This window comes from Scomber scombrus, chromosome 6, assembly GCF_963691925.1.
Source record: "Scomber scombrus chromosome 6, fScoSco1.1, whole genome shotgun sequence".
Taxonomy (NCBI): Eukaryota; Metazoa; Chordata; class Actinopteri; order Scombriformes; family Scombridae; genus Scomber; species Scomber scombrus.
Window position 1 is genome coordinate 4297876 of NC_084975.1, and position 70116 is coordinate 4367991.

At 38.4% G+C, this 70116-nt stretch overlaps 8 protein-coding genes across 9 annotated transcripts in view; 6 read left to right on the top strand and 2 right to left on the bottom strand.

Moving 5' to 3' along the window:
* Positions 1 to 1244: 1244 nt before the first annotated feature.
* Positions 1245 to 15335, bottom strand: LOC133981764 (L-fucose kinase). Its single transcript, XM_062420611.1, has 23 exons — positions 14785 to 15335; positions 13656 to 13807; positions 13093 to 13143; positions 12878 to 13003; positions 12388 to 12460; positions 11557 to 11654; positions 11223 to 11303; positions 10055 to 10174; positions 9659 to 9830; positions 9323 to 9429; positions 9124 to 9225; positions 8451 to 8624; positions 7988 to 8064; positions 7048 to 7403; positions 6320 to 6545; positions 6064 to 6230; positions 4893 to 5120; positions 4640 to 4783; positions 3737 to 3856; positions 3300 to 3487; positions 2710 to 2809; positions 2059 to 2282; positions 1245 to 1499 (listed from the first exon to the last, which is right to left on the bottom strand). The coding sequence occupies exons 1-23, from the start codon at positions 14864 to 14866 to the stop codon at positions 1428 to 1430; spliced, it is 3240 nt and encodes a 1079-aa protein (XP_062276595.1). The 5' UTR covers positions 14867 to 15335; the 3' UTR covers positions 1245 to 1427.
* A 2163-nt stretch (positions 15336 to 17498) lies between these two features.
* Positions 17499 to 23609, top strand: LOC133981917 (mucin-2-like). Its single transcript, XM_062420791.1, has 9 exons — positions 17499 to 17554; positions 18405 to 19473; positions 19670 to 19849; positions 20637 to 21021; positions 21411 to 21465; positions 21705 to 21923; positions 22073 to 22310; positions 23025 to 23141; positions 23547 to 23609. Exons 1-9 carry the CDS (start codon positions 17499 to 17501, stop codon positions 23607 to 23609), a joined length of 2382 nt encoding a protein of 793 aa, XP_062276775.1.
* Positions 23610 to 24152: 543 nt separating this feature from the next.
* LOC133981854 (gamma-crystallin M2-like) lies at positions 24153 to 30370 on the bottom strand. Its single transcript, XM_062420714.1, has 3 exons — positions 30338 to 30370; positions 24557 to 24799; positions 24153 to 24431 (listed from the first exon to the last, which is right to left on the bottom strand). Exons 1-3 carry the CDS (start codon positions 30368 to 30370, stop codon positions 24153 to 24155), a joined length of 555 nt encoding a protein of 184 aa, XP_062276698.1.
* Positions 27998 to 32110, top strand: LOC133981853 (uncharacterized). Its single transcript, XM_062420713.1, has 4 exons — positions 27998 to 28226; positions 28401 to 28644; positions 29643 to 29780; positions 31229 to 32110. Exons 1-4 carry the CDS (start codon positions 28069 to 28071, stop codon positions 31496 to 31498), a joined length of 810 nt encoding a protein of 269 aa, XP_062276697.1. The 5' UTR covers positions 27998 to 28068; the 3' UTR covers positions 31499 to 32110.
* Positions 32111 to 46931: 14821 nt separating this feature from the next.
* LOC133981918 (hatching enzyme 1.2-like) lies at positions 46932 to 54362 on the top strand. Of its 2 annotated transcripts, none has more exons than XM_062420792.1 (7): positions 46932 to 47006; positions 48071 to 48116; positions 49825 to 49977; positions 50779 to 50896; positions 52003 to 52181; positions 53072 to 53153; positions 54230 to 54362. In XM_062420792.1, the coding sequence occupies exons 1-7, from the start codon at positions 46932 to 46934 to the stop codon at positions 54360 to 54362; spliced, it is 786 nt and encodes a 261-aa protein (XP_062276776.1). The 2 variants fall into 2 exon arrangements, with proteins under 2 accessions (XP_062276776.1, XP_062276777.1); XM_062420793.1 differs by having other exon boundaries at positions 48074 to 48116.
* A 1994-nt stretch (positions 54363 to 56356) lies between these two features.
* On the top strand, positions 56357 to 60285 carry LOC133981990 (hatching enzyme 1.2-like). Its single transcript, XM_062420874.1, has 7 exons — positions 56357 to 56425; positions 56697 to 56742; positions 57068 to 57229; positions 57885 to 58002; positions 58141 to 58319; positions 58700 to 58781; positions 60162 to 60285. The coding sequence occupies exons 1-7, from the start codon at positions 56357 to 56359 to the stop codon at positions 60283 to 60285; spliced, it is 780 nt and encodes a 259-aa protein (XP_062276858.1).
* Positions 60286 to 62545: 2260 nt separating this feature from the next.
* On the top strand, positions 62546 to 65114 carry LOC133981392 (hatching enzyme 1.2-like). Its single transcript, XM_062420046.1, has 7 exons — positions 62546 to 62614; positions 62887 to 62932; positions 63080 to 63232; positions 63877 to 63994; positions 64133 to 64311; positions 64692 to 64773; positions 64991 to 65114. The coding sequence occupies exons 1-7, from the start codon at positions 62546 to 62548 to the stop codon at positions 65112 to 65114; spliced, it is 771 nt and encodes a 256-aa protein (XP_062276030.1).
* A 2284-nt stretch (positions 65115 to 67398) lies between these two features.
* LOC133981391 (high choriolytic enzyme 1-like) overlaps positions 67399 to 70116 on the top strand; it is a 5199-nt gene continuing 2481 nt past the window's right edge. Inside the window, exons 1-6 of the mRNA XM_062420045.1 lie at positions 67399 to 67467; positions 67749 to 67794; positions 68217 to 68369; positions 69032 to 69149; positions 69298 to 69476; positions 70055 to 70116. The exon at positions 70055 to 70116 is cut by the window's right edge and continues 20 nt beyond it. Coding sequence (XP_062276029.1) covers positions 67399 to 67467; positions 67749 to 67794; positions 68217 to 68369; positions 69032 to 69149; positions 69298 to 69476; positions 70055 to 70116 — 627 coding nt within the window. The remainder of the gene's footprint in view (positions 67468 to 67748; positions 67795 to 68216; positions 68370 to 69031; positions 69150 to 69297; positions 69477 to 70054) is intronic.

Genomic DNA, 70116 nt, shown 5'->3' on the forward strand with positions numbered 1-70116 from the left:
AATCGGGAGGAGACCCAGGGCCAGAGGTGGAGCAGCAATTTTAAAAGTATGGGGGTTCTAGTGGTGGAACATGAGTACTGCAGCCCCTCGCCTTCTGCCTCCGTTCCAGTCTCCATAACATTCCAAATCAAAATGAATGTAATACATTTCTAGTTCTTTAGTTGTAACCATTACTTCAATTTACAGTAAAATAATTGCCATATAACTGCAACAACTCAGGAATTTTTTTTTGAGGGTCCGGTAGCAGTTTCCTACCTATATCCAATCACAATAAAGGGCAGAACGATCAAATGACAGATCAAGTGAATCATAGGACAGATCAGACCAATCAAACGGCAGATTAAACCAATCACAGGACAGATTTGTCATACGTGTCTGTGGTGTCAGTGATGTTAGAGATATCAGCGGTATCAGGGATGTCAATGATGTAATTGATCTCAGTGATGTCAGATAACAGATCTTGACAGATCTCCCCAATCAAAGGTCAGACCAATCACAGAACAGATCACACAAATCAAATACCAGATCAGACCAATGAAAGGAAAGTTCCGACCAATCACAGTACAGATATGACCAGTCACACTACAGATAACAGATCTGTCCTTTGATTGGACTGATCTGTCCTGTGATTGGTCAGATCTGTCATGTGATTGGTCAGATCGGTTGTGTGATTGGTCTGATTATCCTTCAGTTAAATCACACGATCAGAGAAATCAAAGGACAAGACGGATTGCAGGAAAGATCAGACCAATCACAGGACAGATCAGTGATGTCATATGTGTCTGTGATTGGTCCTGTGATTGGTCTGATTTCTGTCAGTGATTTCAATGACCTGGTGTCAATGGTATTTAAACTGAGATTAAACTTAAAAGTCTCTGAATTTCCTTTAAATCACGATTGAAATATATTTATATTGATGAACTTTGGATGGCACTTTCTTATATTTTTCATGTTTTCCTCATTACTTTTTGAAAGGTAACTTTAAAGACACAAAATACTTGAAAAGTATCTTTAAAAGCAAAGCAACATGTCTTCCATTTTCTTTTGTAGGGGTGAATCTTTGTGCGTTTGTATTCCTGCTTTAAACGAAGCCGTCTGCCGAATGATTGTCACGTCCAGTATTTAGTGAAAATGAAGGTGTTGTGCTATCTCCATCAATACTGCAATACATCCTTTTTTAACACACTGACACACACACTGAAAACAACGAGATTCTTGTCCCAAGTATTTATTCTGTCGATTCACATGTGAATAATAATATATGAGAATACAGTTCAATCTTCATGATCAAATACTGGACACAATCTCACAGCTTGATTATCAAAATTAGTTCATAAAATACAAAACTGTCTCGTTCACATTCATATTAGTGCATCAGCTCTCACTGTAAACTGAGAGCATTTAAATATATGTGTGTGTGTCTGTCCTCAGGATGGTAGTAGGACTGTGATCCCATTCATGTCCAGCTTCACAGAGTGAACACTGAAGTCTCCCAGACCCTGAAAATAAAACAAACCAAATATCACCATTGTAACTAATCAGTTAACTATCACCACGGTAACCAAACAGACAAAACACACAATAAAATAAAATGTGACGTAAATTTCGTCTTCTGTATTTATTGTCTAGCTGTTGTTGTTTTTTTGTATTGACATGATTTACCATATAAAGAGAAAAGTCTGCACACTGCAGCTCCCAACTGACTTTTCTCTTGTTTTTCATCTGTTGTTTGATCCAGCACCTGCTTTATTCGTCTCGTCTTTATTCATGCGCGTCCATGAGAGAACACACAGCTAATCTTTACAGTGGCTACATATCACAAATTCACAAATTTCAGATAATCACAAATTTGTGCTTTATAATCCAGCTGTATTGGTTTTACAAATCATATCACAATTCTGTGAAATAACAGACTAAATCATGAAGCTGGCTGTAGTTTGGTAACATAAATGATGGAAATTACTGGTTTCCATAGTAAGTAATAATCTCTCTGTGGCTCAATAACAAGCATGACATAAGTTAAGTTAGATGTGATATATTTTCCCCCATGGCTCTTACCGATGTGTTGTTGAGGACTTGAAGCACCGCCTGCTGCTGTCGTGGCTCCCGGGTCAGCACATAGAGGAAACCGCCCCCGCCAGCCCCGGCCAGACTCTGACCCAGGACCAGCGGCCTCAGAGCGTCCATCATGGCTCTCACTGAAGCCGGCTCACAACCGGGAGCCATGAGCTTCTTCTGTTGCCACGAGCGGTCCAGACACTGGCCGAGTCCGGACAGAGAGCCTGCAGAGGGAGGAAGAGGAGAGCTTTGATTCTTCACTGTCTGGGCCTCAGACGAACTGATGCAAGGAATAATAACCTGGGTCTATTTAAAGGGATAATTCCAACATTTTGGGGAAATAAACTTGAAACACATTATATCTTGTTTTTTTTAAACTACACAAACTTAAACTACAAACTGGTAAAATATTAAAAGTTAAGGTTAAAAAAATGGATTTTCATCTTTTGGAAATTTTCAAAAAGAATGCTTTGTTATAAAACATTACTGAAAATCAAAAATAGTCCACCTCACTTGTGTTAAAGAGTTAATAACTAACTATTTGTGTCTTTACTTTGTGTTTAAAATTCATACTATTCGCATGATTCTAGCGTGTCTAGCTGTTTTTCTTCTTCTACAGTATTAATCTTACTGTGTGTTGAACAGTCTCACCGTCTGTACACGCTCTGGCACAGTCCTCTGAGTTAGCCACCAGCTGCTGGGCGTTCTGAACCATCGAGGGAAGACGACTGTACCAGCTACGCACCACATCCTGCAGACAAACCATCATCATCATCATCATCATCATTGATGCAAAAGAACTGTTGAACTCAATGAGACTACCTGATTAAATAAATGTTATAATAATAATAACAGCTTTGTGTAAAAAAGTTTACACAGTAAGCTTTACGGTAAGCTGCTGCTAACGTGAATCTCCAATCAAACTGTTGGTGCATTGTGGGTAATGTAGTTTTAGTATTTCTTTTTACATATTTTGTCACATTTGTAATATATATATAAAGTTTGATGCTTTGTTGTCTGTTTTAAAAATCTTGGGTACAATAAAAGTAAATTATGTCAGATTTTGTGTCTTCTCTTCCATCAAATCAATTAACACAGCTTCAAAGGTGTAAACCACCTATCATTAACAAAATGTGTTTCATTCAGGATGAGCTATCGGATTGATTTGCTTACATGAGTAGTTGTATTCAGATGAAAGACAGACACAGAGAATGAGACTATGAACAGAAAGGAAGCGCCACCTGCAGAAGGTTGCGAGCCAGACGAGTCTTGCCCGTGTACACCAGCAGGAGGTGCTGCTCCAGAGACACCAGGAAGTCATCTGGAGGACTCAGATGTTCCACTTCCACCTGCAGGGGAAGAGACGCCTTGGAACGACCCACCTTGACCCCGCCCACCAGACCTCCGACCTGATCCTGCCAGCCTCCACCTGGAATAGGAGAAGTTCAGCCCAAACAGAGAGGCAGAAGAGTCCCATGTTTGCAAGTGTTCACCTGACAACTCATGATTTACAGAGTTGGGAAATATATGACAGGATGACACAAAGCTGGATGAACACTGTTGTTTAAATTATTACTATATGTTGCAAAGAGACCGAAACCATTAAAAACAAACCCAGACTAATTATATAATTATGTGGACTGAAGTGAACGCTTCCTGGAAGAATAACTCTACAAACCTGTGGTCAGTATTTGTTCCAGGTACAGGACGGCGTGGATGAGCGAGTCTGTGTTGTAGGTTCGACCTGTGCATCTGTAGACTGCAGCCAGCAGCGCCCCCGCCAGGATACTGCTGGTACCTGCCGGACGACAGGTGATCAAAATGATATTATAACCAGGCGGGGAGTTCCAGTCCACTGAAATGAGGCCAACGCGGAAGTAACTTAAAACTGCATTCTATCAAAAGGCCACCAGGGGGCGACCGTTTTGGTGTCAAAAGGACTTCCGTCTCTATACAAGTCAATGGAGAATTCACCAACTTCTCACTTGATTTGTGGGTTATAAATGTTTAAAGTGTAGTTTTGTATTTCTGATGATGAAGTGCTTTGGATTATTTATTGCTGCTGTACATTTTGTTTTTTATGGTAGATGTAGTTTCATGTTGGTTTGTACCTGTAGTTATAATTATCTTTTTTTTCTTGTTGGAAAATATAGTTTTTATGTTTTGTAGAAAAATGTGGTTTTATATTTGTGGTAGATGTAGTTTTGTATGTTTTTGTAGTTTTATGTTTTGTAGATTTGTAGTAGATGTAGTTGTGTATCTTTCTTTTATGTTTTGTGGTAAGTTTTATATTTTTGGTAGATATAGTTTTGGTTTAAAAAAGAATGTTTTTGTTGTTTCATGTTTTGTAGATTAGTGGTAGATGTAGTTTTATGTTTTTGGTCACTGTATTGATGTACTGATAGATGCAGTTTTGTACCTTTATTCATAATTATCTTTTTTTCTTATTGGTAGATGTAGTTTTCTGTTCTGTCGATTTGTAGTAGATGTAGTTTTGTGATGGATGTAGTTTTTGTGACGGACATTTAGCTTTGTTTCTGCAGTATTTCATGTTGGTACATGTGTAGGTTGCTTTTCTCACCGAGTCCTGATCCTGTGGGCAGCACTGACCAGCTGTGGAGCTCCACCCCTCCCCCCCATCGCTGCATCAGCTGTTCCCCCAGAGAGTGCTGGGAGGAGAGAGACACCAGACCGCTGCACACACACACCACCTTCAGCAGCGCTCCTGCAAAAAACACACACACACACACAAACACAAAAACACACACTAAAGTCAGCACTGAGGTTAATCCTGGTTATCTCATTTAACCAGTCCAAACATAGTCTGTCCCTACCAGGTGCATGTGGCTGACAGTAGTCCCTCAGGTCATTCAGACTATCACACACCGTCTCCGTGGAAACTCCACTGTCCCGCCCTCCAGTGTAGCTGACCAGCAGGAGGCGGGGCTCTCTGATGCGACGGGCCCTGGCACCAATAGGACGCTTCCCATCAACCTTCACCGCAACGTTGGTGACAGAGCCACCGTGCTCAAAGGCGATGGGAGGCGTGTCGCTCCAGCCGCCTTAAACAGAGAGATAGTACTAGTTACAATTACTGTGTTTACCAGACATACAGACAAAAGGGATATCTGTAAAAAGTGTTTCCTGTTGTCCGAAGTCCAGCTGCTCTTTTAATGACATCATCTTGTTGTGTCCTCTTCTTCTGCAAAGTTTAACAGCGTCAAAAACTAAATTAAACCAACTGTTTATCTTGATTAACCAACTCCTAATATTCACATGATTGTAAAATGATGGCAACATGCATTTGCTCAGTTTTCTTTTGATAATTTTCTGGAGATGTTGATCAAATTTGTGCAACATTTGGGTCAAAACTTGGCTAGTGTTGGAAATTGGTGGAATATATTGTTGATGATGGTCAACAACCCACCAGTCAGTAGTTGTCAGTAGTTTTTAAGGCATTTTTTCCCTTTATTAGATACTTAATGGCAAAGACACTGACAGGAAACAAGGGGAGAGAGAGAGATGGGTATGATATGCAACAAAGCTCCCTTGCCAGACACGAACCAGGGTAATTGTGGACATGTGGCATGCACAGTAACCACTTAGCTACCAGGGTGCTCCAACAGTCTATTGAGGTTTAACTGTAAAACATTGACTTTTCTGCCAATCTACAACTTCAACCATTTTTAATTTTGTGTAGAACTTTGGTTGTATTTGGTTTATGTACCTTGAAGGAGCTACACTCAAATTAATAATCGTCCAACTGCAGAAATCCATGCAACAAGAGAAGATAGCTTTACTTCCATCGATACCATGTTCGTGTGAATATCGTCCAGGCTGGCCAAGTCAGATCAAATCTTCTGCAGTGTTTTTAAAATATTTGCAATGTCCTGGGTGAATTGCTGCGGCTATCCCCACCATAGCTGCCACCTTTGCAGGACCAATGGCTAAAGAAAAAAGTAGCAGGATACATTCAACAGAGGTAGTTGGAGCTTGTCCACTCACCTGCTAAGTCCAGTCTGGCCGGACACTCCACTTCCTGCCACTGCTCAAGGGGCGGGACTTCACCCTGGCCAATGGCGATGAACCTCTGCGATGACATCACAGCCTGTCGTAGCAGCACCTGACCGGCGCCCTCGTAATGTCGTGCCGCCCGCACCAGCAGATCTGGCCTGTAGGGGGCAGTCACAGGAAGAACAATATGTCATTACCACCAATAAAAAAACAAAAACAGAATGAAAACCAAAAGAGCGAAGCTCACCTGCTGAGCCAATGAGCTCTCTGCGTAGCCAAGGCGTTGACTCCGCCCCTCAGGTTACCCTCCTCTAACAGGAAGTAGGCGGAGCTCCAGGCCTCATTAGCAGCTGGCCCACTCCTCAGCCCCCCTCTACCTTTGGCCATGCACACCAACACATCGGCGATACAGGAAAGACAGCGAGCAGCCACGCCCAACTCTGCACCTGGTCCTGTCCCGCTACCTGCTGCGACTTAAGGACAGAGGAGAAATGTTACCCTAACATACACACATTTAACACAATAATTAAACTATTAACTAAACTATTTCCCCCTGTTTCCAGCCTGTAGCTTCATATTTAGCATACAGACATGAGAGGAATCAATCTGAACATTTAGAGAAGAAGATCATTTCTCAAAATGGTGAACTATTTTTACTTTATGTTAGCCATGCTGTTATCCTCCTTTTTCTTGATTATACTTTCCTTTTCTTCATCTTTTTGCACTTCTTAATCACATCTTATGTTGATTATATGTGTAAAATGTGTATCATTTGTATACATGTAAACTAATAAAAATCTAAAAATGTAAAACTTAAACATTGATCCTTGATACCCAACACAGCTACATACTGTATATTGATGAATCATCCTCATACATGGCCATTTAAGCCTTTTCTAAAACAAAAAAAATAAAATAAAGTAAAAGAGTGAAGAAAGAACAAAACATTTTTTATAGCTATAATTTGTGACTTACTGCTGTCCAGTGTTTCCAGCAGCGCCCCCTGCTGGCCTCCCAGCGCTGCCGCCCTGAAGCAAGGCAGCAGGCAGACGTCCGTCCGACTCGTCAGGGCGTCAGTCACCCTCCTCCTCCCCGCCAGGAACAGTAACTCCTCCCTCCACTGGAGCTCCCCCTCCTGGTGGGTGAGGGCCAGCACCTCCTTTAAGGACAGTCTCCACGCCTCCCTCCACCTCCGCAGACAGCCAGCTCCGCCCAGCAGCCAGCCGACACCTCCTTCCAGACCTACAGCACCTCCTCTGGGGTGGAGGACCGGGAAGAGACGAGCCTCCAGCAGGGAGCGCTGTTCTCCTCTGACCCACAGCTCCTCGGGCCTGAGAGGAGGAGGAGAATAAACTTAATTCTGATTTAAACTGATTTTTCCACAGATGATGTTTCCCATCACTTCATTCTCCCAGTTATTACTTGCAACTATGACAACATAAAGACGTTTTTTGTTATTAATGTAATTAATGTTTAATTTTTATGTTTTTTTTATTTTAAATGTGCTATACCGTATATATCATTATCCCAATATGAAATTTTGATCATATCACACAGCCCTAGATTTTTGTTGCTATTTCTTTTGACATGTTTGCTTTTATTGTAAGTTATTACAAGTTCTTTAACTTATTTTATGATTTTTATATTTGGCCTGTTTTGCTTTTTCTTGTTTTATTGATCAATGTTATTCTAAGATGTTGTTCTTTTCATGTTGTAGTTTTTGTTTAGAGGAAGACAAGCGACCACTTTAACTACAGTTTGATTAATATGTATAATTTTTTACTTGTTTTTAAACATTTTTTTACTTTCCTTATTATATTTTATTTCAAAATAGATAATATATAAATTACAAAGTAAATTTCAGGGAAGCAGACTTGTTAAAGTAATGTTTAAAAGTCAAAGGTCAGAGTCATACTGTATTCCAGTTTTGCTGTAGAAGAGGCTCCATCTGTGGTTGAGGAAGGAGGCTTTATCATCATCATCAGAGGACACCTGAGGAGGAGTTCAGAGAGGAAGGTTACTGACTTTGAAATGTGATGCTGCTTGTTGATTTGACGGATGCTGTTCATATTTTATCTTAAAGGATGTGCTCATTTTGGATGGCTGAAGCTTCATATTAGCTTCAGATAAACCTCTAAATACTTTCTTTTTTACACAGAAGGAGGACTGTGGATTTTGTCCTCCATCACTTTCATTGTAAACATTATGAAGGGATCTTCTAATGGTCAGTATGAACATGAGGAATGATTACAGCAAGAAAGACTGCTTTAATGTTCATTTGAAACATTTAAACCATCCACTGAATCTCAGTTTAAAAAAAAAGAAAGATGAACTCAGATTCAGTCGCCGTCATTGGTTCAATGGTCCCTGTTTTCTACCTCCAGGTGGTCCTGAGCTCCCATCACTGTGTAGACGTTCAGCTTCAGTTCTCCCAGCTGTATTCGATGTCCCTGTATGATGATGTCACTGGCCAGCGACAGCTGCCTGATACCCAGTAACGTGGACAACTCGAGACCCGACAATACACAACCTGACAGGACTTCCAGAGGACCCTGTGGAGAGATCAGAGGTCAAAACACTGTAGCACTGAAAGCAAAGCTGGAGAATAACATCATGCACTATAACAGGGTAAAGAATGTATTCAGATATCAAAGTTATGAATCACACTGATGCTTTTCCTGTTCTGATGAGTCAAAATCTCTGGAGGCTCTCTGGAGAAGATGAAGAGTCTCAACGTTTACAGTGCCTGAAACTTACTGCACAGTACTGTTTATGTGATGCTTTAAATTGCTCCATTGAGGGACTAATAAAGGATTATTGTCTTATCTTACATCTTCATATAGATCATTGTAAAGTGAATATTTTGCAGTGTGTTGGTCGGACAACACACTGATGCCTTTGAATGATACTCTGGGAAAATGTGACGGACATGTGTCTCCATCTTCTGAAGCGATTATTAACAAAATAATCTGCTGATTTATCAATAATGGAAATAATCATTAGCTGAAGCTTTAACTGCTTAAAACAGTACTTTAAAAAAAATCTGCTGACCTGTAGGTGGCAATGTTGCACCACTGCTCCAGTCGCCACGGTAACATCTCCCTCCAGAATGCTGTTGATAACCTGACCTCCTTCGCTCACGCTGCTCTTACTCTGGAAACAGGAAGGCAGGTGACGTTAGAGAGCATGGACCTGATTATGATTGGCGACACTTTTAACAATGACGATGATGAGGAACAGGAAGTGACACCTGGATGTGTGAGAGAGTGTTTCCATCCGTCCAATCACGGGTCAGTCGGTCGATGTGTTGTTTTCCGGACAGAGTCAGGTAGTCATAACGACCGCCAGGAACGTAAACTATCAGGGAGAGAGCAGAGGACAGGTGAGGACCCAACAAGTTTCCACATCACACGTGTGTAAGTTGCATACTGGACCATGATTGGCTCCAAACTAGTTGTGATGTCATAAAAACCGCAGGTAAGTCCAGGTGCTGAGGGGCTCATGAATACACACCTCCTCATAAAGATGTGACGTTCATCAGGCTGAAAAATGTTTTATGACAAAGTTAAACATAAGAGACACCCACCCAGGCTGAGTGGAGCGCCTCTCAAGATCCTCCACAGCTCTGTCCTGCCACCTCTCACCGGCGCCCCCTGTGGACCACCAGCAGAACTACAGCCGACTCTGTCTTCACTCACAAACTGATCCTGAGTCAAATCTGAGCAGAGACACTTCAACACGTCCAGGAAGAGAGAGATCTGAGGAGCGATGAAACAAGACACTTAAAAAAAAAAATCTATTTAATCTTTGATACGAATCTTCTGATTTTGTGATCCACATTTTTATACATTTAACTGTTCTATTAGTCAAGACATCAGGTAACATGCATGCATTACATTACAAAGCATGTTTTAAGGTGTTAAATTTTCATTCGTATCACTCTTCAAAATAAATTCAAGAAAGAAGGAAAAAAAACTGGTACTTTAAGGGGCGGAGCTCCAGAGTCCAGGCCCAGGTAAGTGCAGCCGTCCAGAGGTGGAGTGACGTGAGTCTGCAACAACTTCTCTGATACAGACCTGCTGAAGAAGACTGGACCTGACACCTACAGACAGACAAAAAACAAATAAACAAACATGCAAATGAATTAAAGCTGAGACTTAACACTTTAATGTAGTATCTATTGTTTTATTTCAAATTTAGTGTGCTGAAACACAGCCTGAAGAACAAAACGTGTAACCCTCCAAATGCTTAATGTTTTAAGCAAAAGCACTTGTGGTTGAAACATGTTAAACAAAAAAATTTACCTCACCTTAAACATCAAATTTCACTTTCAGAATCATTTCCACCACAACAAGAGGAACATATGAACTATTTGTATGTCTTTGGAGCACTTTTTCTAAGAGAGTTTTAAATGGTTTATTGCCCAAAACTATAAAAATCCTATTTTCCTCTTACACACATTTTTGCCACCAGCCCATCCTGACTAATTTTGAGTGAAATAACCCTTTAAGAAAGTTCATGCTAGCATTTAACATTATCAAGCAGCAGCTTAAACAACAACACTTGGATAAAGTAGCTCCTTTAATTGGTTAAAACCAGACGGGGAGTTCCGGTCCTCTGAAATTATACCAACGCGAAGTAACTTAAAACTGCATTCTATCAAAAGGCCACCAGGGGGCGACCGTTATGGTGTCAAAAGGACTTCCGTCTCTATACAATGGAGAATTCACCATCTTCTCACTTGATTTCTAACCTCAGTAAACATTTTCAAAATGTGTTTATGGTCTCAATCGCTAGTTTAAAGCCTTCTTCAATGCAGTATGATGTTCATTTGGGACATTCTGGCCTCCCTGATTTTTTATTTTGACGATAAAGCAGGGTATGCATTAGGGCGTGGCTACGTCGTGATCGCCTCATGCCCCTCCTGATGCCCATATGAGTAGAATCCGTGTTTTTATTTTACCCTGCATGCCGGAAATGTTCAAGATGGCGCTGCCCAGATCCGAAACTATTCGCTTCCAAGCAGCAGTCCACAAACCAATGGGTGACGTCACGGATGATACATCGATTTTATATACAGTCTATGGTTAAAACCCACTTTCTTAAAGAAGGCGTGTTTGATTTTAGTACTTATTTGAAGGAGAACCCACCAGTGGCACTTTCCCATCAGGCATCACTGACTGTTGGATCTGCTCCTTTGACCCCTTGTAGATGATGTCTCTGACCTGACCCTGTGAGACAAAACAAACAACTTCACTCTCATTGTGGATTCATTAAAACTACAAAAGGAATTAAACAGCAATTATAATATGATAAATTATACATGTGTAGCACAAATAAAACATTTGAATAATCACACGAGTTCATCAAATGATTTAAAACAACACAATGGAGTAAAAAGAGAAGAAACATACATAAATATATACTATAAATAATAAAGATAAGGACAAAAATACATGACATTAGTGTAAATATAGTGTTCACCTGTTGGTCGGACAAATAGACTCCATGATTGGCTGCATAGGAGACTTCACCTGGTAACGCCAAAACACGAACACCAGAGAAACCCTCCCAGGACAAAGCTAACACAACACACACACACACACACACACACACACACACACACACACACACACACACACACACACACACACACACACACACACACACACACACACACACACACACACACACACACACACACAGGAAGTTCAGCAAATAATTACTAATACTCATCCATGGTTTATATTATCCAACAGCATCTTCATCAGTAATTCTGGGCGATTGAAGGACTATTTTAGACTACAAGCCCCCGACCCTCTGTATCAGTCAGTTAGCTGTAGGCTACAATTTGAGCCTTGTTGTAGGCAAATTGGGTCCATTTAAAGTTATGTCAAATGAACTATTATCAGTTCCTGTTTGCGATATACCCATGGATGTACAGTTAACTATCACTGGATTACTTTGATATGGAAGAAATGATTCTCAGGCTAGTTTTGATGTTATAAGGGGAGATGTTGAGTCACATTAAATCTAAAATATGTTTATTGTGTTTGTATATTTATATTTTACTGAGTTTTGACTCAAAGAAGTACAGATTTAATGCAGCTGGTTTATCACTAAGTTTCTTAAAGTACATTTATGACCTTTACAAGTTGTGATTCACGGCAAATGCTGCAGTTCCACCGACTGACCATATCGATGAGATGCCATATTACAGAAACTGTCTTCATGCTGTTTTTAGAATATCTGCAAGCACCTGTCTCTTTTATTGTATGCAGTGATACAGTTAGAGTTAGTTTACCGCACACTAACCAAAGTCAGGAGGTATGGTCAGGATCATGTCGGTGCTGCAGACCCAAACACCAGGAGGAGAACCAGGACAAATCTGCATGGAGTTAAAAAGAGAGAACCAACAGTTTACTGAGTGGTAGTGGCTCGAACACACAACCCTGCTCTTTAAAGCTTAATCTCCAGAATCAAACCAGAAGCAGCAGCAGCAGGATGCAAGCAGTCATCTGTGCGACTGATAGCGTAGATTGTTTCTATGTTTTTATTATATAGGTAGTTTGATTTCATAGCTGTGATGTAAAGTGTTAAGTACTTTGTGTTTTAAGAATTCTTCAAGTTGATCTTTAGTCTGAAGAAGAGCATTGAAGTCGAAATGTCACTTGTGGTATCTTATTAAATCTGTTTGCATTGGGAGCTGCAATGTGCAGGCTTTTTCTTGATTTTACACAGTTGTTATTTGGTCCAGTACTTGCTTTCTTACTTTGGATGTGCAACAAATTAAAAGCATCTTAACCTGGTTACTGAGGCAGTCCAGCAGCAGGTCAAGACAGCAGACTGGAGCCTGGACTCTCTGCTCGTGTTTCTCTTGAGGCAGCCAGCAGAAAGCTCGGCTGCAGGAGCTCCAGGGGAAATCACGACCCTGCAAGAAGACAAAAAAATGCTGTTTGATGTGGAAAAATATAATACAACATCTGCAGAACAAAATGTGACAAAAGCAGCTGTACGCACTGTGTGGAGGATGAGGATGTGAGCATCGTCCAGGACGTCTGCTGTCACCACCTGAGGGAAACAGTACAGGAAATAATACTTCTTCAGTCAAAAAGCAGAGACCCTGCTATAAATTAACAACATATCATAGAACAGGATTTCTGACTAATCTCTCTTTCTGACCGAAAATAAACTCAATAAAACATTTTGCACCTCATTTGTGTGAACTGTCCAACATATGTTGGAGCCTGCTATAAGTGTTGAGTCTTGCTTGTTGATTTTGATAAAAACATGGTTTCACAACGATGTGTTGGATGCTTAAATACAATCTGATGGGTTTTTATGTGTTAGAAATGAGCACCCTGGTGATCGAAGGCTCTAGTAGTCAACATGTCATGTCAGCACCAGTGTTAGTAGTTTTAGGTAGTTGCAAACTGAATTCTCACCAGTCTGAGCAGTAAATTCTGTCAAATTCAAACCAAGTCTAATCTGCATACCAGTACAATCATTCTGAAGCAGTGTATCTCATTGTAACCAGTTTGACCAGTCCTTCTGAGCAGTGTATTCCCAGTATGTTAACTCACAGTGTGTCCAGCTCTGCTGCTAAGGTGTTCTGCAGCGACCAGCAGAGCATTGAACGTCGCCCCGCCGCTGCCAACAGGCTCCTGGCGATCCTGCACCGTCAAAACCAACGCATCCTGAGACAGAGAGCCACGCTGCTGACGCAACTCTAACTCTGTCACACACACACACACACACACACACACACACACACACACACACACACACACACACACACACACACACACACACACACACACACACACACACTTATCAAATTATAATCAATGTCTCAAACATAATAGTTAGATGCTTCCCTAAACAAATGCTTACAATTTTAGGGCTGAAATGATCAGCTGGCCAAAAATAATCTCAGTTCTTTCTGTTTCTTGCAGTCACTTAGACATTTTTCACTGTTTTCTGATGTTTTGTAGACCAAATGATAAACCAAGAAATAAAAATGGCATGCTAATATGAATGATCATTAGGTTCAGCCTTGAAAAACTTACATTTTTCCAAGTCAGGAGCCCAAATGAACATTGTGTTTCTCTTGCTGTAATCATTCCCCCTATTCATACTGACCATTAGAAGATCCCTTCATAATGCACTTACACTGTAAGTGATGGAGGACAAAATCCACAGTCCTCCTTCTGTGCTAAAAATGTATTTAAAAGTTGATCTGAAGCTAATATGAAGCTTCAGCCGTCCAAATGAGTCAAATCAAGTCTTCTATGTTTTAATGTTAAAGTGTTTTTAGTACCAAAGTCTTTGTGTTACTATACTTCCACCACAGCTCAACAGGGAAACAGTAAGAGGGAATTTGATGCTAAAAAGACTGTAAATGTGTCAGATATCACTTGATATGACTAACTCACACTGATGAAGCTCAATAGAAGCTTCACATCTACTTTTAAATGACTGTGTTACACTGAAAGCACATTAGAAATATATATATTTAATAGTCAGTATAAACAGGAGGACTGATTACACCTTTCACTCTTCATATGGACACCTGACTGCTGTTTAAAACTTAAAAAACAATATCAACCTGTCTTTTACAGTAACGTTTTCCACCGCCACCTACAGGCCACTTGATATAACTGCAGTGCACAGAGCTCATCAAAGATCGTAGAGATAACAGATGATCCTCACCTCTCTGAAAGGAGTACACGCTGTCTTTGTGCTGGCAGGTGAGGACGACCACCGTCCAGCTGAACATCTCCTGCAGGCTCATGGCAGCTTATAATGTCCCGAAATCAATGCAAAGATCATAACGAAGCGTAATACCATAGCTTATCCGGTAACGAGAAGCAGGAGTGTTAAGACTGATCCAACTCTGACTGCAGGCAGAAGAAGAAGAAGCTGCAGGGCGGAGTTAGCGGAGCAGATTTACCAAAAGAAAGTAAAATAAACACACCCTGTGGGGTTAATTGATTTCTTTAAGTGGATAACATGTAGCTGAAGAGTTCAGTTTGTATAAAAATAGACGGTGTTGTTGTCTGGTTTCTAACTATACGCTTGCTGGTTCCACTTTGGTTTGACTGCTCGGGTTTCCGTAGTGCTACAAATCGCAGTGTTTGATTTTTATCTTTGGACCTTTCGGCGAGGCGGTGATTGGATAAAGCCGATAAAAACGACGTTTCTGTGACTAATTGATATTAGAGGTCAGTAATTTGTATTATTTATGAAAGTTTAACGTCATGAAGGGGGTTAAGAGCAGCTTAGGTGAAAGTTATTGATTACTTGTTATTGTTTTAATCTTTAATTTGATTTACATCCCGGGGCATCCTGGCAGTGGCAGCGCGGGCGGGGCTTAGTATTGTACAAATGTGTAGATATATATAATTTTATACCTTTAAAATACAGACTCTATTTTTGTACCCACATGTGCCTTCTTGTTTGGTGTTGTTCCTTGTTTATTAAATCAACAAAATATTCAATAAATACATGCTTCTTTTTTTTTCTTCTTTTTTTTTAAGTGTTCCTTATATTTTGTCCATCTCATTAACTTACCTGGGGTGGTGACCAAGGAGCGCAGCTGATTTTAATTGTTAAGTGTGTTTTCCAGTCGCAGTTTTTGAATGCGGAGCAGCAAAGATTGGTGAGCTTTTCCAGAAACTTGAGGTTAGTAATTTTAACTTCTTTTAAGTTCTACTTCAAATGTATGAGAAATAAACTGATGATAGATGGAAGAGAGAGTGATTGACATGTGAACAGAAAAGTGAGGAGTAATAAATGTGTGGCCTTCCTGTTCAAGCAGCTGTGTTTTGTATTTTATAACCTAAAATAACCTAAATATGGGTATATTATGGTTGTTTACACAAGTATCTCCTTATTGCAAAACCCAAATGAAAAGTACAATTTAATAATTTATTTAATTGCAGGCATAATGCACGACAAGCAGCGTTTCTCCAGTGTTGCAAAGTGAGGCTATGTGACTGCTTGGCAGAATAAAACACATTTTTCCCCCGACTTTTTTCTGGCGAATTTGCGACTTTATGTCTGAGAATATCCGAGTTTTCCTTTCGGTAATTTAAGACTAAATAATGTCAGAGAATTTTTTTTTTTTTTTGTTGCAAATTTGTAACTTTATAAAGTTGGAGAATATCCTAGTCATACTGTTTAAACCATAGACTGTATATAAAATGGACGTGACGTCACCCATTGGTTTGTGGACTGCTGCTTGGAAGCAAATAGTATCGGATCTGAGCAGCGTCATCTTGAACATTTCAGGTGCATGCTGCGTAAAAAAAAACCCGGATTCTACTTATATGGGCATCAGGAGGAGCATGAGGCGCCCTCCTGAACCTGTGAACCAATCAACCTGTCAATCACGTCGTAGCCACGCCCTAATGCATACCCTGCTTTATTGTCAAATATAAAATCAGGGAGGCCAAAATTTCACAAATGAACATCATACTGCATTGAAGAAGGCTTTAAACTAGCGATTGAGACCATAAACACATTTTGAAAACGTTTATTGAGGTTAGAAATCAAGTGAGAAGTTGGTGAATTTTCCATTGACTTGTATAGAGACGGAAGTCTTATTGACACCAAAACGGTCGCCCCCTGGTGGCCTTTTGATAGAATGCAGTTTTAAGTTACTTCCGCGTTTGCATCATTTCAGAGGACCCGAACTCCCCGCCTGGTTTAAACCCAGTTTCACGTTTGTAAAAAAAAAATATATATATTTCTTATGAGATCATAATAATTTCTCCATGCAGACCACATAACACCAGGTCAAAACCAAAAATCATTACCGTTAGACTTTTATCATTTAGCTCTGCAAGTCTAAGTATAGGCCTAGTGGTTTTTGATATGAGGTCTTTAATGGGAGGCCTTTTGCTGTTCTCATTTGCAAAATAAAGGTTTCAAAAATCTGTAAGCGTGTGTTGAAGCCTTTGTTAGGATGTGTACCAATTTTTCATCCGCTTAAGTTATGAAAAATGGATGAATCAGCCGCCAATTTTCATTATTCATGTTTTCCTTTTTAAATTTCCCTTTAACCCCGAATCAGAAATTAACTTCAGTTGTCTGGTCTAGCGAAAATAAGGCCTCACAGTGAGCCTGAAAGTTAAAGTTTATATTTCAATTAAACCACAGCTGATTAACAGAGTGGCAGCCAGGAATGTCTTTGTTGCAATTTAATATCAGAGCTGAATGTACCTCTGCAGGTCTTATCGGATCAATATGCCTCTCACGAACAGAAGCAGCAGCAGCAGCAGGATGGACTGTCGAAGTGGTATCGGCAAGTTAACCCTCACTGACCCCGAGTCAACACACATATATCCTGACACCATGTTCATGTGTGCTGTTTAACTGTTTCATGCTGACAAATCACACCATGCTTGTGTCTCTGAACAGATATGCCTCTTCTGGTCAATGAGAAGTTTGATTTTGATGTGTCTATGTCACCTGCCAGGTAAAAGGACACCTGTCCACTTTCTGTTTACCACACAACACTGCCAGGATCACCAATACTGATACTGATATTATTTATTAGTAAAAGCAACTTATGTGCTCTCATGTAAGGTTTATATTTCATCATTATAACAGACAACCAGGTGGCAGTGTTGGAAAGTAAATAATATAAATACAATAACGTAACATAACATACATAACGTAACCCAGCCTTGCTTAAATGTGACACTTCAAAATAAAATTTAAAATGAAAATGATATGTATTTAAATTGAAAACTCAAGTTTCTTATCTTGTTCACACTGCTTATTACATTTGGCATATGACCCATGGAGCTTCATACAGCCTGGGAGGAAAACCTGTAGACCTCTCTCTGCAGAAAGTCCTGCCAATTACTTTGCATGTTTCTTAGGGTGATAATCATTTAATCTATATTTAAATTTACACTTAATATTCTCTAAAATGTGCTAGAATTTAGCTTGTGTGGGAATTCAACACTATTTAGCATTAATTATTGATTTACCATACACACATTATTATTATTACTGGGCAAAGCAATTCATTAATTCAAACAATCAAAAGGGTGACACCTGCTGGTCATTTTCTGGTACGACATCAAATGTGAGACGACGAAACAGACAAAATGTAAATCTACTACTCATCTGACTGTTTGGTTTAACAATAACATTGTTTCTAAAACTGAAGTATGACAGTTTTGTACATGTATTTCAAAATACATGTACAAAACTGTGAATGTTGCAGGTGTAAGTTTCAATCCTGAATAATTGCTGCTGCAAGCCTTTTGTGTTCCTCTCCATCATAATGTCAGTGATCATTTCATCTCTCTCTGCAGCTCCACAGATGATGAAAATGAGGTGTTTGTGGATCAGGTCAGCCATATAGAGGGGAGCGTCTCTGCTAACATAGCTTCTCAGCTCGAGGATGGTGTCGGTGGCGTGCGGGTGAGCTGGAGCCCACTGACCGGAGATCATCTGGAGGCCATATGTGAAGAAGCCCACAGACTGGCCAACCACCTGCAGAGCAGCGAGCCAAGCCCGGCACACTGTGATGACGATGAAACTGCCGATGTGACGAGCAACCCCACAACTGAGAGCGAGCAGTTTGTCCAAGACACTGAGGTTAAACTGGGCATGATTGGTCAGGCAGCCAATGTGCTCAGTCCCGTCAAACGCCAGACCTTTTGTGTGCAGGACAGTCCCATGAAGCAGCTGCCCCCTGCCATCCAGCATAGCCTGCAGAGAGGAATCATCTCTAACACAGTTTCATCCACCAGCCCTGCCACCAAATCAGCTTCATCCACCCGCCCTGCCACCAAACCAGCTTCATCCACCCGCCCTGCCACCAATGCAGGTGCATCAAGCCGCCTCGCTACCAACTCGACTTCATCCATCTACCCTGCTACCAAAGCACCTTCATCCACCTGCCCTGCCACCAAAGCACCTTCATCCTCCCGCCCTGCCCCCAACACACCTTCATCCATCCGCCCTGCCACCAACTCGACTTCATCCATTCGCCCTGCCACCGACACACCTTCATCCTCCCGCCCTGCCACCGACACACCTTCATCCTCCCGCCCTGCAACCAACTCGACCTCATCCATCCGCCCTGCCACCAACTTGACCTCATCCATTCGCCCTGCCATCAACACACCTTCATCCTCCCGCCCTGCCATCAAAGCACCTTCATCCACACGCCCCGCCACCAAAGCACCTTCCACCCGCCCTGCTTCCACCGCCAGACTCAGCACCTCCAGCCCTGTGGCTAAGCATGGGACGATGCTGCGAGGAAAAGCTGTGCCGGGCTTTGGTGTCACACTTCCGAGTAAACCAGCTGCCCCTTCAACTTACTGTTCAGCCAACAAGAGCAGAGTGGAGAAAACCAGACTGCAGCCACCGAGCAAAGTATGATTTTTGTTTCATTCTCGAGTCCTTTTCAATTCACAGATGAAACATTAAGTCTATAAAACATCAAAAATAATGAAAGGGGTTCACATTTTGGTTTTTGCACATCCCATAAGGTTTCATATGCAAATGACTTTCATGACTCCAGCTGGCTAGCTAGTTCTGGCTATCTCATAGTACATTTTGATTGATGCAGGCTGCTACAGGTTGGAGCCGGAGCCCAAACTCACGTCCCTCCAGTAGGGCGGGGTCATATGAGGATCTGCTGTCCGATACGGCAAGTGTGGCCTCTGACATCAGCGACTCTTCCCTGAACTCCAGCATGCAGGGAAAACGCACATTGGCTCCTCCCACTAAGGTAAGACACTTGTTCTCTGTCACACAGGTGTAAAAGAAAATGGTTTCTGAATGGTTCGTCATGAAAATCTAGCTGAATAGTCAGGTACTGCAGCCAAACACATTAACTGATCACATTGATTATGTATGATGTAGATTATGTATCAGTGGTTCCCAATCTGGCTGTCAGGACCCCCAAAGAGGTCTCTAAAAAGATTTGAGATAAGATGCGATCAGAAAGAGTAAAATATTTCTCATAAACAAAATTATGTGTACTTTTCAAACTTTTCCCAATTTTTTTTAATTTTTCTTACGAAATACACACAAAAAGTCCCAATCAAGCTTTTCTCAAGTCACAAGATCAGAGGATCAAGTACACACTATTTCATTTTAAGGGTAATTTTAAGTAAAAAAGTTTGGGACCCACTGATGTAGATTATTGTACAAATCCTGATATGGTATTTAAATATGGTGATTTTTTTCTTCTCCATCAGTGTATGAGGAATCTGTCAGGTGTGAAAGCTCCAACTCTTCAGCGGAGGAGAGTGACGGAGAAAAGGAACACATCGTCGTCCTCATCCTCAGTGTCGAGCTTCAACTCCAGCATGTCTCTGTCCCCTGCTACAGGTAGGCTAACTGTTAACAGCTAAGTCTACCAGACCATGGTTAGGACATCAGCCACAATACTTCAAACATATGAAAACATCTGAAAATGATCACTAAGTACACAGCAAAAAAAAAAAACTGCTAACAGGCTAACAAGAAATTAACCAGAAAATAGTTAACTGCTAACTCGGGTCATCCATTTAAAACATGCATCACTACAGGTGTTCTGTCTCCTCTCAGGTAAACTGAACTCTTCTATGAGTCTGAGCGCCTCCACTGTCCCTGCCCCCAGCAGCATCAGAAAACCTGCCAATCAAAGTAGACCGCAACGTTCCAATGTCTGTGCGACTGCAGAGCCTGCGTCTTCAATCGCTGGCCGCCGTTCGCTGTCCAACCAGGCGAGGAAGCTGTCTACGCCGCTTAAGAGAGCTGAGGCCACACCGCTCCAGCTGACACCTAATAATAAAAGAGTTTCGGAGAAAAACACCTCCATCCCTGCTGCTGCCTCAGCCCGGCTGCAGAGCGGACTGAAGGCCAAACCCAAACCTCAGGCCCTGGTCCCATCCACACCCAGTGGGATAGCCAGAGGAGTCCGCCATGGAGATGGTATAGCTGTTTTAATGTCTGTTTATTCTGTCATCACATCAGATCTACATGTTTGTTTCATCCTGGAATTCATTCAGAAAACTCTGTCCAGACATCACAGTTATTTGAGTAGGCTGTCCTTTCAATGAATCACAGGACAGGAACAGGTCCTGAAACTCCACATGGATTTAAAATGTGGGGGAAACTTATTGATGCAAATTGCTGTCAGGGCCCCAAAACCTTTAAACACAATTTGAGAATTCAGCGCCTTCAAATGTCTGTTTTAACCTCCAAAACTGAATGAATCAGTTTTAATTTAAATCTTGTGGGTCACATTAAATTACTTAAAGTGTGTGTGTAATCGTCTGATGCACCTGTCTGACTTTGTATTGAAGGTGTTTCGTCTCCAGATGTCTCAAAAATGTTGAAGCCAAAGAGGATGATGTCAGCAAGCACTGTGGAGAGGTACATGACCCCACAGTCAATGTTAACATTTATTGTTGCCCCCCACTTTACCCTCCTCCTCCTACATTGCAACACTTAAAAGCTTTGCCAGTCCACTCTTACCAGCCTAAATACATCAAGCAGTGACACAGTCTGATACATGTGCTGCAGCAGAAATCGTCCATTATAATCAGCTGAAGCTGTCTTGAGCCTGAAGTTTGTATTTTTTGGGAGTTAAAATTTACCTTCCGTCCCTACAGTGTTTCTCAGAAGCCCTCTGCTGGTCCCCAGACACTCTCGGCTGGTGGCTGCAGGTCGCTGCAGATGAAGGCACGTCGTCCATCTGCCCTCCCCACCCCTCTGAGAAGCAGGACCCCTGCCATCCACACCACCACACCCACCAACCAGCTCTGCCCCGTAAGACCACCGCTCACCCCTGACCCTGATCACTCTTCACCCAGGACAGTGAGCAACTGTAGGTGAGATGCTTCAATCTGCTATCAACCAATAGAAAATCTGTCTCTGAGGGTTGGTCCTACTGCAGGAGATCCACCTGCCTGTTTCCTTGACAACACACACAGAGGTCTCACTTCATTATTTACTTTGGTATGTGGTTATTTGTATGTAGCCCCGTGAGCTGGGACATACAGGAGGCAGAGCCTGTTGATGCCCCAGACATCCAGCCCTTCTGTTTAGAGGAGGAGGAAGAGGAGACCCCTGCTGCCCCACCCTCCACTGCTCCACATCTCGACCATTCAGAGAGCACAGATATTGGAGCACTGAGTCATGGCGAATCAGAGCCCACCAGAAACCCAGAAACTCAACAGTTGGAGACTGTTGAGGAGAGCAACAGCAAGACACAGGAGGTCAGAGGTCACACACATGAGCACACATAACAGTCTTGAGTTTTTGAGACATCAGTTTTTATCATCTGTTCATATCTGTAATAATGCTGGAGAGTTTTTACATCCTGGATTTGGTCGTGATTTTTCAAGTCTCTCTTAAATCAACAGTCCAAAGCCCAAATGAACATTGAAACATGTTTTTCTTGCTGTAATCATTCATCCTGTTCATGACAAGAAAACGTCACGTACAGGAAAAAAGTCAAATATGTGTGGGTGTAGTCTTTCACCATTTCCACAGAAATTCTGAAGCATTTATCAGATTTGGAAACGTTCTTTATTCCTACGTCAACAAAAAGTGCTGACATTGAAATGTAACCAGGAGGGTGGATGTTGAATGCATTTCCTTCCTCCTTCCTTAATGGTAAATCCTCCCTACCTTTGTTTGTGCATTGTTCACAGCTGTTCAAATGGTAACCGACTTAAAAAATACACCAATGGCTCTATAGTCTACTAGAGGTCAAAAAGTTCACAGAGTATCTTTCTAATCCAGATAATTATATGAAAACATTCTTGTCTGGTTTATTTCATATATTAACAGTTTCTCAATGAAATATCAAGACATCTATTATAACATAAGCGTCCTCTTACTCCTCGGTTCAGTCTGAACGGCTGCTTCCTTCAGGACAGCCTCGCAGATTTCCATCAGTCTGACATTCTCTCTGTTCTCTTCTTCAGGTTCTCCTGTTTGATCTTCCGGCTCCGACTCTGCAACCTCCGGAGAAACTGCTCATCGACCTGACCAGCACCCCCAACCTGATCCGATCCAGCAACAACAGCTGCACCACAACCCAGGTAACTGACACTATACCTGCTGCTGTAGCTCAGGAGGTTGGAAGATTGGCGGTTCGATTCCTGGCTCCTCCATTCCACATGTCGATGTGTCCTTGGGCAAGATACTTAACCCAAAATTGTCAGCTGTGTATGACTGGTTAGTTTCCTCCTGATGAGCAGGTTGGCACCCTGCGTGGTAGCCCCTACCATCAGTGTGTGAATGAGTGAATGAGACATGTAGTGTAAAAGCGCTTTAAGTGGTCATAACGACTACAAAAAGCACTATATAAGTACAGTCCATAAACCATTACCATTCACCTGGTTATATCCACAAACCCATAAAGAGAGAGAAACCTTCAAAACATTTGAAGTTTATCAGTTGTGTCTGTGTCTATGTGCATTTTTAAGGCATCTTTTAATTGTCAGTATGAACATGAGGAAAACCTCTTTACTGACTGCTGGTTTACAGACAGATTTGAAGAATTGTGAACTTTTCCTTTAAGTGACATTTTTCACTAACATGAAGTTAAACACCAGCCTGATTCAGCAGTGAAGCTCACTCTCTGCATCTTGTGCGATTTCCAACCTCAGAGTGATATATAAATGTAGCTTCATTTATTTGAAAAAATTAACAGGAGGTTTGATTACAGCAAGTAAAACTTCTTTCACTGCTCAAATGGACACCTTACTGCTGGTTAACACACACTGGAAACACTGGGAACTGTCCTTTTTTAATATCAGTTTTTTGTGTTAAGATGTTTTCAGTGTTTTAAACATTTTGAGTTTGAACCTGTCATCAGTCAGACTGTTCTCATCCTGCTCAACATTAGCATTATTATTGTGAGCATGTTTGTATGCTTTTGTTCAGAATTTAGCTCGAGTACAGCATCACAGGGCTGTTGGCATATTAACTATAGATTAACTAGACTATATACTACTGATTAACTAGACTATATATCCAACAGAAAAGACAGAAAACTTTGTTTACAAAGAAAAGCCATTTTATTTATTTTTCAATGTTTCCATGGTAACTCAATAATAAGAGTCCATGATACGCCTCATGCTCATGAACTTCATGTTGCTCATGCCCATGTTCATGAAGTTCCTGTACTCTCCAGGCCTCATGTACATCATCCTGCCCCTGTAGTTGGGCTGCTCGTACATCAGCCAGTGTCCGTCCATCACGTTGCAGGACATGCAGTTGGACATGCTGTAACGGCTCATGATGTTGTCACAGTCGTCCATCATCTCGTGACTCTGACCACCGAAGTTCTCCCTCTCGTAGATCTTCATCCTGTAGTTTCCACGGTGCTGCAACACATGGAGCCAGTCATTAATGATGGGATAATAATAATGATAATAGCATGTGTGTAATCTGCTGATTCAGACTGATTAAGATATCAGGTCTGTGATGTGATTGGCGGCTATGTGGTTACCATGGGGATCATGCGGCAGGACCTGATGCAGTCGCTCATGCCCATCATGCTCATGTAGTCAGAGTACTCGCCCCTCTTCATGAAGTACTGGTTACCCATGAAGTTGGTGCGGTCGAAGACCATGAAGCAGCCCTTCTCCACCCTGCAGGAGTGGCACCTGCTCAGGTAGGAGGACATGTCAGCGCAGTCGCTGCTGCACTCATAGGAACGACCCTGGAAGTTCCTCTCCTCGTAGAAAACGATCTGAGACAGAGACAGATCAGTAAACTGCTGGATTCATCATTATACAGCTTTGTGTCCTAATGAGCATTCTTGTTGGTGAAATGGACAAATCATTTTACAACAGAAATGCTTCTCAGTCAATTCAGAACTCCCCAAAGATCAAGTTGTTTTACAGTATGACTTTTTATGTACTTTTATTAACTTTAGCATTTATTAATGGCTTGATTGTTAATTACTCATTAAAAGTTGAGAGACCAGATTTGTTTTACATCCATACAGTTGTTTTTTTGTTGCCCAATTTACACGATTTGAATATTTAGAAAATTGCCTACTATAAGACATATTCATACACTGAGTGTAACACACACTTTTTGAGGATATATCTGATTAGTGATCAATATATGTGATGTCCATCACTGATAAACATCCAATAAACTAAAAAGAAGATTGTAAAAAGACTCACTGACTGTCACTCAGAAAACATTTACACTATATTTAACACTACTAAGTGATCAGAATGTCTCATTAACACTGAAACAGCTCTGACTGTATATTAACTGTGTGATCAAAGCATAGATCAAGATATTTAAAACTGTGTTTTAAATACAATCTGCCCTGGAACATATGCATTACCTCTGACAGACTAATTTAGGATATTCTTGTATTCTGACACATCTGTAGAAATTAAGAAAAGCCTGTAACTGAAAGCATTGGTAAAAAGAAACTCTGAACCAGCTAAAGTTAGATTAGATAAAGGAAAGTTTGTTGTCTTCTCACCCTGCTCATCATGTTGGCGGTTTGTTGGTTGCTGCTGCTGTTGCTGCTACAGGTCAGTGGATGTTGTGTGTTACCTGTGCGGCAGCTGCTGCTCTTTATAGCACCTGGGCAGCTGTAGCCTTTTGTCCAAACACCCTGAGCCAGCACAGTGTCATAAAAGAGCCCCTCAGTGTTCAGCTTCACAATTGGCAATAATGGAACATGCAAAAATGTGTTTAAAAGGTGATCTGAAGCTTCAGCCATCCAAATGAGTCAATTGAGTCGATATATTTAAATGTTACAGCTATGTATGAATGGTTAGTTTCCTCCTGAAGAGCAGGTTGGCACCCTGCGTGGTAGCCCCTGCCATCAGTGTATTAATGAGACATGTAGTGTAAAAGTGCTTTGAGTGGTCATAGCGACTAAAAACAGCACTATATAAATACAGTCCATTCACCATTCACCTGATTATATCCACAAACCCACAAAGAGTCAATTGTCAAGCGTGGACAACAGATAATTCACTTAATGTAGAAGCTTGCAGAACCCTAACTCTTTGTGTGTTTATTATTTAATGTTAAGTGAAAACAATTTTCTCTAAATTTGAATTAAATTAAATACATATATTAAAAAAATAAAAACCGAATACTTTTTTAGGTTTTTTAAATGTACTGTTTGTATTGTTTTTTTTTCAGCAGCTGATCGACCTGACTTCTCCACTCATGAAGTGGAGTCCAGAAGACAAGAAGGAAAACAGTGCTCCACTCATCAACCTGTCCTTCTGATCCCCCTAAAGACCTGAATCTGATGGTTTCTTCAGTGGACTTTGCTTGTTTCTGTCTTGTGAAACTCTAGTAATAATAATAATGATAATATTACATTTTTTATCAATGAAGTGTTATTAATATGTTTTAAAGACACGGTGAAATAAAAAATATATTTTTCCTAGTTTTAATCCTGTGTTAATGTTACGTTCTTTAAAAGTGCGCCTCATAAAAATATAATGCAGTCCTCCTCCTGTGTTAAAATGTATTTAAAGGTTTATCTGAAGCTAATATGAAGCTTCAGCCATCCAAATGAATCAAATCTTCATCTTCTATGTTTCAACGTTATACTCTTTTTAGTAGCAAAGTCTTTTTGTTACTATACTTCCACCACAGCTCAACAGGGAAACACTAAAAGGGAATTTAATGCTAAAAGACTGTAAATGTGTCAGATATCACTTGATATGACTAACTCAGACTGCTGAAGCTCAATAGAAGCTTCAGATCTACTTTTAAATGACTGTGTGGACACACTGTGGATTTTGTCCTCCATCACTTTACATTGAAAGCACATTTGAAGGAGATATTTTAATAACTCCGTATGAACAGGAGGAATGATTACAAAAGTTGAAATTGTGATTAATTTAAGATCAGACTAAACCTGTATAGGAAAAAGTCAAAACGATGTTATAACAGAAATATGTGTGTGAAATTTCACTTCTTCAGAAATTACAGTAATCCATCAGACCGTTCGCTGACCTTTACAAATTTGAGGAAGAACAGTTTGCATTTCTCAGGAACTGTTGTGAAAACTTTTTTTTAATCACATCACAGAAAGAGCTGACATGCTTTGGAATGTAGCCAGGAGGATGACAAGTTTATCTCAGTGCACTTTTCATACAGAGCAGGGCTAGACTGTAAAGTGCCAATATACTAATGAATATGTATGTGCGTCAGTCAGTGGCGATTTTAAACCCTTTTTAGGGATGCTCAAGCACCCCTAAATTTGATCAAAGCACCCCTAAAAATAAGTAAATTATTGGGGGGGGGGGGGGGGGGTTTCTTATAAAAATTATTTTATACAACTTTAATTATTTTGCGAGCCTGTCTGTCAGAGATGGGACAAATAATTATGCTGCAGGTTCAAATAGTTTTTATTTTAACAGGTTTAATGTACTTTGGATAGTTATTATTTTGTTTCCATCAGGGTTCATTTACTATCTTAGGGTCCTCTCTGTAGACATCTGTGATTTTTTATTCTGAACCATTATTATTATACACTACAGTAGACCACTCTACTTTATATTGATGTCATTTACGCTATTAAGTGAAATTAGTTATTTAGCAGGGGGGTTTAACACTTGCAGGGCATTGTATGTCAAATTCTCATTAGGAGCTGAGCCCCCCTAAAGGTCTGATCCTAGAATTGCCCCTGGTGTCAGTGTTTCTAAAGGGAAAGTGCTCACGGATAAACGTGGGTGGGTTGCACATACTTTTCTATACCTGCAGGTGCACCAACACATGTCCCTGATAATCAAACAGAAATTGAATGTTGAATTTTACTTGCGAAACTAAACTGTGTGAAACTAAATTAAGAATGATGACTCTTGGCCAATATCACCTCTTCTGCTTTGGGTGTGGTGTAATTGTGTAATTTTCTCTTGGCATCTGCTTATAAATGTGAGCATTAGTTCTTCAGTCCACACACACACACCTCCCTTTCAAAACAGACAGTTTGCTAGTTTCTTTAGACTTTAACTAACGGTCAAGATGGATAGAGCTATTGCACTTGAAGCTTTGTGCGCACTCTGCAATTCCTGTGTAACATCTTTTCAAAAACAAGGATTTCATGGAGGAGCAGCATCGCAGCGTCGGCAGATGTGTGTCAAGGATTTCATCTGCACAGTCTTGGATGCAGATGAAACCTGGTAATTATTGGAGGCTTTTTTTAACATCTATGTGATGACAATATTTCTGAAAATGGTACACACAAGAGCTTTAAACAAATTTGTCAGCAGTCATGACAGTGTTTGTATTTGCAAATGTGCTTTTAACACCACTAATGTGCTTTTAAAATGGCATTTCCTGTCTTTACATTACAGCCCGGTGTCAAGATCCAACTTTGTGCGCTTGCAAAGTGTCCTGCAAGGTTATGGGCTAAAAGCAGGCCAAGCCCAGGATGCTGCTGTGCGTGCACCAACAGACAGGGATATCATCATTGATGAAGATGAATTCTTTGACCCTCAGTTCGACTATGATTTCCGCTCACTGACGGACAATGAAACTTACTACAGAGGAGGGGAGGTGTATGAGCGCCCATATGGTTGGTACCGTTTTGCCCTGAAGGTAAATATGTTTTGGTTTTGATTTAACTTTAAATCAACAATGAGCTATGAATCTAAAAATGCAGCATTTAGGCTTTAAAGCAGGGGTGTCAAACATACGCCCCGTGGGCCAGAACTGGCTCAACAAGGGGTCCAATCCGGTCCACTGGGTAACTTTGCAAAGTGAGAAAATTGCAGAAAAGTAATTCCAATTGTTCAATAAAATGCACCGATATTCTTGTTTATTTCCAGTCGTCATTCACATTCAAGGCTTCTGATCTTCATTTGGACGTCCAACTTGAGATAACTATCCTTCAAAGTGTCTCTTTTTCAGGTTAATCCCTATATGGTTTATTATAATGAAGTTACAGTATGTATAATATATATATATATATATAATATATTTTTCATAGGTTATTATGCAATGGTTTTACTGGTCGGGCCAGCTTAGGATCAAATTGGGATGTATGTCCCCTTAACTGAAATGAGTTTGACACCCCTGCTGCAAAGGATATCTCTGTGCTGACCTCAATTGTTGACCAGAAACTATTAAAAACATATCAGTGAGGCACACCGCTGCACTGGGTGACATGTTCTGTTGTTATAAAGAGAGTTTGGCCATGTTACTTTGTTAAGAAATGGCTCATTGAATAAATATATCATGGGGGAGTTTTACTTTCATTGAGGTCTGAACCTTTTTACCGCAGCATTAAAAGCACCATTAAAAGGTTGCAGACGAGATGATAACATCAGGCACACAAATAAAACAATACTATGAAGCAAGTAACAACATTATAAGAGTCAAAATCAGTGAAAATCGCTAAATCCAAAAACTACAACGGCTTAAAAACAGAATTAATAAATAAAGGAAGGAGCAGAAAAATCATCAGAGATAATTTTAAGGCACACTGGGTCAGCTGAACACCTTCATAACAATTGGCAACTGCTTCATCTTTTAAATGACAAGAAGGCCTAGACGAAGCAGCACTTGTGATGTCACATGTAATTATCTTGTTACAGGTGCTTGATAAGTATGATGAAAATGCCTGGTTGGGAACCCGATACCGCAGCACCCAGTCAGTGCCAGGGGAGTGGCCGGTGTCCTACCATGGGACCTCAAAGAAAGGAGCTGAAGGCATCATCTCAGGATACTACAAGGTCTGTTTACACATCCATCATGATCAGGGCAAAATGTAACACATTCTTTCACTGGCTTACACATTGTTTTGGATTTATGTGCTCTGGTTTTTGAGACAGCCCCTTCTGAAATATAGTTTTTATTACTGTTATTACCACAATATACTGACAATAACCACTAGGGAGAGCCCTCTGTAACCTCAGGCGGGGAGTTCCGGTCCTCTGAAATGATGCCAACGCGGAAGTAACTTAAAACTGCATTCTATCAAAAGGCCACCAGGGGGCGACCGTTTTGGTGTCAATGGAGAATTCACCAACTTCTCACTTGATTTATAACCTCAGTAAACGTTTGCAAAACGTGTTTATGGTCTCAATCGCTAGTTTAAAGCCTTCTTCAATGCAGTATGATGTTCATTTGTGAAATGTTGGCCTCCCTGATTTTATATTTGACGATAAAGCAGGGTATGCATGGGTGACGTCACGGATGTTACGTCCATTTCTTATATACAGTCTATGTGTAACCTGCAAATTGTTACCTGGTCTTTAGGTTAGCAGGTGGTGATTTTAACAATATTAACTTGAAAACGCATATATACATATGTGTTTGACATATATGACACAAATGATATCCCTCTATAACAAATGATATTGTTATAGATGGGTCTGTTCTTATTCTGTTTGTAAGTATGAAGAATTAAGAGTAAATGGGTAATTAGTGGTAAAGATGGTGGTAATATTATTCATTAATATTTCAGCCTAAACTAAAACTGTACACTTTAAACTACGGGTGTTGTGATATATGCTACCGGTATTAACGATAACCATATATGTAAAAAAAAAAAAAAAAAAAAGATATCATGTTATAAATGTACATAAGATAATATTGTGCAAATAACTGTCTTAAATCATTTCCATTTCCTTCCTTTTATCCTTTTTTCTCACACCCAAAACACACACACACACACACACACACACACACACACACACACACACACACACACACACACACACACACACACACACACACACACACACACACATACACACACACACACACACACACACTCTTTCTCTCCACAGTTGTATTTTGAGTGTAGTTTATTTGCTATAAAAAGGTACAAAACACACAATAAACAAAGTGATTTGACTAATAGCAGTATTTTTTTTTTCAAAATTTTCGTAGATATCGCAATAATATCATTATAGAGAATCCTTTTTGCTTCGATAATTGCGTAATGAAAATCTGATATGAATGACTCACTGTCTTTGACTCAAGTAACTTTAGACAATACAACTCATGAACTCTACAAAGAAGTCTCAAGCTAGAAGATCATGACATGGTCTCTATTTCCTCCCACTTAGAGATATCTTTGTAATATGTTGTAATTACTGTACTTCTGCAGACAAGAGTCTTAAAGATATTATCAGTTTGTTCAAAGCTGATAAATTCTCATTCTTGTGTTTAACAGCCGGGGGCGGGTCAGGCGTATGGCAGGGGGATTTACTCGACCCCCTACATCGATGAGGCGGTCTACTACACCAAAACATTCACTTCCAACAGTACGGGCAAGACGTACCAAGTGGTTCTGCAGAATCGAATCAACGCCGTCTACAGACAGAAACACAACAATGACAAGTACTGGCTGGTCCCCATCTCAGCAGGGACATCACCTGCAAATGAGCAGGACATCGTAGAAATGACCATCCGTCCTTATGGTCTCCTGCTGAAAGAGGTCTAACAGAGCAACGAGGGTCACACGAAAATGTCCTGAGATTTATATTAGCCAGAGGATGTGTTGTCTATTGAATATCTACGTAAACCATGTAAACCATTCACTGATGTTGTCAAATGTAATGAATCAATATGATATTTGCATGTAAAGATGAATACGACGAATCAATATTACAGCTGAATACATTATAGAGAGAGATTAGATAAACACACTGTAACTAATTAGCCTCCACACTGAATGGTTTAGGGACAAAACCTGGAGAAGCAGCGTTTAGTTTTTACGCTCCACATATCTGGAACAAACTCCCAGAAGACTGCAGGTCTGCTCCAACTCTCAGTTCTTTAAAATCACGATTGAAGACTTTTCTGTTTGCGACTGCTCCAAATTGTAGGGTTAATATCTCACACTTTACTGTAACTTTGTATTCTCCTGATTTGATCTATCTTACTCTATTTTAGCTTTATTTCCAATTTGAAACTTTTAATCACATTTAAATGTCTAAACTTAAATTTTGTCATGTGTTGCTTTTATATCCTTTCTTGATGCATTTGATGTTTTATGTAAAGCACTTTAAATCCCTTTGTTGTTGAAATGTGCTAAACAATTAAATTTGCCTTGACTTGCATTGCCTCTGCTTCTGATCCATTTCTAAAAGAAGTCATACTAATAATACTACAATTAGGTTGAAATGAATTTTATATATTAGTGTCTCTCCATATCAACGACAAAAGGGTGGGTAAATGTTTACAGACATATCATGCTCAGTGTTGGAAAGTAACTAAGTACATTTACTCAAATACTGTACTTACATACAATTATGAGGTGTTAGAGTACTTTACACTTCCACTCCACTACATTTCAGAGGGAAACATTGTACTTTCTACTCCACTGCATTTATTTGACAGCTTTTAAGATGAAGATGTGACACAATGGATAATATAACACGCTTTTAAAATGCTACACATTGTTAGAGATGAAACCAGTGGTTTCCAACCTTTTTGTCTCTTGATATTCACCTCCTACTTCACTGCAGACCACATGAGATGGAGTGAAATCTCAATACATTTTCAGACAATTTGAAATTTGTTGGTCCATAACTAATGAAAGCATGTTTTTCATTATTGCAAATTGTAGAGTTTAGGAGAGGTAAAGGGTCTTAAGAGTTTGAAATTGTACAAATGTGATGTAGGACAGTGCTGTGGGAGAACGCAGAACTCTAAAGAGAGAATCCTTTATTAGCAAAATAAAATTAGACAATCCTTTATTAGTCCCACAGTGGGGAAATTTAAAGCATTACAGCAGCAAAGTGGATAGCAAAAACATCTTCAGTATATGTGATTTTTTAGTATATGAGTTTTACAAGATCACAGTTGTTATTCTGCTGAAGCCGGTTTCACATACATGTGCATAAACAGAATATTTAGGGAATTTGGGAACAACATTATGTATGTGGGGATAAATATATACTAACATTCATCATGTGAGAAGAACATTTTGCAGAATAGCTCAGAGCTTCTTCCATCTGTATTGTATTGCCCTCAATGCATTCTTTTCATGAGGCCATAATCCTGCATATTTGGCAAATATGCACTCGCTTCACTTCACAGTGTTGCAATATTAGTAAAGGAACATCTGGCTTTGGAGAAATGCATTAGTTTATGTTCATATCGAGAGTAAGATAAGACAGCCTGCTCTCTTATCTGCAGCTCTGACTCGCTGTCAGTGTGTACAAGATGGTTATGAAAAGTGTAACTATGATCGCCTCCTAATGATGTTTAAAAACGTATAATGTTGCTAAGGGAAGATTTGTGGAGAACATTTTGAGCCATGTGTGCTGTCCTCCCTTCTTAACTGTGGAAGGGAGCACAGCCGCTCCTTCTTCCAGGGAAAACGACACACCTACACTGTTCTGTTCTGTATGTTATTGTTCATTTGAAATGTTTGAATGTTGTATTCAATATGTTTTTATTTGTTTAAAAAACATGTTATGGATGTATAAATATAAAACTCATATATGCAACGTGTTTTTAATTATTTGTCAGAAGGTCCAATAAACTTTCTGGCAATTATTTGATGGTTCAGGCTTTACTGTTGCCCCTGTGGTGTTTATATGTCTAATGTACTGTTACGTATATACAGTATTTACTCATTACTGGTGCTTCTATTGTGTGAGCCAGTGATGGTGGTGGGACGTAACTGATGTCTCCCAGTTCAACTCTGTGTTTAGTGGGTTGGTTGAGTGGTAGACAGCTGTGGTTGTGCAGTGCAATAACTTTCATGATCAATGTCATCTCTGCGTGACTGAAAGACAGAGAATATTTATCTGCTGTATGACTTGTGGTATTGTATTTAATTGTGTTCACGCAGTTATAGATAACATCTCTGTGCTTAGATGCTTGCCATTTGATCACTAGGCAAATTATTTCCTGTTTCATGCACAAACGCTAATGGCACTTGGCTCACCTGTGTGCTCACCTCTCTGCTCAACTCCAGGCCAGTGTTAAGTGTTGTTACCTGTACTGCTATTCATTTCACTCCTGATTATTATTTACATTAGGTTAACATTATGCATATTACTGCATAAGGGTGAAATAATACGTTGAAATCTCAACCAGATTTAACAGCCAGCTGTTATTGCATGACTACTACACTGAGAGATTTTGGCCTTAAGTGTTGTTCTGGCCGACACACCAGGTGACAGACATTGAAAAGGCACCCAGACTGAGCGTATTACTATAATCAGCACTACACCAACAGTCTTTCCCACTTTGTGTTTCCTTGGACAGTATTGTATATTTTGTGCTGAGGGATTATAACACAAACAATGAATTTCATACTAAAAACATTAAAACTTTGGATGACACTCAAGCCAGGTTGACGCTTGGCACTAGAGTTTAAAGGACACCATTTTTCAAATCTGTCTTAAAATAACAGCCAGAAGCCCAAATTAACATTGAAACATGTTTCTTTTGCTCTAATCATTCCTCCTGTTCATACTGACCATTAAAGATCCCTTCATAATGCACTTATAATGTAAGTGATGGAGGACTAAATCCACAGTCCTCCTTCTGTGTGAAAATGTATTTAAAAGTTGATCTGAAGCTTATATGAAGCTTCAGAGTCAAATCAAGTAGATATGTTTCAACATTACAGCCTTTTTAGGCAAGGCAAGGCAAGGCAAGGCAGTTTTATTTATATAGCGCATTTCATACACAGTGGCAACTCAATGTGCTTTACATAAAAGAAACATTTAACAGAAAAAATTGAAAAAACATGGAATTTGAGAAATAAAAATAAAACCCAATCATCCAACACATACATACCCCCCCCCCCACCACCCCACACACACACTAATAATAAAAACAAAGTACAGAAACATAGAAAGAGAGAATAAAATACTATAATATTGAGTATTAAAAATAAGATTGCAGCATAAAATAATGATTTGCTTTAAAATCATTAAAAGGACATAGAGTGCAAATGAAAGATTAAAATTTAAAGTGCTTTGAAAGAGCTCAATCATAAGCACAGGTTTTTAACCTGGATTTAAAAATATTCACAGTTGGGGCTGATTTCAGTTCTGCCAGTAGTTTGTTCCAGTTGTGTGCAGCATAACAGCTAAAAGCTGCTTCACCATGTTTAGTCTGAACTCTGGGCTTTTTAGTGCCAAAGTCCCTCTTTTTGTTACTATACTTCCACCACAGCTCAACAGGGAAACACAAAGAGAGAATCTGATGCTAAAAAGACTGTAAATCTATTTTAAATGGCTGTGTGAACACACAGTGAATTTTGAACCTGTGTTCAGGCTAAGCCTGTATAGGAGAAAGTCAAAACACTGTCCTCACAACTGTAGTAATAGTTGAGTCTCTGTGTGTGAAAAATCTGTCACCATTTGAGCAGAAATGAAAGTAACCGTCACACCCTTTACAGTTAAGAGTTTTACATGACAGGTAACATTTTATCCTCATTCCTACACCCACACAAACAGTGCCATGCTTAAAATGACACTTAAAATAACTACACTACATTTCACAGTATCAAATGTAAAACAATGTGAATGAGTGAAAATACACAGAGAACTTTGTTGGGTAAGGGTGATGCTTTTCTTTAAAAAACAACAACAACATCAACAACATGTTTTGCAGTCATTTGCATTAAGTGATTGTGTTACATTGAAAGCACATTTGAAGATCTTTTAATAGTCAGTGTGTGACCTGACAGGTATAACCTGTTGATCACCAGATCCAATGATGTCAGGAGGCATCCGTTTATAAATATGACCTTTACTTCCTCATTTAGCACATTACATTTCCCTTTGCACCCAGCAAGAAGACTTCACCTTTATTTCAAAGAAGTTTTACTACTTTTTTGATACTATAACGAATTGTCAAGATGGATAGAGAAGTTGCACTTCAAGCTTTGGGCAAATTCTGCAATGCCAGTGTTACATCTTTCCAAAAACAAGGATCCCGAGGAGCCTCTCAGCAGCCTCTGCTCATCAAGGGTTTCATCGCTACAGTGTTGGATGCAGATGAAACCAGGTAATTACTAGAGATAGGATTTTTGTTGAAAATATTACAAACCAGGGTTTTAAACCAATTTTACGCAACAGTCATGAGAGAGTTTGTAAATGTACTATTTGCAGAATGTGATTTGAACACACGGTTGTGAATGACTACAGGAAGAGACCACTAATATGCTTTAAATTTGCATTTCCTCTCTTTACATGACAGCCAGGTGTCAAGATCCAACTTTGCTCACATGCAATGCACCCTGCAAGCTGGATATAAACCAGGAGGTTCCTCCTATGTGCAGCAGAGTGATGTTGTAGATAAACCAACAGGTCTAAATCACATCATTGATGAGGCTGAATTCTTTGACCCTCAATTCGACTGTGATTACACCTCGCTGAGAGACACAGAGACTTATCACAGAGGAGGGGAGGTGTATGAACGCCCGTGTGGTTGGTACCGTTTTGCCCTGAAAGTAAATATGCCTTTGTTTTGATTTAACTATCAGCATCAAGTTGTAATTTGTTGTGGTGATTTTCTCTATTTTTTCTACTGTCAACAAATCTAATGTGCAGAGCCAAACCAACAATGAATTGATCTACTGTATTAAACCTGCAGTGTGGAACTTTAATATATAAATTAACACCCATTATATTCAAGGCTTGAATGTTGTTCAAGCCCTTGCCAAACAAGTTCACATTACTTAGTCATAGTAATTTAAAATGTTTTAATATGAAGCAGTAAAGCAGGAAATGTTGGGTTAACTTAAAATGACTCTGATACAGCTGCCCCTCAGCAGACCTCTGGAAAACTGGCCAATAATAGGTCACATGTAAATATCTTGTCACAGGTGCTGGATAAGTATGATGGAAATGCCTGGCTAGGAACCAGATTCCGCAGCACCCAGTCGGTGCCAGGGGAGTGGCCTGTGTCCTACCATGGGACCTCAAAGAAAGGTGCTGGAGGCATCGTTGAGGAATACTACAAGGTTTGTCATCACTCCTGGTGTTAATGCAATAGGATGTAACATATTCATGTTACTTACCCTGTCACTGCCTGCGTTACACATTACATTTATTTAATGAAAAAATTAAATTACAGTATGACACATGCAATCTATTTATTGTTTTGTATATATGTGCCAGGGTTTTGAGACAGTCACCTCTGGTTCATATTTCTTACTAATTTGTCTTTATATTACTTGTGTACTTCATTATTTATTCTTTATTATTTCTATTGATGCTCTTTCTATTTTTTGCTATCCACTTGCTGCTGCAATAATGTAAATGTCCACATTGTGGGACTAATAGATGATTATATATTATATTATTAACAACTTATTAAGTGTTTTTACACTGCTTATATATAAATGCTGTATGGAGGTACTAAAAGTAAAATTCTACCTTTAGATTTATCTTAGGTAACTCACATTTATTTCTGCAAACGCTAGTGGTTTAATTTAAGTATCAACGATAATATTACAGTAGTTTGTTCAAAATTGATCAATTCTCATTCTTGAATTCAACAGCCAGGCCCACGTCAGAGGTATGGCAGAGGGATTTACTCAACCCCATACATTTCTGAGGCGACCCGGTATGCCAAAACATTCACTTTCAACAAGACGGGCAAGAGGTACAAAGCGATTCTGCAGAATCGAATCAACCCCGAGTACAGACAGAAACACAACAACGACAACTACTGGCTGGTCCCCATCCCAGAGGGAATCTCAGCTGTAGAAGAGCATAAGATGGTAGAAAGGGCGATCCGTCCTTATGGTCTTCTGATAAAAGAGATCTAAGAGAATTAGAAAGGTCACAAGATAACCCAAAACATTTGACCACTTATTTTCCTAAGCTGTATTTTTTTTTTAAACAGAGGATGTGTTGTCTTTAGAGCATAAAGTACTCCAAGCAAAATGTATGTTCATATAAAGATTAATTTGGGAAAGTAATAAACTATGTATCCTGAATGGAAGTTTGAAATAAACACTTTGCTTCTGGTCTCTGTTTTTTTGTCTTGTTTGTGATCAGTGTCTATATATAACCAAGAGGATGCAAACGTTAAATTGTTCTTTAATGCTTTTGTATTTAGCAAAAAACAGGTCATGTGAAATACAGCTGAATTACAGAAATTAACTTTTAGGATCGTGTCAAAAGACTTCTTGTTTTGCCATAATTATGTAGCACACAACCTGAAGAGACAGTGCTCAAGATCCAGGAACTAAGTTAGTGCTGGAGGCAAAGAGAGTGAATACTGGATTTATTAACCAAATGGACACTGTGTTAATGAATACGTTCAATATATCAACTTCAGTCAAAGATAGTGTTCGTGCTGCCCTCAAGTGGTCAGAATCAGTTATTGCAGGTTTAAGAGCAGTCTTAAGAGGAAACTAGAAACTAATTTTATGTAATACTAATTAATGTAATATATGTCCAGAGCAGGAAAAGCTATTTACATTTTCTTAGTGATATGTATTATTCTGATGTATATTTACATTTTTACATGTGAAATAAATCTTCAACATTATATTGAAGAGCATGCAGGAGTAAGGGTGAAGTGATGGCCAAACTTTTACTTTCAAAAGTTTCAAAAGGAGGGACTGCTTTATGTAGCTGTAGATAAGGAATGTGTTTTTGGGTGGACTATGTTTATCCCTTCTCCTTTTCTACTTTCACTTTGACTTGGACGACTGAGGTCACCGTGAATTATAAGACATGTGATTTCCCGGCAGAGACCTGCTGCTTTCCCCTCACAGAAAGATTTATTTTTAAAGTGTACTGTAAATGGCAGTTTGTGTAATGGACACTATGATTGTGTAACCTGGTATTTCAGTGGGCTGTTCATTTTTAATATAGGCTGTAAACAAGGCCGTAGCCAGGATTTTTCAAATACCGAGGTCAAAACTAAGACCACGACTTATAGAAGTGTGCTGTCATCCATGATGTATTTAAAATGCTTTCTTGCTGTGCATTTCTCAGTCATGGTCACTCTTGTGGTCCAGTTCTTTGTCATCACTTCCAATTTTGCAACTTCAATCAACTCCTATTTCAGTATTCTACAACTTCCATGGTTGTATATTTATAAAAATTTGTTTGTTCTTAAAATGTGGAATGGAGCACGGCCTGCTGGGAAAGGGAGAAAAGGGCTCATCCAATGAATGAACAGTTTGCAAAATCGGGTCAAATCCAATTCACAAAAGTAGACAACATATATCTGGTGATTTTCAAGTGGCAGTTCAACATCTACTGCAGCGAATATTTTTTCTGGAAGTGAGCACTATATAACTGCGACTTAAAAATCTCTAGTAATATGCTGTGTATATTTGTGAATTTGTGAAGAATCTGCTGACGGAAGCGCAACACAGCTGGAGCTGTTCGGTAAGGAACACAGTTAAATTGGAAACAAGTTGGGACATAACACCATGGCCGGTGGATTTCAAGACCTCACTCCACCGCTGGCTATAGCCGACTACTTTCGTTTTTACATGGCAGCGGTATCTGCAAGTACGTGTCACGTGACGGTCCGTTGATGCAAGGATAATTGTCTCGTCGGCTATTTTCACTTCACAATGAAACAAAACTTCAAGAAAAAAATACAGAGGACATGGCCTCGGTGTCCTCAATGGTAGCTACGGCCATGGCTGTAAACTCAGCTTTGCACTATGTGTTATGGGGCTTAACCCAAGCGCAGATAACTAAGGCCGGACACTGTGACTGGTTTTTTAAAAGAGTTTTATTGCAAGGAGATAGCTGGGAAATTGGGGCAGGAGCTGGAACCCAGGGCTGAGACTGTGGAGGCAAACTGTGAGCACAGAGACGGCCGTCCCAAGTTTTTCATGGACCTCTGATGAGCTATAAGAGAGCCCCCTTTATTTATGTATTTATTGGTTAGCCGCTGCAGCAGATCGGACTGATCTGATAGATCATTGTGGTTTGACACGGAAGTGAAGATTACAGAATAAACTCAAGTGTAAAAATTAGCCTTTGTTTGTTTTGTGATTCACCATCTACAAATCTATTAACTGTCCGTCTGATCAACAGAAGAACTGTAAACAACTATATTTTCCCTCTCATAATATGTTATTACCCCCATTATCTGTTATTATGCATGGATATCATATGTTATTATGGATAAAATTAACTGGAGAGTCCGTCTTTCTGTATTATTTGTCCTCTGAAAATTCCTGGCCGTAGGGTTTGATGAGTTACATGATAAATCATATCGATTTCTCCTGAAACATTTAGCCTCATAAACAATCTTCAGTGTTCAAAAAACACCCTGATCATATTCTGGGTTATTAAATAATGTATTCACAATCAGAATATCAACAAATACAGAGCAGGACACAGTAGATTACACAGCAGGAATTCAGTTTAAAAAAAATAAATCCATGTATAGGTGTTTGCCAAACAGGTAGTCTACAATATAGTAACATATAAAAATACCCTAGAATTGAGAGAAACGTTGCTGCTCTGTCAGAAATAACTGCGCACCTTTACTAGTATCCAGACAATGCACCTATGTACAGACACAGACTCTTAAAAAGTATCTACAGCTGACTAACAGCCGATCCAGCTGTGATTGTAGGCATGTGCCACTTCAGACGAACTGCTTATGTCTCTTTTTTCTCGTCTCCTCTCTCTGCAGAGGTATCAGCGTCTATCCACGTATCCAAAGGGGGAGGGACTAGGATGCAATTAAGGAGACGCAAATAAAAGAAACCCCGTGAATCTTGATACCACGGATTGGACACACAACCACAGCAGAAGCTCTTACATCCGAGGTTCTTTTCATTTATTAACTGAACAGTATCAAGATGTCTGACCGGGATCTGGCTCTTGAAGCACTCTCTGCAATATGCAATGTCAGAGTGACATCTCATCAAGCGCAAGAAAGAAGAGCAGGGTCGTCTCCACTTGGAGTAGGGTTAGGGCTTCTCTCTGGATTTGGAAGAGTGGCGATGGGTGCGCCCACCATGACCGTCACTGGCTTCATCCCAATGCTCGCAGGGTAAAACTTAATAAGAAATGTTCTTAATAATGGTTGTAAAGTTTGTAACAATAACTTAGACCTCAAGCTTTGTATGAAGTATATTAACACGTACAACCTATCGGAGTGGAAAGCCCTTAAAAGTTTACTATAGGTTAAGAGCAGGGCAGCTTTTTTTGGCGCCACAGGCTATGTAAAATCGTGCTTGCCACCCCAATTCAAGTGATTATGAATACCCAACAAACCTGCATCACATTCCGTATGCATATCACTACTACTTTTTACACATAATATCTTATTAATGAAATGTATTATTATACTGGAAACACTATTGTGATGCTATTTGTGTTGTGGCCTTATTCTCTGTTCGCATGTTTTAATTTAATAGTAATAACTTTATTTATATAGCACTGTTCAAAACAATGTAACAAAGTGCTTTCCATAAAATGAAGTAAAACATATAGCAAAAATGGATAGTTCTGATAAAAGTACAATTTGTAAAGTATTGGTCATATCATACTGGAAACTGCGGCTGGTTGGGTGCAGTCTAGTCTGTTTTTCAGTTCATCTATATGCAGCAGGTTGAAAAATGAAATTGCCTTTTGCTGAGTGACTACGGACCATGGCATGTCTTGAAAAAGAAACACAGATGTGAGCACAGCCCTGATTGCGATCAGGGACATAGTTCAGGGAAAATAGATCCTACGCAGCTCCTTAGTCCAATTGCTACTACATGACTGGACAGCACGAAAAAATGACACCTGAGATAGAGAGAGAGAGAGAGAGAGAGAGACAGCTGTGGAGAGTCTTTCACACAGACTGGAATCAAGGCTCAGTGTCATGTGTCTGGCAGAGTCTCAGAGTCCTACATGATCACCTGTCTTCATATCAGGGAGATAAATTGAATCAATCTGATGTCCTTGTCATCATGTGCTCATGATTCCCTTTTTTGGAAATGCTAGGCTGTTGGTGCTGTGGAGGAAAAGAGACTCCTCATTATGTGAAGTAGAGTGAGTCATGGTTGCTTTATAGAAAATGAGGCCTCAGCTAATGTTATCTTGTCAGCAATTTTGAGTGTAGTTAAGATTGTGGGGCTGAGCATACCAGTTTAGGCACCAGCCCCAGTAGAGGGGTTTGGGGTGATATATCCCAATCACAACCATCAATCTATTTTCCCACGGTTGCAGACTGTTTGTAAATTCTTAGAAAGGCATGGAACAACTCTGCCACTGCACCACAATGTAATGCTGGACGTCACAAACTGACAATGCCCCTGTATAGAACTGAGACTGGGTTAATGGATATGCCACCAGTCGAAAGGAGAAACAGTGGCCCAGGCTGGTATAGACCTCAGGATTTGGTAAAGAGCAAAAACAGGGCTTTTATTCACTAGGTGGATAAAAACATAACTCCAAATGAATGATAATGTTGCTCCATAACTGTTGGATGTGGAAATGAGCAACTGTTTACAAACAAGTTCAATGTATACTTAAATTCCAACTTAAATTACACTTTTTTTTGTCTAAAACAGCATATATACTGTATTTGTTCTGTGTTCTCCTTCGAGGAATGTCATGCACTCTCTCATGGTGTTTAACTGTGCAGGATATTGGGACACAACTTGCATTTTTCATTTTCTATTTATCTTTCTAAAATACCCACATACCCTTTCTTAAATACACAAAGTAGGATTTTTTTGGTCTCTGCTGCTCACTCTGCGCTCTTTTCTGCAGCTCCTCTTCTTCTGTACGCGAACACATCCTTGATGAGTATAAATTCTTCGATCCTGATTATGACTATGACTTCAGTGATTTGGAAGACACAGAGACTTATTACAGAGGTGGCGAAGTGTACGAACGCCCCTGCGGTTGGAAACGTTTCGCTCTGAAGGTGAGTATGACAATGGTTTAATTCAGTGGTGGAAAGTAACAAAGAGCATTTATTCAGTTACTGCACTCAAGGACAATATTGAGAACCTAGAGCCCGGTTCTGCCTCAAGTTTCTTCCTGTTAAAGGGAAGTTTTTTGTTTGCCACTGCTGCAAAGTTCTGCCCATGTGGGAACTTTTAGGACTCTTACATAAAATTAAAGAGTATGGTCTAGACCTGCTCTATGTGAAAGTACCTTCAGATAACTTTTGTTGTGATTTGGTTAAATAAATGTTCAAATGATCCAATATTTCACCAAAATCAAAGATTAGAGAAAAAGTCCAAAAACTGAAAACACATTTGTGTATCAGAACTTAGTTTTTTCTTCTTTCCTCTCCCATTAATCATCTCACCACCCCTCACATTTATCTGCTGACCCTTTGTAGGGGCCCCACCCCTAGGTTGGGAACCACTGGACTAAACTAGCTAACTGTATATAAAGTAGTGTAAACTAGCTCCACCTCCAGCAGCTACAACAGTAACATGCTGCTCTAACACTGATGCTTCACTATTAATAATCTAATGATGTCATATATAATAATATATCAGTCAGAGGGACCAAACCACTACTTTTACTGTAATACTGCATACTACATCACTCATAATACTGCAGTACTTTTACTGTAATACTCCATACTACATCGCTCATAATACTGCAGTACTTTTACTGTAATATTGCATACTACATTACTGCTAATTCTTATGTATTGGTAGGACTTTTACTTGTATTGGATTATTTTTACATTGTGCTTTTAAGCAGTAAATGATCTGAACACTTCTTCCACCACTGGTTAAATTGGGTTTAAAGGAAAATACTAAATGGTGCTCTTACAGCAGTTTTAGACACTGTATTTACAAAGTGCTTCACCCACTACAAACCCATCTTTTTACTACATTCACAAAGCCCAAGTGCAAGCTAAACATGTGCTTTACTAGTGGAGAAATGGAGTAAGTGCAGCCAATTGCTTTTTTTTCTGTTCTCATAAATTTCACAAATCCACAATGGGTTTGGACTAAATAATAACCCCTTATTTTTGGTTTAATTTCAGGTTCTGGATAAATTCCCAGATGGAAACGCCTGGCTCGGGGAGCGAGGCTATAGGAGTGGCACAAGCTCAAAGAGCGGGGAGTGGCCTGTTTCCTATCACGGGACGTCAAAGCCAGGCGCTAGAGGCATTATTGTATCAAAATATGAGGTTATTTAATCTCTTTCATCATTATAATCATCATCAAATCCTACATCAAAAAATTCACTTACGAAACGAAGGCGTATGAGGTGCTTATGCAGAATCGAATCAATCCCAAATACAGAGAGAAACACAACAATGGTAAATACTGGCTGGTTCCCCTCCTGCAACATTTGTCGAACGACAAGGAGCAGGAGATTGTAGAAGAGGCCATCCGCCCTTACTCGCTCCTTGTGAGACGTGTGTAATGTACATATGTCCAGGAAGATATCTACACTGGTATAGAAACCTCTGCCCTTACTCATTCCTCGTGAAACCTCTCTAACAGCGTAAGAAAGTCCAAGAAAAACTGAAATTACTTTTTTTACTACCTTGTTCAGCTCTAGTGGCTTGAACAAAGTCATCAAACTACAACCAAATAAACTTCAACCACATACATATACAGTATGTAGAATATACAGAAAACAGTACAGCATACACTCACTTAATGCTGGTTTCCTTTTATGTTTTTTTTCTAGCTGGCTAATTTTAAAAAGAGGCTTTAAATATGTGTTTATTCATCTTAAATATGCACTTTGTTGCTACATGATGCTAGTGAGCATCTTCACCAGCTGATGATCTATGTAGAGCACATGGAAATGAAAGGACAGCATTATACACATACACTCACTGGCCTCTTTTATTAGGTACACCTGTGCAATCTAATGCAATCCAATACAACACCTTTGCTTTAAATTTTACATTTATGAAGTTTATTCATTTTCAGTTTGTGTTAACATTGTCAGAAAGGTGATAATTCTACTTTAACTGACCTCAGTAACCACAGTATCTATTTTTGACGATGTTAACAAAAATTGAGAAAGCTTCATAAATGTAGCATTTAAAGCAGAGCTGTTAGATTGCACAGGTGTACGAATTGAATTGACTGTAGTTTAGATAATTTGACAAACATCACAGTGGTCACATTTATGGTTAAGTCTATTTCAAACAGTATGCATCACTTTTACAAGAGTAAAGGATATGAGGATGAGGTATAATCGGTTAGTTTGGCACATTTAATGTTATGTAACGTAGATTTGGCTGGAGTTACTGGAGTGGTAACTAAACTAAACAGAGAGCAAACAGAACTGATATAACTGCTCTGAAATCTGATATAGAAGCATCTTGGATATACTCAAAATGTCGAAATAGTTCTCTTTCTAAGCTGCCAACAAAATAATGTTGCCTTTGAAAATGATGCAAGGTTACTAATGAGGACATTAAGCTCGTTAGCATGCACGAGCATGTCCAATTTATGTTAAAGCACATATGTTTAATCCATTTGTTGTCACTCTGCCATGATTGGACAATCAGCAAAGAGTCAATTTGCTTTGGTGATTTCACTTTTGTTCACAAGGTGCTATGCAAACACAAGTCAGAGCCTGAATACTTTGACTCTGAATTTGTATTTGTTATATATTGTTTAAAAAATAATAAAATACCATAATGGTCTGCAACTGTGAATTATTTCTCTTGTGTTAATGTCTAAATGGTATTTATACCATTATTAGACTGATTGGTCTAATATAGAGGGTAATTAGAGAAAGCGGGAAAATGGAATACTAAAAGTGGAAATGTGAATAAATTACAGTACAACTGAGATCAATTACAACATATTAACATTTTACATGTTAGATTGTTCTTCAAAAATGTCTTGAGCAGACACAGCTGTACAATCACTAAAAAACGTGACGTGAGGAGAGAAGTATTTGGTATGTATAAATATTATTTTCTGTAATATTGTGAAATTTTAACATGTTTTAGGTGGAGGCTTTAAATAAACCCATTTGGATTTTCTGCCTCTCTTTCACTGCATATAATCTCATTATCTGTCATTTTTTGTGTGAATTTTAAGTTGTGCAAACTAAACTAAATTAATTAGATCTAATCCAGCACTAACTATTTTACCTTCGGTGAAAAAGAGCAAAAACCTGTCTGGGGTGGAAAACACATATCACAAATTACCTGGAAATTTATTTTTATATGTATTTTTAAAAAATTCAATATTTTATTTATTACTCATACTCATTACTCAGTAGCATACTCATGAACAATTAAATGTTTGACTTTTTGAAGTAAAAATCACGATGTTCTTTGAGGCAAATTATGGCAATCTCATAATTTTGAATAATTATCTAAATTTTATGAGATTATAAAAGCTGTCAGTAAATCAAAATTATAACTTGGTATTTTATTATTTGGACTTAGTATAGCACATTTCATCAACAAGGCAATTCAAAGTGCTTTACCTAAAACTTAAAGGCATTAAGATGGTAAAAACTATACATTATTTGAAAAAAAGACACATTTAAATGCAATTAAAAATAGTTGAATGGATTGTAGAAATAATTTAGAAGAGATAATACAAGAGAATGAAAGTTACAGTTCAGTGCAAATTTTAATTAATAAAAGGCAGCAACAAACAGAAAAGTCTTCAGCCTTAATGTAAAAGAACTGAGAGTTGCAGCAGACTAATGTGGTTTATTCATTGTGCAACAGGCAGCACAGGATCCATAAACACCAGCAGGCAGGTGTCCTCAAGGCCGACACTCTCACAAGGTAGCAGGAAGCTGTTTTGAACTTTTTCTGCTACCTCATGCAGGTTTTTATATAGGGGAGCTATAGTGGGAATCAGCAACATGTTCTCAGGGCAATCTGCGTCTTATCAACCGGGCAAAGTGGTGTTTACGCTCAGCAGTCAACAGATACAGTGAAAGCTGTATAAAAATGGGCTGCAGCAGGGTTCAGGTACAGTACAGAACGTTGTGCACCTGCAGGCTGGTAACATGGCTTTCCTGAAGTACTCACTCAGTTTCCTGATCCTCCTTGTGGTCTCCGACTGCTCCTGGGCTGAAGAGAAGGTGAGGCTATGTGTGTAATATCTAAGTATGTGTGGAGATGTTATTAATAGTAAGATTTAACATGAAGAAGAAATGAGTAACACGTGTTGTCAGTGGTGTAAAAACTAATCAACTACTCTATCTTGTACTCCAGTAAAAGTACCAATACAGCAATGTAAAAAAATACTCCTTTACTAAGTCCTGCCTGAAAAATCCTACTGCAATAAAAGTACAGATATATGGGTCAGTGACAAATAAGGGTTGGCAAGATGAGCAATTCAAAAATATCTTTAAAAAATAGTTTTAAAAGCAGCATCAGGTTTGTTAAAATGTACATTTTGTATTTTTGTTGGTTTTATGTCATTTGAAATGACATTTGCACAATTTTTTAAAACTAAAAGTAAGACTGAATGCTCCTGAAAATGTCAAATGGTGTAACCACGAAAAAAAAGATAAATATTTTATCCACCTACAGTGTATTTACAGATAATTACCTCATTTGACGAACTTGAAACGGTTCCTGATTTACATGATTCCCCAGGTTAAATTCAATATTATTAAATCATTATTTAATATAAAAAGTTATTATGTAAGATCATACCAAACTAGTTGATATGGTGTTTTATTGAGAATTTAGTGTTTTTAAGCAAGTTTAATTTATTTGGTTTTAAGTTTTTATGGTTACACCACTTAGACATGTTTGCCATAATCCTCTAATATATTCTCTCAAAATGGATTAAAAGCAGAAATTTTATGTTGGGTCCACAAAAAAAAAGTGTGCAAGTTATTCATATGTTTATTTTTAAATGTTAACCCCTTTATTTGAGTTAACTACATGGACCCAAAAAAACCCGCCATTGACCCACACATAGTATTATAAGCTTCATATAGTTGTATATATTTTAATTAAGTAGTTGCAAGTATTTCAGGTAGTGGTTTTGTCCATAAGTTAAAACCTTTTGAGTACATTATGGTGCAATTTCTGTTTTTATTGATAAAGTAACAGAGCACAGATAAACATCTGCATAAAAATACACGTTTGAGTTGAGTCCTTATTAATGAGTAATGTCATCTCTCTGATCTAGGAGCTGTCTGTGTCCGAGCGGCTGTGGAAGGCCAACAAGGATGTTGGTAAGACACCATGCATGTCCTCAAGTTTGGGTATTTTTTGCCCCATTAACAACTCTGCAGAGCTATACTGTCCATATATAAGTATGTAGACACCTGTCCAGTTCCAGTTAATGGGAATGTTAACGTGACCGTACACAACAATATTTTACACTCAAATTTTGGGGATTCTTCTGTCGGGCTTGGACCGATTAAAGAGTTCTGTTCCGTCTTCACCTATGTGACAAGAAAATGTAATTATCACCTTTTATTCCCCTTCTTCCTTTTGTGTGTTACATATATAAGCTATTACAGTATCCTATGTTTGTGCACTCTATTGAGCTAAAGGCCAGCAGCAGTTGCAAGGGCAGAGATTAATACAATTAAATGTTTGAGCCTGAAAGGAAATCACACAAAAGAAGAGGAAGAAGAAGAATGGTCATAAAGAACAATACAACCAATAACAAAAATGCCTAAACTCCTAAAAGTCCTAAAGGGGCCCTTTCCTAATGATAGCTTCCATCCTGAGGAGCCTTTGTTGCTGCCAACAAGTGTTATTGTTGGCAGATCAGTGACACCTAAGGCCTTGATTTCAAGACCTTCAAGACTTAAAGGACACGTTTGCATTTTTTCAAGTGTGTCTTAAACCAGCAGTCAGGTGTCCATGTGAGCAGTTAAAGAGGTTTTCCTCGCAGTAATAATTCCTCCTGTTCATTTGAGAAGCTGGAACTTCTTATACTATACTTGATTATCAAACTAGTTATTTCTGTTCTGTTTTCATGTTAATTCTAACTAATTTTTTTATGTTCTTTGGTCCCCTAGTGGACAAGTTCACAGTTTTTCGAAGTTTGTCATAAACCAGCAGTCAGGTGTCCATATGAGCAGTGAAAGAAGTTTTCTTTGCTTTAATCATTCCTCCTGTTCATACTGACTATTAAAAGATCTCCTTCAAAATGTGCTTTCAATATGAAGTGATGGAGGACAAAATCCACAGTGTGTCCACACAGTCATTCAAAAGTAGCTGACCAGCTTCTATTGAGTTTCAGCAGTCTGAGTTAGTCATATCAAGTGATATCTGACACATTTACAGTCTTTTTAGCATCAAATTCCCTCTTAGTGTTTCCCTGTTGAGCTGTGGATCATATGTGTGCCCGAAAAAACATTGAGCATGCATGGGGAAGGCCAATCCAAATAAATAAATAAATGAATTGCATTTAAAAAAAAAAGGCATCTTTTTTGATTAGTTATCACTACCAGTTGTACTATCATTCACAGGAGTGACGTAATGTGATGTTGTGGCCATTGTGTATGTTAGTACTGCCCCCTGGTGGAAGCCTTTATAATTTGCAGCAGAACAGTATCACATTTCATCGTCTAGCCTACGTCATGTCTACGTCCGACAGATGACCGTAGCCTTCCTCATCACCGTTCATAACCATGGTGGTATTTACTTAAGTAAGGCACCCATAGCCAAAAAACACAAGTCAATGCCTATGAAGTATAGTAAAAAAAAAAAGAGAGACTTTAGCACTAAAGAGACTGTAACATTGAAATATATTTACTTGATTTAACTCATCTGGACAGCTGAAGCTTCTTATTAGCTTCAGATAAAGTTTTAAATGCTGTGGATTTTGGCCCCATGACTCAGTTAGTACATTATGAATGTATGAATGGTTAAAGCAAAACCCATTTCAGTGTTCATTTGTGCTTGTTCTTTGTACTTCTTCAACAGTGCGTAAGGAGAACGAGCCTTTGGTCATCGACGACATTGCTTATGACAATGAAAATGAGAGAAACGCTGATCCCTGCACCTCCAACGGCTGCATGTGGAGCAAATCCGCTGATGGAAGGGTCTACGTGCCCTACTTGATCGCCAACCATTTCTGTAAGTGACTGAATCTTACTTTATTATAACTGTATGCTAATACTGAGGTGAGTTGCAATGTGCTTACTTTTTCCAAATCAATCATCAATATCAGATTTGCATGTATTCAACCAACCATCTAGCTAACGGAAATTTCATTTGAATGTGAGGGTTATCATTCAGAATGGAGATATTATATATATATTACAACTACTTATTAAAATATATATATACACACATTATATATTATATATAGTTATATTGCAGTGTTGGGGAGTAACTAGTTACGTGTAACAGCAATGCATAATTTAATAATGAAATTAATGTAACTGAAATCTGTTACAGTTAGTCTGAAAAAATGTGTAATTTAATTACAACTACTTATTAAAATGTTGATGATTACAAAGGGGGTTATATCTGAAGTCAGACCTTTAAGATTTGCTCAGGAGGGTTTTTTCCTCATTGTTTAATATTTAACATGTTACTGAATACATATATTTGGAGCACACGTGGGCTTAAATGGTGTCACAGTACCAATTAAGCTCCATGCCAGACTTTTGAATTTTTTCATCAAATATCTTTATTTTATATTCCAAAATATAATATCATTTAATCTTTTGTTTTGATTTTTTACCTGCAAGTAAAACAACTAAAATTCAACTTCTAAAATGTTTTAATTCATTTTTATATTACAAGGTTTTTCACAGTGGAATCAAAACTGTCGACCTTTTTTACTATCTTTATTAGTACAAGTTCCCTTTAGGATTAAAAAAAGTACAAATTGCATATTCAGTCTTCTCTTCCTTCTTTGTGTCTTCTCAGCGTCTCGTGAGCGCTCCATCATCGAGCGTGGACTGGAGTCCTTCGCCAGCAGCACTTGCATTCGCTTCGTCACGCGCACCTACCAGAGAGACTACCTGAGCATCCAGTCCGACAGCGGGTAACAATCTGTGTACTTTCGGTGATTTTCATGTGTTTTTAAGTATGGTAGCCTTATATAAAATTATAATAGATTGATATTAGCTCTTTAAAAAACTTGTTTTCATAATCTACACTCAAGTCTTGCTAATAGCTTGAACATGAAAATAGAAGGTTTATCACCTATTTTCATGTTACATGTGATTTCAAATGGTTGGGGCGATCACGTTTTTTATGGAGTCTTATATAGAACCGAAACAAAATAGTCAGTTATTATCAAAATATTAATCACCATCTCTTTTCATCATCTTAAGGTAATTTTTTAAGATAAACTGCAAAGGTTCTCAAGTTTAAGCTTAAATTATTATTATTATTATATTAATCTTTAGTTCTTTATTATATTAAACATAATATCTTTACATTGCGGACTGTTGTTGGGAACAAATCAGTCATTTTAAGATAAGATAAGATATTCCTTTATTAGTCCCACAATGGGGAAATTTGCATCGTCACAGCAGCAGGTGGACACTAATAGAATATAAGAGCAGCAATAAGAAAATAATAAAGAACAATAAATAATAAGTAAAAAAAAAAAACTATAAGAACAATAATAGTAAGAAATATGTAGTAAAATAGTCGTGACATTATTTACATAATTTACAAGATTTAAAAGAGTAATATTGGTATTGAGTGCTAATATACCAGATATTCTTATTGCACATATTAAAGTTAAATAAATATATAATTGTATTTTAGGTTGTATCTTGGGCTTTAGGAAACAGTGATCAACATTTTTCACGATTTTTCTGACATTATATGGACCAAATGACTAATTGCTTTAATAAAGATCATAACAGATCCGGGGGTAGGGACATAGGAGTGAGGAGGGGTTGTTGCTGTTCAAGTTTTTTCAAAGTGCTGTGTGAAATGCAAAAAAGATGAGAGTCACTTTAATCGATAAAGTAATTGATAGTTGCCGCCCTAATTTTACAATTAATCTCATTGTAACTGCAATATAATGTCAAATCAAGCCTTGAGGACAAATACTACTGTTGCCAAAAAAATCATGCTTTTACAGTCTGAACAATGCGATCATTCATTTCCCTTTATTTCCTTGTACAAATTCAGCTGTTACTCCTACGTTGGTCGTCGTGGTTACGGCCAGACAGTGTCTCTGGACCGTACGGGCTGCCTCTACCACAACACAGTCCAGCACGAGCTGCTCCACGCCCTCGGCTTCAACCATGAGCAGTGCCGCTCTGACAGGGACCAGTACATCCGTGTCCTGTGGGAGAACATCGGGCAAGGTCAGTACCCAAGTCTTCACACCTGAGTGAAAGGATGGTTTCATAAATCTTTCAAGTCTGTCTTAAAACAACAGTCAAGAACCCAAATGAACATTAAACATTACATTGTTTTTCTTGCTGTAATCATTCTTCCTGTTCATACTGACCATTAGAAGATCCCTTCATAATGCACTTACAATGTAAAGTGATGGAGGACAAAATCCACAGTCCTCCTTCTGTGTAAACATGTATTTAAAAGTTGATCTGAAGCTAATATGAAGCTTCAGTCGTTCAAATGATTCAAATCTTCATCATCTATGTTTCAACGTTACAGGGTTTTTAGTACCAAAGTCTTTTTGTTACTATACTTCCACCACAGCTCAGCAGGGAAACACTAAGAGGGAATCTGATGCTAAAAAGACTGTAAATGTGTCAGATATCACTTGATATGACTAACTCAGGCTGGCGAAGCCTCATATAAGCTTCTTATCTACTTTTAAATGACTGTGTGGACACACTGGGGATTTTTTCCTCCATCACTTCCATTGAAAGCAGATTTAAGCATGCCAGTTTTTTTTTTGTTTAAACATTTGGGGTGCCCCAGTGGTCTAATGGAAAAGTACCACATGGTAGCAGAGTCCCCGGTTTGACTCCCAGCTGTGGCTTTGTTACATGCCATACTACTGTCTCTCCATTATCAACTGTCAAATGAAGGCAAAATGCCAAAAAAAAACAATCTAAAAAATTGACAACATGAGAACGTAGGGACCTAAAGCTGTGGTTATTTAGAAGCAAACGCTTTAAGAGAGACCTGCCTAAACCTAACCCTATAAATCTAGCCTGAATCTTAACACCAAATCATAATGCTAAAAGTGATGATTGATTAAGTACAAATCTCTTTATTTTCTCAGGTTGGGCGTACGCCTTCGACAAGATCAACACTCTGAACCAGGGCACTCCCTACGACTACAACTCCGTCATGCAGTACCACAAGTTGGTGAAACTATGATGCACTTCATCTAACATCTGTTCATTTAGATACATTATTGATTTCATTATACAATGCTACTTTCATTTTCCCTTTCTCTTTTAGTTACATTTTTAAACACCTCAATAATCTCTCTGAATTAATCCAGACCTCTGTAACAATAATTTTTAATACTAACTATTTCCTGGGTTGGAAAGTAGTTTCAGTGTAAACTACAGTCACAATGAGAGAAATCTCTCAGACAGGTAAGGGTCAGTGACAAATAAGGGTTGGCAAGATGAGAAAGTCAACAATATCTTAAATAATAGTTTTAAAAGCAGCATCAGGTTTGTTAAAATGTACATTTAGTATTTTTGTTGGTTTTATATCATTTGAAATGACATTTGCACCATTTTTAAACCAAAAGTAAGACTGAATGCTCCTGAAAATGTCAAATGGTGTAACCACAAAATAATGATAAATATTACATATTTGATCCACCTACAGTGTATTTAAGTGGACTTATACTAATAATTACTTTATTAAAAAAAAAAAAAAAAGTAAATGGTTCCTGATTGACATGATTCCCCAGAGTAAATGTAATATTTAGAACAATTGTATTCCATTACCTTTATTTAATATAAAAGTTATAATGTAAGATCATGCAACACTAGTTGATATGGTGTTTTATTGAGAATTTAGTGTTTTTAAGCAAGTTGAATTATTTGGTACAAAGTTTTTATGGTTACACTACTTAGAAGGTTTTTCCATAATCCTCTAATATATTCTCTCAAAATGGATTAAAAGCAGAAATTTGATGCTGGGTCCACAAAAAAAGAATGTGTGCAAGTTATTCATACGTTTATTTTCAAATTTTAACTGACTAAATCACATGGACACACATGACTGGAATCATGTGGTGTATAAAAACAGTGCATAGAGCTGCAGTATCAGCATGTCTAGAGGTGAGAGAGAAAATGAATTGTCTTTGGGTGAAACAACCCTTTAAACATATTTGAATGGCAATAATTTCCAGTTCTTAATACGAACTAAAAAATAAATTTAAGGTAACCCCTGTGTTGTTATTTTTTTGTAATTCCAGGTATGCCTTCTCTGCGAACAATAGGCCCACTATGCAGCCCATCCCCAATGCAAATGTTGAATTTGGCACAGGCACCGAGATGAGCAAGAATGACATCGCCAGAGTGAACAAACTGTACAAGTGTCAACAGTAAGAGTGCATGCATGAGTTTTGGACACATGTTGTTATTCTCTGTATAAATTTGTAAAAGCGTCTTTGTTGCTTTTTAACACGTTTGTGTTTCTTTTTCTTCCAGGAAATGATGAAAGGAGTTTTAACAACATGGTGCCAGTTCAGACATCAAACCATCTTTTTAATATATTGAGCATGTTTCCTCATTCTTTAATGCAATTTAATTAAAAAATGGTGCATGTTCATTGAAGTTTTTCTTGTTCTTTGTGCATTGGTATCTGTACATTAAGCTGCACGATTTCTTTAAATCAAATGCCTCCTTGTAATGTCAAAGGTGTCACTTGAAACTACACATCATCACTTTTAATTCTGCAGCTATACATAATCCACAGCAAATGACAAAACGTAGCATACCTACAATTTTGACCTGTCAGATCTGTAACAATCTTAGTAACAACGGATAAACTAGACATCATATACATTCACTGACAAATATTATGAAAAAAAATACACATTTCTCATTAGGAATGTCATCAAAGCGCATTTTAATGCCGAAACTGTCTTAAAACATTGTATTTGACGCTGAGAATAAAAGGAATGACAGCCATTTTTTTGTTTTCGCAGACAAATACTTTGCAGTCCTATAGAAAAGAATAGAGCCATCTCACAGTTTTTGAGCCATTGTTGTGAAACTAGTACATTTTGCGCTGTGGACCAACGTAACTATGATACATTTTGATGTCATACTGGGTTTTCATCCAGCATTAAGTCATCATTAGTTTTATTGTTTTATTATGTATTTGTTTACATTGTGACATGTCAAAATGTCCTCTAAGACTAATGTCTTCCTGAGGGAAACTTAAGAGCCATGTATATTTATATGTGCCTCTGGTGTAAATAAAAGTTACAGTAGTGTTATGAGTTAGCTCTGATTTCACTGTATGTTGTTATTTTGGTAGTTACACATTAGTTTGAGTGGATTTTTTATTAACACAGGAAAAAAACAGACTGGAGATCATTGACAAGATTTCGTGGGCTGCATCTTGGTTGTCCAATCATATCGTCTATTTTTTTTTGTTGCTGTAAGAGTCACGTAAATGTTGGTCTTAAGCCAGGAAAAATCTACAAGATAAAGAAAGCCACAAAAAACCCAAATATTGATTCTCAAAACAAGTACTTCAACTTCTTTTTTAGACCAGAATCTGGTTAAATCTAATTATAATCCTGCAGTTTGAGCTCGTTAATAACAGACATCTGACCGGAAATGAAAGATCTGCAAAGGCTTGTTTAGTATTTCTTGTTGTTGTGTTGCTCAAACCGATAAATCAAGATTATTGAAAAAAATGTAATAGTTGACAACTAATTGATTTATTGTTGCAGCTTCAATCAGTTTATTAAATTAAATTAAATAATATTTCCCATCAATTTCAGTCAAACATAATACAATAATTTGTTAATGTTGATACTCTAACTCTATTCCTCAGTAAACCAGATGATAAAATCAGTAAAAGTGCATTTAGACCAATGGATGTATAAAGTATTGTACAATTGTGTGCAACTATAAAATTGTCTTCTGCGCCTTGCAACTCATCCTGGAGTAAAATAAATGAGAATTTATAAGATTAAATTGAAGAAGAAAAAAAAAGGTAAATTATATTAATAGTCCTGTGCTTCACTCTGACAAACAAGCTCAAATATTCGAGGCCAAGTATCTGCTCGAAATCTAACAAGATTAGAAAAGCTTGTTTTTATGGGAATAGTGCAATGTGGCATCAAGGTGAAATAGTCTTATCAGGTGCCAAATTCTGTTTTACACTCACTTGCCTAAATATATCTTTAAGAGGAGGCTTTTCCGGTGCAGCTGATGCTTTATATATTGTGAGTCTGCACAGCTCACCGTGTTTCTCTCCCTCGAGGATACAAGTAAGTATCACCTATCATGTATCCTCATCATCATCATCATTTAAATTATGTTTTTGAGTAACAGAGGATATTTTCAGCAGGTTGTTTGTAAACATGGTAGCGCTGAAGTGCATTCTGGGCCTTGTGGTCCTGCTGGCTGTCTCAGTTTGGGCTGAGGAAGAGGTAAGACTCACTCCAATATATCACATCTACACTTTGAAGTTAAATAATCACTCTTAATTGGTTTCTCTGTCTCCTTTTTTTCTCTATATATTCTTTCTGGAAAATTCCTGATTCTGTAAGTTCCCTGTCTTTGTATTTTTTACAAACACAGTTGCATCATATATAATAATACAGCTAAAAGCATGAATATCATGTAAAAAGTGCTGTTTAATAACCTTAATCACAGTGTAACAGTTAAAACTTCAATCACTGTTTCCTGCAGGTGGATAAGGCTTTGAGTACTTCAGAGCGAATTCAGAGAGCCAACAGAGATATTGGTGAGAACTTTTAAGTTTACATTAGTTTGTAGTATACCACAACATTTGATTTCCATCCAATAAGTGATAAATAACAGGGCCAGGATCCCCAACATCAATACAGATACTTTTTATTATTAAAAGTGGTTCATTTATTTCTACTATTTGAGCACTGAGCATTTATCTTTGCTTTTTTCTGCTCATTTCTAAATCTAAAATCAGTTTTAAATGGTAACTGACAGAAATTGAAATTATTGCCTCATGCATGTGCTTGTGAAAAGAACCTGTTAATCTTCTTGAGCCTCAGAAAAAAGTATTCTTACATTGATCCTCTTGTTTTCTGCAGTCCGTACTCCCGGTCAGCCCCTCATAGAGGACGACATCGCCTATGATTCTGAGGCCGAGAGAAACGCTGACTCCTGCACTCTCTACAGGGGTAACAACTGCATGTGGCCGAAGTCTGCCGATGGAAAGGTTTACGTTCCCTACACCATTTCCAGCGTGTACTGTGAGTGCTGAATACTGCAATTTATCCCTTAAATGTGCAATCTGTGATTAAATTTAACTAATTTAGAAGGAATCCACATATGGGTCAGTGACAAATAAGGGTTGGCAAGTTGAGAATCTTAAAAAATAGTTTTAAAAGCAGCATCAGGTTTGTTAAAATGTACATTTTGTAGTTTTTGTTGGTTTTATATCATTTGAAATGACATTTGCACCATTTTTTTTAACCAAAAGTAAGACTGAATGCTCCTGAAAATGTCAAATGGTGTAACCACAAAAGAATGATAAATATTACATATTTTATCACCTACAGTGTAATTAAGTGGACTTAATATAATTACTTCATTTAAAAACAATGTAAATGGTTCCTGATTGACATGATTCCCCAGATTAAATGTAATATTTAGAACAATTGTATTTCATTACCTTTATTTAATATAAAAAGTTATAATGTAAGATCATGATATTGCCAAACTAGTTGATGTTAAGGGAGATTGTCGAATCTGACATGAACAAGCAAACCTCATAGAGAAACATTTTATGAGAAGAATATGAAAATGGTGTTGCATGTCCACTGTGTTGTAGATTGAAGTGTCAGTGTTGTGGTTGGTGTAGCATCAGTTTAAACTTTAAAGTGACTCTTTTGCTGTTTTTTCAAGCCTCTCGTGAGGTGTCAATCATCGAGCGTGGTCTGCAGTCCTTCCACGATTTCTCTTGTTTGCGCTTTGTCAGACGCACCAGCCAGAGCGACTACCTGAGGATCCAGTCCCTTGATGGGTATGCATGTGTTAGATGCTGCACATACAGTTTAGGAAATACTTTGATTGATATCCTGTAGTTTTAGATGATTGTTTCCTTTTATCTATGCTGAAAAAACTAAATGACATGTTTTCCTTTGCCAAATTGTCATCACAGGTGCTGGTCTTACATCGGCCGTCGTGGTAATACACAGGATCTGTCCCTGCGTAGATCTGGTTGTGTTTACCATGACACCGTCCAGCATGAGGTGCTCCATGCTCTGGGCTTCCACCATGAGCAGAAGCGCTCTGACAGGGACGAGTACATCCGCATCGTGCTGGAGAATGTCACTCCTGGTCTGTTTACAACTTACATCACACTAATAAAACAACTAAACTGAGAAATATAGATTTAAAGCATTTTCAGTCTCCATAGAGTAATCTTAACCCAAGTAGCAGATGCAAGTATGTGTTTGCAGAGGAAACTTTACTATTAGTATTTGGAACTTTATCGAAACAAACTATTCATGCCCAAACTCTGTGTGGCAAAGAAACAAGTCAACTAGTGCAACCAGTTTTTAATAGTTTTTGGACACCAACGGAGGTCTACGGCAAAGAGGAATAAGATATATCAGCCCCAAAGGAAAAGCCCTACGAGCCACATAATACATGAATAATGATTACAGACACTGATGGATCTCATGATGATTATTTTTAAAATCTTTTCACATCTTTAGGAATGGAGCACAACTTTGACAAAGTCAGAACTCTGAACCAGGGAACCACCTACGACTACGGCTCTGTCATGCATTACCACCAGTAAGTAAAACAGAATCAACTGCTGCTGCTCTCTTTGTGGTGGAGGGCATGAGAGATGAACCACAGCTGGTGTTAATGTTGAGTGAATGTGATCTTCTTCACCTTCCTATTCATGAGTTAACAGATAAAGATTCTCCCCTACTTACTGTTGAATATAATATAAAAGCAAACTAGTTATATTGTACTACATTGACAGAAAGTTTTTCATAATAAACAACCAATAAATAAAAATGTACTAAAATGTAATGTGTGAAATCAGGCGGGGATTGATTTTATTCACTAGGACTGTGTGTGTGTGTGTGTGTGTGTGTGTGTGTGTGTGTGTGTGTGTGTGTGTGTGTGTGTGTGTGTGTGTGTGTGTGTGTGTGTGTGTGTGTGTAAAGTACTGTTAATACTACATACTTGAAATTGTTTTGCTTCTGTTTGTTATGTTTTGGATTTTTTTTTTGTTCTCTATCATCCTTCCCCCCCTATATAGCGTCTTATGGCCCTCGCCAGTCCATCATTGTAAATAAGAAACTCTTCTTAATGTCTTGCCTGCTAAAATAAAGGTCAGATTGCACCATAATAACTTAAGTAAAGTGTAAATCATTCATGTGTACAGTAAATAGTTTGCAAGGAGACATCTGTAGCACATCTGCAGTAGCATCTGAGAGGGTGCACCATATCAACATATCAGTCCTGCTGCCATCAGATACTACTGGGATTTTATTAACTGAAGGAGACACTTCAGTATACACAGCTGTGGATAACAGACACTGCAGAATCACCCACATTCATTAACAGATCAATACAGATGTTTTACCCACAGATGTTCAGATACTTCCCTCCAGAAGCAGACGTGGTTCTGAGATCTATTTTCCACAAAAACACCAACAATTTGCTTTGTGCTGCATATTTTCACATCTCTTCCCGTCAGGTCACTGTGCATGCAGCTGCAACACACAGACGTCATGGCGCTTTGTTTTCATTTATTAATCTTTGCATTACAACTTTGTTGAAAGTATGGATATCTGATCAATGTCATCTCAATAATATGTGTTAAATATTGCTCAAAAACTGTTAACCCCTCATACAGTTGTTAGGACTGTCCACAGTGGCACTCTTAAAGGTGCTGATTAAAAATAAACTTAACAGGTAATTATTTGTGATTGTCGGCATGACTTTGTTGTATTTATATCTGCATACCTGGAGAAGCATTTGTGTTTAACAATTGGTTTTACTCAAGTAGTTAAAGTGAGAGTGAAATATCCAATAATGCTAAGCTAACAGATATTAGTTGCTAAGTTAGTTTTTATTTCCTCCTATAATATCTTTCAAAGGGTTTCCTGCTTTTTTAAATCAATCAACACTCACATGTTTTGCTCTTGGTTGTTTCAGGTACGCCTTCTCCAAGAACAACAAGCCCACCTTGGTGGGGATCCCTGACCCCAACGTTGAGTTCGGCACGGCCCCTGAGATGAGCGAGAAGGACATCATCAGACTGAACAGACTGTACTGCTGAACAGTGGTACGTAAATGTCAGAAGTTCTTAAATATACAACGTGAAGGTAAAATAAGGGCACTTACAGATTAATAAGAAACGTTGATCTCTTGATTCATTAAACCTTTAACGTTCTCTTTTTAAACAGTTGATGAATCCCAAGGACACTTCATAAAGAGAATCATCTTCGTCATCTTCATCATCTTCATCATCTTCATCACCATCATCAGTCTTTTAATCATTGGTTCAACAGCAATGGTTTAACTATCAGCAATAAAGTTACATTTAAGCATAATTCCTCTGAGTTGGTTTTTATTTTATCTAATTTGGTTTATATCAGCAGCTTCAACATTACAGTTGTCTTTATAAGTAATAAAATGTTTTATTCTTCTATATAAAGTGGCATCAAGGTGTGTTTTCTTATCAGCTGTGAGCTTTCATTTGATCTGCCATCACTTTTATTTTACTATTCAGAAAGAGGTCAGAGTCCAATTTGAATTTATTCAAAGCTACACAGATCTGCCCCAGGATGCTTCTGTGTATCATTTTGCATTTTAAGTCTTGAACCTCATCAGTTAATTTTTCATTGGTTAAAGAGTTGTTCATCTTCTTTGGGGAAGCTCTCTAAATTAATTATGTTCATATTGGACAAACTGTTTTACCCTTTAAAGCCACGTGTCACATTTACACTTCTGCTGGTCTTACGTTTTAATTTCTCTTTTAGCTATGTACAATAAACCAATTTTTGGTTAAAATGTGATATTTTTACTGTGTAATTTAGAATAATCCAGTGTCAAAGTCCCTTACAGACATACAAAAATCACCCTTTTTGTAATCAGTTGGCCAGTTGGTGGAAAAGATTTCAGCTAGTCTTCAGTTTTGTCCTCAGGTTCAAAGCAACTGGCCTTTTATAGCAGCACATATGTTGACTTCTCAAACACACAGGTGTTAAAAATAACTTTAAAGTTGCCTGTTTTTGTATTGTAAGCGTCCCGCAGAGTCATGACCGTGACTGTGACATGTCAAAAGAGAAATATGCCAAGAGAAATGTCTTCTTGAGGGATATTTTAGATCCATGTACATATGTGTATATGTCTCCAGTGTAAATAAAAACTACAATAGCGTTATGTGTTAGCTCTGTTTTCACTGTTTTTATTAACTCTGAAAAACCCAACTGGAGATCAAATGCGCTGGTTTAAAAACGGGCATAAGCCAATCATAAATCAAGACTTCAGGGGCTGCATCTTGATTGTCCAATCATATCCTCTCCTGGATGCTCCTCACCAGACACAACCCTAAAAATAGACTGTTACTGTGAGGGTCAGGTAAGTGTTTGCTGTTGGTCTTAAGCCAGGAAAAAACTACAAGATTAAAAAAAAGCCACGAATAACCCAAATATTGATTTTCAAGACAAGTAGGACAAGTCACTTTTTTTAAAGTCAAAGAATCTGGTTACATCTAGATATAATCCTGCAGTCTGAGCTGGTTAACAAGAGACATCTGACCTGAGATGAAAGATCTGCCCAGGCTAGTTGTAATTTATTGTTTAGTATTTCTTGTTCTTGTGTTACTCAAACCGATAAATCAATTATAAATAGGTTTTTAGACCAATTTGATAGTTGACAGCTAATTGATTTATTGTTGCAGCTCTGATTAGTGCATTCAATTTAATTATATTTCTCATCAATTACAGTCAAACATGATACAATAATGTGCTAAATTTGATACTGTAATTCTGTACCTCAGTAAACCAGATGAGTTAAACAGTGCATGTAGACTAATGGATGTTTTAAAACAGAGATACAATGTGTACAAGTGAAAAAATGGTCTTCTGTGTCCTACAACTCATCCTGGAATAAAATAAATGTGATGCTGTAATATTAACATTAAAAAAGGTCAGTTATATTAATAGCCCTGTGCCTCACTCTGACAAACAAGCCTATTTGTTGACAGAAAATATTTGAGGCCAAGTACCAGCTCGAAATCTAACAAGATTAGAAAAGCTTGTTTTTATGGGAATAGTGCAATGTGGCATCAAGGTGAAATAGTCTTATCAGGTGCAAAATTCTGTTTCACCACTCGCTTGCCTAAATATATCCTTAAGAGGAGGGTTTTCTTGTGCAGCTGATGCTTTATATTGTGAGTCTGCAGAGCTCACTGTGTTTCTTTCCCTTGACGATACAGGTAAGTATCACCTATCATCATCATTATCATCACTTTAAATGCTGTTATTGACTGTCAAAAGTGACATAAATCTATTTTCAGCAGGTTATTTGTAAACATGGTAGCGCTGAAGTGCATTCTGGGCCTTGTGGTCCTGGTGGCTGTCTCAGTTTGGGCTGAGGAAGAGGTAAGACTCACTCCAATATATCACATCTACACTTTGAAGTTAAATAATCACTCTGAATTGGTTTCTCTGTCTCCTTTTTTTCTCTATATATTATTTCTGGAAAACTCCTGATTCTGTAAGTTCCCTGTCTTTGTATTTCTTACAAACACAGTTGCATCATATATAATAATACAGCTAAAAGCATGAATATCATGTAAAAATGTGCTGTTTAAAAACCTTAATCACAGTGTAACAGTTAAAACTTCAATCACTGTTTCCTGCAGGTGGATAAGGCTTTGAGTACTTCAGAGCGAATTGCGAGAGCCAACAGAGATATTGGTGAGAATTTTTAAGTTAAATCAAATTTGTTTGAATTGAAGTTATTGCCTCATACATGTGCTTGTGAAAGGAACCTGTTAACCAATTTTTAATCTTCTTGAGCCTCGGAAAAAAGTATTCTTACATTGATCCCCTTGTTTTCTGCAGTCCGTACTCCCGGTCAGCCCCTCATAGAGGACGACATCGCCTATGATTCTGAGGCCGAGAGAAACGCTGACCCCTGCACGCAGTACAACTGCATGTGGCCCAAGTCTGCCGATGGAAAGGTCTACGTTCCCTACACCATTTCCAGCGTGTACTGTGAGTGCTGAATACTGCGATGTATCCCTTAAATGTGCAATCTGTGATTAAATTTAACTAATTTAGAAGGAATCCACATATGGGTCAGTGACAAATAAGGGTTGGCAAGTTGAGAATCTTAAAAAATAGTTTTAAAAGCAGCATCAGGTTTGTTAAAATGTACATTTTGTAGTTTTTGTTGGTTTTATATCATTTGAAATGACATTTGCACCATTTTTTTTAACCAAAAGTAAGACTGAATGCTCCTGAAAATGTCAAATGGTGTAACCACAAAAGAATGATAAATATTACATATTTTATCACCTACAGTGTAATTAAGTGGACTTAATATAATTACTTCATTTAAAAACAATGTAAATGGTTCCTGATTGACATGATTCCCCAGATGAAATTTAATATTTAGAACAATTGTATTCCATTACCTTTATTTAATATAAAAAGTTATAATGAAAGATCATGATATTGCCAAACTAGTTGATGTTAAGGGAGATTGTCGAATCTGACATGAACAAGCAAACTTCATAGAGAAACATTTTATGAGAAGGATATGAATGTTGTTGCATGTCCACTGTGTTGTAGATTGAAGTGTCAGTGTTCTGGTTGGTGTAGCGTCTGTTTAAAGACTCTTTTGCTGTTTTTTCCAGCCTCTCGTGAGGTGTCAATCATCGAGCGTGGTCTGCAGTCCTTCCACGATTTCTCTTGTTTGCGCTTTGTCAGACGCACCAGCCAGAGCGACTACCTGAGGATCCAGTCCCTTGATGGGTATGCACGTGTTAGATGCTGCACATACAGTTTAGGAAATACTTTGATTGATATCCTGTAGTTTTAAATGATTGTTTCCTTCTATCTTTGCTGAAAAAACTAAATGACATGTTTTCCTTTGCCAAATTGTCATCACAGGTGCTGGTCTTACATCGGCCGTCGTGGTAATACACAGGATCTGTCCCTGCGTAGATCTGGTTGTGTTTACCATGACACAGTCCAGCATGAGGTGCTCCATGCTCTGGGCTTCCACCATGAGCAGAAGCGCTCTGACAGGGACGAGTACATCCGCATCGTGCTGGAGAATGTCACTCCTGGTCTGTTTACAACTTACATCACAGTAATAAAACAACTAAACTGAGAAATATAGATTTAAAGCATTTTCAGTCTCCATAGAGTAACCTTAACCCAAGTAGCAGATGCAAGTATGTGTTTGCAGAGGAAACTTTACTATTAGTATTTGGAACTTTATCGAAACAAACTATTCATGCCCAAACTCTGTGTGGCAAAGAAACAAGTCAACTAGTGCAACCAGTTTTTAATAGTTTTTGGACACCAACGGAGGTCTACGGCAAAGAGGAATAAGATATATCAGCCCCAAAGGAAAAGCCCTACGAGCCACATAATACATGAATAATGATTACAGACACTGATGGATCTCATGATGATTATTTTTAAAATCTTTTCACATCTTTAGGAATGGAGCACAACTTTGACAAAGTCAGAACTCTGAACCAGGGAACCACCTACGACTACGGCTCTGTCATGCATTACCACCAGTAAGTAAAACAGAAGTAACTGCTGCTGCTCTCTTTGTGGTGTGTTTAACAATTAGTTTTATTCAAGTAGTTAAAGTGAGAGCTAATTATCCAATAATGCTAAGCTAACAGATTTTAGTTGCTCGGTTAGTTGGTATTTCTTCCTATAATATCTTTCAAAGGGTTTCCTGCTTTTTTAAATCAACACTCATTAATGTTTGGCTCTTGGTGGTTTCAGGTACGCCTTCTCCAAGAACAACAAGCCCACCTTGGTGGGGATCCCTGACCCCAACGTTGAGTTCGGCACGGCCCCTGAGATGAGCGAGAAGGACATCATCAGACTGAACAGACTGTACTGCTGAACAGTGGTACGTAAATGTCAGAAGTTCTTAAATATACAACGTGAAGGTAAAATAAGGGCACTTACAGATTAATAAGAAACGTTGATCTCTTGATTCATTAAACCTTTAACGTTCTCTTTTTAAACAGTTGATGAATCCCAAGGACACTTCATGAAGAGAATCATCTTCATCATCATCATCATCATCAGTCTTTTCGATCATTGGTTCAACAGCAATGGTTTAACTATCAGCAATAAAGTTACATTTAAGCATACTTCCTCTGAGTTGGTTTTTATTTTATCTAATTTGGTTTATATCAGCAGCTTCAACATTACAGTTGTCTTTATAAGTAATAAAATGTTTTATTCTTCTATATAAAGTGGCATCAAGGTGTGTTTTCTTATCAGCTGTGAGCTTTCATTTGATCTGCCATCACTTTTATTTCACTGTTCAGAAAGAGGTCAGAGTCCAACTTGAATTTATTCAAAGCTACACAGATCTGCACCAGGATGCTTCTGTGTATCATTTTGCATTTTAAGTCTTGAACCTCATCAGTTAATTTTGCATTGGTTAAAGAGTTGTTCATCTTCTTTGGGGAAGCTCTCTAAATTAATTATGTTCATATTTGACAAACTGTTTTACCCTTTAAAGCCACGTGTCACATTTACACTTCTGCTGGTCTTACGTTTAATTTCTCTTTTAGCTATGTACAATAAACCAATTTTTGGTTAAAAAGAGATATTTTTACTGTGTAATTTAGAATAATCCAGTGTCAGAGTCCCTTACAGACATCAAAAAATCAAGCTTTTCGTAATCAGTTGGTCAGTTGGTGGAACAAATTTCAGCTAGTCTTCAGTTTTGTCCTCAGGTTCAAAGCAACTGGCCTTTTATAGCAGCACATATGTTGACTTCTCAAACACAGGTGTTAAAAATAACTTTAAAGTTGCCTGTTTTTGTATTGTAAGTGTCCCGCAGAGTCATGACCGTGACTGTGACATGTCAAAAGAGAAATATGCCAAGAGAAATGTCTTCTTGAGGGATATTTTAGATCCATGTACATATGTGTATATGTCTCCCATGTAAATAAAAACTATAATAGCGTTATGTGTTAGCCCTGTTTTCACTGTATGGTGTATGTTGTTATTAGTTTGAGAGGATTTTTTATTAACTCCGAAAAACCCAACTGGAGATCAAATGCGCTGGTTTAAAAACGGGCATAAGCCAATCATAAGTCAAGATTTCAGGGGCTGCATCTTGATTCTCCAATCATATCCTCTCCTGGATGCTCCTCACCAGACACAACCCTAAAAATAGACTCTTTCTTTTTTTTTTTTGCTGTGAGGGTCAGGTAAGTGTTTGCTGTTGGTCTTAAGCCAGGAAAAAACTACAAGATAAAAAAAAAAGCCACGAATAACCCAAATATTGATTTTCAAGACAAGTAGGACAAGTCACTTTTTTAAAAGTCAAAGAATTTGGTTAAATCTAAACATAATCCTGCAGTTTGAGCTGGTTAACAAGAGACATCTGACCTGAGATGAAAGATCTGCCAAGGCTAGTTGTAATTTATTGTTTAGTATTTCTTGTTCTTGTGTTACTCAAACCGATAAATCAATTATAAATAGGTTTTTAGACCAATTTGATAGTTGACAGCTAATTGATTTATTGTTGCAGCTCTGATTAGTGCCTTCAATTTAATTATATTTCTCATCAATTACAGTCAAACATGATACAATAATGTGCTAAATTTGATACTGTAATTCTGTACCTCAGTAAACCAGATGAGTTAAACAGTGCATGTAGACTAATGGATGTTTTAAAACAGAGATACAATGTGTACAAGTGAAAAAATGGTCTTCTGTGTCCTACAACTCATCCTGGAATAAAATAAATGTGATGCTGTAATATTAACATTAAAAAAGGTCAGTTATATTAATAGCCCTTTGCCTCACTCTGACAAACAAGCCTATTTGTTGACAGAAAATATTCGAGGCCAAGTACCATCTCGAAATCTAACAAGATTAGAAAAGCTTTTTTTTATGGGAATAGTGCAATGTGGCATCAAGGTGAAATAGTCTTATCAGGTGCCAAATTCTGTTTCACCACTCGCTTGCCTAAATATATCCTTAAGAGGAGGGTTTTCTTGTGCAGCTGATGCTTTATATTGTGAGTCTGCAGAGCTCACTGCGTTTCTCTCCCTTGACGATACAGGAAAGTATCACCTATCATCATCATTATCATCACTTTAAATGCTGTTATTGACTGTCAAAAGTGACAAAAATCTATTTTCAGCAGGTTATTTGTAAACATGGTAGCGCTGAAGTGCATTCTGGGCCTTGTGGTCCTGGTGGCTGTCTCAGTTTGGGCTGAGGAAGAGGTAAGACTCACTCCAATATATCACATCTACACTTTGAAGTTAAATAATCACTCTGAATTGGTTTCGTTGTCTTTTTTTTTTTTCTATATATTATTTCTGGAAAACTCCTGATTCTGTAAGTTCCCTGTCTTTGTATTTTTTACAAACACAGTTGCATCATATATAATAATACAGCTAAAAGCATGAATATCATGTAAACATGTGCTGTTTAAAAACCTTAATCACAGTGCCACAGTTCATAAAGTAAGAACTTCAATCACTCTTTCCTGCAGGCGGATAAGGCTTTGAGTACTTCAGAGCGAATTGAGAGAGCCAACAGAGATATTGGTGAGAATTTTAAAGTTTACATTAGATTGTAGGATGATACAACAACATTTGATTTCCACCCAGTAAGTGATCACTAATAGGGTCAGAGTCCTCAACGTCAATACCAATGTGTTTTAGTAATAAAAGTGGCTGATATATTACATTTCAACTATTTGACAAACATTGAGCATTTATCTTTTTGCTATTTTCAGCTCATTTCTAAATCATAGGGGGAACGTTTTTAAATTATTGCCTCATGCTTGTGCTTGTTCTTGTGCTTTTGTGTTCTTGTTTTTAATCTTCTTGAGCTAACGATATTCAAACCCAGACTTTGATGACAGCTCCACCTTCCTCACCAGTCAAAATCTCACATCTTACTGGTGGACTGAGAACCTTCAATTAGAAGAAAAGTATTCTTACACTGATCCCTTTGTTTTCTGCAGTCCGTTCTCCTGGTCAGCCCGTCATTGAGGACGACGTCGCCCTTGATTCGGAGGCCGAGAGAAACGCTGACCCCTGCACGCAGTACAGCTGCATGTGGCCCAGGTCTGGTGATGGAAAGGTCTACGTAGCCTACACCATTTCCAGCGAGTACTGTGAGTGCTGAATTCTGTGATTTGTCCCTTAAATGTGCAATCTGTGATGTAAAAAACTAATTTAAAGATAATCCACATATGTATTTGAATAGTTTGAGCTGACAGATTTGGAAAAGCAGCATTTTTCAGCATTTATATCTCAACATATATGACCTTTACTCTTTAATCTACGTATATTAGTGAATAAAAAAAAAGGGATCAAAATCAGTCAGTTAAAAACAATTGATTTGTCTAATGCCAAGCTTTTCTTCCCCTAAATAAAACCTACATGGGAAAGTCCAACTATTATCAAATTGCCAGGAAATTCCTTCAACATTCCCAGCTCTGTAATTCTGTCGTAGCATATCGAAAACTTGTCAACATGCTTTACCAACATGACAATGGGCCTCAATGCAAGTGTTTAAAGAAGATTTGTGGCATTTAGCAATTTTCTATGAGATGAGAAGCTGAAACTAACATTGAACAACAAGTTTGGGCACCTAAGAGAGTGTGTCAAATCCAACATGAATAAGCAAACCTCATAGAAAAATATTTTATGAGAAGAATACGAAAATGTTCTTGCATGTACACTGTGTTGTAGATAACGTGCCTTTAATATCATAAGTATCATGATAGTGTTGAGTTTAAACTTTAAAGTGACTCTTTTGCTGTTTTTTTCCCAGCCTCTCGTGAGGTGTCAATCATCGAGCGTGGTCTGGAGTCCTTCCACGATGTCTCTTGTTTGCGCTTTGTCAGACGCACCAGTGAGAGAGACTACCTGAAGTTCCAGTCCCTTGATGGGTATGCATGTGTTAAATGCTGCACATACAGTTTAGGAAATACTGGTATCCTGTAGTTTTAAATGATTGTTTCCTTTTATCTATGCTGAAACAAAAGTAGACAAAGTGACTTGACATGTCCTAAAATCGATCCCAAATTGTCATCACAGGTGCTGGTCTTGGATCGGCCGTCGTGGTAATGCACAGGATCTGTCCCTGAGGAGATCTGGTTGTGTTTACCATGACACAGTCCAGCATGAGGTGCTCCATGCTCTGGGCTTCCACCACGAGCAGAAACGCTCTGACAGGGACGAGTACATCCGCATCGTGCTGGAGAATGTCATTCCTGGTTCGTCTGTTACTGTACTATAACCTCTATAGTGCCCGACTGATATGAGCCTTTCACAGATATATCGTATCAGTGTACATGTTTTCCGATATGTGCCGATATGAAACCTTTTTTTACAGAACATTTAATGCAGAAAATTATGCTTGGTGTGAAATAGACATGATGCCATTACGTAGTTTGTCCAGCAGAGTGCGCTTCGAGTTTATAGTTTATAATACAGTCTTTGCAGAGGGAACATTACTTTACTATTAATATTTGGAGCTGTATCGAAACAAACTAACTTGCCCAAACTCTTTGTGGCAAAGAAACACGTCAGGCAATGCCGTTGTGGTGTGGTCACTGACATGTTTTTAATCGTTTGGACAACAACGGAGGTCTACGGCAAAGACGAATAAGATCAGGCTTTGTGTACACATGAGATTTGTTGACAGCAAGAAAAATACAGAAAGCTTTATCCTTCAGGAAGAACACTTACAATCTCTGTTAAAGCCCCAAATGAAAAGCTACGAGCCACATAATGCATGAATGATGATTACAAACACTGATGGATCTCATGATAATTCTCTCCAAATCTTTAGGAAAGGAGCACAACTTTGATAAAGTGAGAACTCTGAACCAGGGAACCACCTACGACTACGGC

What these genes read in the sequence shown, in the direction of transcription:
- LOC133981764 (XM_062420611.1), bottom strand. Translation starts at nt 14,866, where the DNA reads ATGAGCCTGCAGGAGATGTTCAGCTGGACGGTGGTCGTCCTCACCTGC. An exon ending in TCTATTTGTCCGACCAACAG is followed by an intron (nt 11,304 to 11,556) that starts GTGAACACTATA and finishes TTTGTCTCACAG; the next exon opens with GGTCAGGTCAGAGACATCAT. An exon ending in TACAGCAAAACTGGAATACA is followed by an intron (nt 7,404 to 7,987) that starts GTATGACTCTGA and finishes TCCTCCTCTCAG; the next exon opens with GCCCGAGGAGCTGTGGGTCA.
- LOC133981917 (XM_062420791.1), top strand. Translation starts at nt 17,499, where the DNA reads ATGCCTCTTCTGGTCAATGAGAAGTTTGATTTTGATGTGTCTATGTCA. An exon ending in AGGAGTCCGCCATGGAGATG is followed by an intron (nt 21,022 to 21,410) that starts GTATAGCTGTTT and finishes TTTCGTCTCCAG; the next exon opens with ATGTCTCAAAAATGTTGAAG. An exon ending in TCAGCAAGCACTGTGGAGAG is followed by an intron (nt 21,466 to 21,704) that starts GTACATGACCCC and finishes CCGTCCCTACAG; the next exon opens with TGTTTCTCAGAAGCCCTCTG.
- LOC133981853 (XM_062420713.1), top strand. Translation starts at nt 28,069, where the DNA reads ATGGATAGAGCTATTGCACTTGAAGCTTTGTGCGCACTCTGCAATTCC. An exon ending in TTGGATGCAGATGAAACCTG is followed by an intron (nt 28,227 to 28,400) that starts GTAATTATTGGA and finishes TTTACATTACAG; the next exon opens with CCCGGTGTCAAGATCCAACT. An exon ending in GGTACCGTTTTGCCCTGAAG is followed by an intron (nt 28,645 to 29,642) that starts GTAAATATGTTT and finishes ATCTTGTTACAG; the next exon opens with GTGCTTGATAAGTATGATGA.
- LOC133981854 (XM_062420714.1), bottom strand. Translation starts at nt 30,370, where the DNA reads ATGTCAAACACATATGTATATATGCGTTTTCAA. An exon ending in ATGTATATATGCGTTTTCAA is followed by an intron (nt 24,800 to 30,337) that starts GTTAATATTGTT and finishes TCTCTGTCTCAG; the next exon opens with ATCGTTTTCTACGAGGAGAG. An exon ending in CCTGCCGCATGATCCCCATG is followed by an intron (nt 24,432 to 24,556) that starts GTAACCACATAG and finishes CATGTGTTGCAG; the next exon opens with CACCGTGGAAACTACAGGAT.
- LOC133981918 (XM_062420792.1), top strand. Translation starts at nt 46,932, where the DNA reads ATGGCTTTCCTGAAGTACTCACTCAGTTTCCTGATCCTCCTTGTGGTC. An exon ending in GAAGGCCAACAAGGATGTTG is followed by an intron (nt 48,117 to 49,824) that starts GTAAGACACCAT and finishes CTTCTTCAACAG; the next exon opens with TGCGTAAGGAGAACGAGCCT. An exon ending in TCCGTCATGCAGTACCACAA is followed by an intron (nt 53,154 to 54,229) that starts GTTGGTGAAACT and finishes TTGTAATTCCAG; the next exon opens with GTATGCCTTCTCTGCGAACA.
- LOC133981990 (XM_062420874.1), top strand. Translation starts at nt 56,357, where the DNA reads ATGGTAGCGCTGAAGTGCATTCTGGGCCTTGTGGTCCTGCTGGCTGTC. An exon ending in GAGAGCCAACAGAGATATTG is followed by an intron (nt 56,743 to 57,067) that starts GTGAGAACTTTT and finishes TGTTTTCTGCAG; the next exon opens with TCCGTACTCCCGGTCAGCCC. An exon ending in AGGATCCAGTCCCTTGATGG is followed by an intron (nt 58,003 to 58,140) that starts GTATGCATGTGT and finishes TTGTCATCACAG; the next exon opens with GTGCTGGTCTTACATCGGCC.
- LOC133981392 (XM_062420046.1), top strand. Translation starts at nt 62,546, where the DNA reads ATGGTAGCGCTGAAGTGCATTCTGGGCCTTGTGGTCCTGGTGGCTGTC. An exon ending in GAGAGCCAACAGAGATATTG is followed by an intron (nt 62,933 to 63,079) that starts GTGAGAATTTTT and finishes TGTTTTCTGCAG; the next exon opens with TCCGTACTCCCGGTCAGCCC. An exon ending in GCTGGAGAATGTCACTCCTG is followed by an intron (nt 64,312 to 64,691) that starts GTCTGTTTACAA and finishes TCACATCTTTAG; the next exon opens with GAATGGAGCACAACTTTGAC.